This window comes from Salmo salar, chromosome 18 (genome assembly GCF_965601325.2).
Source record: "Salmo salar chromosome 18, fSalSal1, whole genome shotgun sequence".
NCBI classification, from domain to species: domain Eukaryota; kingdom Metazoa; phylum Chordata; class Actinopteri; order Salmoniformes; family Salmonidae; genus Salmo; species Salmo salar.
The window spans coordinates 63,354,287-63,426,375 of NC_138308.1; the positions used below are offsets into that span (position 1 = coordinate 63,354,287).

Here is a 72,089-nt window from a genome sequence, read left to right on the forward strand (position 1 = left end):
GGTTTAATCATAATGAAAGACAAACACACTGTGCTGCCAGTCACTATGGAGAGAAGTGTGGGGCGTGAGATGCGACTGAAATTTTGCGGGTGGGGAGAGATCTAGAGGTTGGAGGCTTGGCTTGAAGAGGAGGCTTGACTTGCATTATCGGAGTTATGCCCACATAATTATACCTATGGAGGAGCGGCTTCGATGGAGGAACTTTGAACCTCTGAGAATAGCCTTAACTAGCTGGAATTAAAAACACCTCTTACCTTTTTAGTAACTCCAATGTGAAACCTAACTATAGTCTCTAACTAGCATTGAAAAAGTGAATCCATTCTTCTCTAATTAAAAATCTCTAATGGAGATGCAGGGAGTCAGGCAGCAGATGGTGAGTTTAATAGTAACAAACATGAAGAGATACAAAAAAAGAGAAGTGTCTGGACAAGAAAACAGAACCAATACTGCCTGATGAGTGAGGCTACAGAGTACTAGATAAAGGGGAAGTAATCAGGGGAGTGTCTAGGTGTGCATAATGATGGGGTGCCAAGACTGATGTTAGTAAACCAGCGATGTCAAGTGCTGGAGTGGGAGAAGGCGTGACACTCCCTAATTTCTGAATCACACATGAAATGTTGTCAGTAGGCTACAGTAACCTATACTTTGGAGGGGGAGGGGCTCCAGGTCACAGCCAGCCTGGGATCTGTGCCTTAGACCACTGTGCCACTCAGGAGGCCTCGAATGACCGATTTTTTGATGACCAATTTGTCTGTCATGATCAATTTGCGGGCCATTAAAATGGGCAGTAATTTGAAAATGTATAGCTCCATTATCATTTTTAAATATTTTGTCTGGCTTTAGACATGCAAGTGTAACCTGGAGTGAAATGAGTCATCCATATGATGGAAATCTGTCACAGTGACAGAACTTTAACCCCTGAGAATTATGATCTTCTCAATTAGCCACAGAATTCCTAGTTTAAACGTTTTTCTGGAAGCTGTGCTGCGCCATTTCCCCTGCATTTTCCCCTACGTGGGCCAGCCCAATAGAAATTTGAGTTCACCAAGTAGCTTCAGCCGCTCGCCATATGACTGACAGCTAGCAAGATTTGCACACAGCAGAGCAATGACGTAGTGCACAATTTTTGGGGTCCACTTTTGGCTTGTGAGCACAACTTTCAGAACTACTGGTTAAAAAGATTACAAAAGTACCGAAGAATCCATTTAAGTAAGAAGGATATTACTAGTATATTATAAAAAATGTGATTAGAGAATGAGAAGCTTTCAGGAAATAACATCTAAGTTCCTAATAGACACACAACAGTGACATGTTGGAAGGCATTTAGGAAGATGTAATGTTTTGTAGACCATTCTTTATCAATAACCCCAACAACCCACAAATTTACTGCTCATTCAGATTTATAATAGGGAAAGTGTCCCTCCTTCCAATGGGTGCATCTCAATGGTCTATAGTGGCTTTGTCTCCACATATTCTCGCCATCTGCATTACTGAACTGAAGACAGGTTAGCAATATGAGAATTCCATCACACCATTTAGTGGAAGGAAAGGAGATGAGGATAGGAAGCCTCTTGACTATTGAGATGCACCTTGTGACATTTAATACATCACTCAAACATGGTCAAAGGCTTATTGCCAGGGACAGATGTTACTGTCAATTCTTTATTTGCAATTTAAATCTGTATTATCATAACGTTTTAGGCCAGCTTAAATCAATTGAAGCGTAAATCTTTGGCAGTCCTTCACCATTCTGTCTTCGTAATGTGTTGTGTCCATCTTCAACCCATGAGGTACCCACTGAGGAGAAATATAAAGGAAAGGTAGAGACATTAGAGTAGGCTTCCAACATAGGTACAGTGAAAATAGAAAGGTAGATCCCTCTACACAACACCTGACTGATATCATAGACCTTAAATATGAGCATCACATTCTGCTAATGCAACTCACAACATGTAAATGACAGCTCTAATTTTGATGACAACACCACTGAGTGCCTTGACGGGGAATGTTTCACTCAAAATGCAACCTAATCGACAAGTTTTTATGATATAGGCCTATATTCTGCATACTTATGTATTTGATAGTTTTAGTTTTCAGCCCAAACTATATTACAATGGTATCCTTTTAGTGCAATGACTGGACGTCTTTGGGATCAATTAGCATGCTAGCTGATCCTGAACACTTCCAATCATTGCGCTAAACACTAGTTCAAGCAGCACGCAGAGACATAGAAATGGTATCCATGAGTTTCTTTAAGTAGAAAATGTGCTTTAAAAAATCGTGCACTATCCCTTTAAAGCTGAGATCCGCATTAGGGGAAACGGCACTACTGGCTGCACCCAGGAGCATTTGCTGTCTTTGTTTTGTTTAAGACAGTGGAGAGAAGCATCAAGGTACAAAAAAAATCGTAGTACATCCTCTGCCGCTCTATCACACGTGCATTGATGTCCAATGAAAAATAAACAGTGTTTGTTTGAATTAACGTATGTGTTGTTCGCAACCGGACGTGGAAGTTTCACCACTATGGATTCAGCAGAGGGAGCACATCTACAGGGCCGCAGTGGAGAAGGTGAAAAGCTTTAAGTTCCTCGGCGTACACATTACTGACAATCTGAAATGGTCCAGCCACACAGACAAAGTGGTGAAGGCGGTGCAACAGCGTGTCTTCAACCTCAGGAGGCTGAATACATTTGGCTTGGCCCCGAAGACGCACAAACTTTTACAGATGCACCATTGAGAGCATCCTGTCGGGCTGTATCACCGCCTGGTACAGGAACTGCACCGCTAGCAACCGCAGGGCTCTACAGAGGGTGGTGCAATCTGCCCAACGCATCACCGGGGGCACACTGCATGCCCTCCAGGACACCTACAGCACCAGCTGTCACAGGAAGACCAAAAGGATCAAAAGACATCAACCACCCGAGCCACGGCCTGTTCACCCCGCTATCATCCAGAAGGCAAGGTCAGTACAGGTGCATCAAAGCTGGGATCGAGAGACTGAAAAACAACTTCTATCTCAAGGCTATCAGACTGTTAAATAGCCATCACTAGCCAGCCTCCACCCAGTACCCTGCCCTGAACTTAGTCACTGTCACTAGCAGGCTACCACCCGGCTACTCAACCCTGCACCTTAGAGGCTGCTGCCCTATGTACATAGAATCAGTGGCCACTTTAATAATGGAACACTGGTCATTTTTAATATTGTTTACATGTTTTTTCTCATTTCATATGTAAATTCTGTATTCTAGTCAATGCCATCCTATGCAACTGTTATATATATTTACACTATTCTATCCTACAGATATTCTATCCATACATCCCATCACACATATTTATATACTGTATATTTTAATACTTTTTTATTTAACCTTTATTTAAACTAGGCAAGTCTTAAGAACAAATTCTTATTTACAATGACAGCCTACACCGGCCAAACCCGTACAACGCTGGGCCAATTGTGTGCCGCCCTATGGTACTCCCAATCATGGCCGGTTGTGATACAGCCTGGATTCGAACCAGGATGTCTGTAGTGACGCTTCAAGTACTGAGATGCAGTGCCCTAGACCGCTGCGCCACTCGGGAGTCCCGAGTGGGGACTATAATCCGGACTCCAACATATTTATATATATTTCTTAATTTCATTCTTTTACTTTTAGATGTGTGTATTGTTAGATATTACTGCACTGTTGGAGCTAAGAACACAAGCATTTCGCTATACCCGTAATAACATCTATGCGACCAAACATTTTTGATTACAACAAATTTCAAAAGAGGGTTGTCCTGCAAGACTTTACAAAACTTTCACAAAGACAGTACAACAGAACAGTGTTCAACATTTATTGAATGGAAACGGTTCTGTACTGAATGACCAGTTGAAGAACGATGCGATTATGGTGGCAATCTGCAGTTCGCCACCTATTCGGGTAAACAGCTTAGGGATGGGGTTGTAAAAATGTAACCACACTGCCATTCAGACAGAGCTATGGATGCAAGGACTAACCATCCATGATATCAACATGATAGTTTTAAACATGTTTTGAAGCTATACAGTGTTTAAAATTGAACAACAAACAATGGTGTAAAACAAGCTTATATTTGGGGTTTTGGTGGGGTTAAACCAGGGGTCGGCAACTGTTATGACTGGAAGAGTCATGTCAGTCGATAGGGGACCTAATATTCTACAAATACGTCATACAGCAATTCACTTCTACAAACGAGTTTACCACCGGGATTAAAAACGTAAATTTAATTTCAAGTGAAGACAAACAGCAGTTACCTAGCCATCTACAGCCATCTTCCACCTCTGAACCAATGCTCTAAAAAGATGCGCTGGATGCGCTCTAAAGCCGACCTAATTGTCACAACACAAACAACTCTTGATAGGATAGTTGAGATTGATGTTTGGGTTTGGACAAACAGCCTTCCCATCCGTATGGTCCTAAAGCCTGGCTAAAGTGCATAATTGTGCCTTTTGGAATGATTTTAGTAGCCTACAGTATTTAAAATAGTTGGGTATGAGCAAGGCTGCATTTTTGGGGGGGGGGTCTACTACTAGTGGTGTAAAGTACTTCAGTAAAAATACTTTAAAATACTTTTTGACTACATTCCTAAAGGAAATAATGTACTTTTTATTTTTACGCCATACATTTTCCCTGACAGCGAAGAGTTCTCATTACATTTTGAATGCTTAGCAGGACAGGAAAAGGGTCCAATTTACACACTTATCAAGAGAACATCCCTGGTCATCCCTACTGTCTCTGATCTGACGACCTCACTAAACAAAAATGCTTCGTTTGTAAATGATGCGAGTGTTCGAGTGTGCCCCTGGCAAGCCGCAAATAAAAAAATAAAATTGTGCCATCTGGTTTGCTTAATAAGGAATTAGCAATGATTTACACTTTTACTTTTTGATACATAAGAATATTTGATCAATTACATTCACTTTTGATATTTAAGTATATTTAAAACCAAATACGTTTAGACTTGTACTCAAATAGTATTTTACTGGGTGACTCACTTTTACTTATGTAATTTTCTATTAAGTCATCTTTACTTTTACTCAAGTATGACAATTGGGTACTTTTTCCACCGTCTACTACCATTTCTGATTTAAAGATGTAAAAAATGGTATACATTGTATTTACCTTTATTCAAAACAGGGAAGTCATTTAAAAAATTTGCCCTGCAAAATTCAAAAAGTATAAATAAATAAAATAAACAAACAGACTAGGGCTGTCCCCGACAAAAAAAAAAAATGGGTCAACCGAAAGTGTTCTCGACCAATGACCAATTGATTGGTTGAAATGTTTAAACATGTATTTTTCCATGTACAGTGCATTCGGAAAGTATTCAGACCCCTTCCCTTTTTCTAAATTTTATTACGTTACAGCCTTATTCTAAAATGGATTAAATAAATGTTTTTACACAATCTACACACAATACCGCATAATGACAAAGCGAACAGATTTAGCCATTTTTAGAAATGTATTAAAAAGAAAAAAAAATTTGCTATGAGATTAGACATTTTGTTCAGGTGCATCCTGTTTCAATTGATCATCCTTGATGTTTCTACAACTTGATTTGAGTCCACCTGTGGTAAATTCAATTGATTGGACATGATTTGGAACGGCACACGTCTATATAAAGTCCCACAGTTGACAGTGCACATCAGAGCAAAAACCAAGCCATGAGGTCGAAGGAATTGTCCGTAGAGCTCCGAGACAGGATTATGTCGAGACACAGATCTGGGGAAGGGTACCAGAAAATGTCTGCAGCATTGAAGGTCCCCAAGAACACAATGGCCTCCATCATCCTTAAAATGGAAGTTCGGAACCACCAAGAATCTTCCTAGAGTTGGCTGCCTGGCCTAAAGGACTCTCAGACCATGAGAAACAAGATTCTCTGATCTGATGAAACCAAGAATGAACTCTTTGGCCTGAATGCCAAGTGCCACATCTGGAGGAAACCTGGCACCATCCCTACGGTGATGCATGTTGGTGGCAGCATCATGCTGTGGGGATGTTTTTCAGTGGCAGGGACTAGGAGACTAGTCAGGATCGAGGGAAAGATGAACGGAGCAAAGTACAGAGAGATCCTCTGGACCTCAGACTTGGGTGAAGGTTAACCTTCCAACAGGACAACAACCCTAAGGACACAGCCAAGACAACACAGGAGTGACTCCAGGACAAGTCTCCGGACTTGAACCCGTTCGAACATCTCTGGAGAGACCTGAAAATAGCCGTGCAGCAACGCTCCCCATCCAAACAGAGCTTGAGAGGGTCTGCAGAGAAATGGGAGAAACTCCCCAACTACAGGTGAGCCAAGCTTGTAGCGTCATACCCTAGAAGACCCGAGGCTGTAAAACGCTGCCAATGGTGCTTGAACGAAGTACTTAGTAAAGGGTCTGAATTTTTTACATTTTATTTATTTCACCAGGTAGGCTAGTTGAGAACAAGGTCTCATTTACAACTGTGACCTGGCCAAGACAAAGCAAAGCTGTGCGACACAAACAACAGAGTTACACATGGAATAAACAAACATACAGTCAATAATACAAAATAAAAAAGTCTATATACAGTGTGTGCAAATGAGGTAGGATAAGGGAGGTAAAGGCAGAGTTGTATGGCCATAGTGGCGAAATAATTACAATATAGCAATTAAACACTGGAGTGATAGATGTGCAGAAGATGAGTGTGCAAGTAAAGATACTGGGGTGCAAAGGAGCAAAATAAGTTAAATAACAGTATGAGGATGAGGTAGTTGGATGGGCAAATTTACAGATGGTCTATGTACAGGCGCAGTGATCTGTGAGCTGCTCTGACAGCTGGTGCTTAAAGCTAGTGAGGAAGATTAAGAGTCTCCAGCTTCAGTGATTTTTGCAGTTCGTTCCAGTCATTGGCAGCAGAGAACTGGAAGGAAAGGCGACGAAAGGAGGAATTGGCTTTTGGGGTGACCAGTGAGCTGAGAAGGCGGGGCTTTCCCTAGCAAAGACTTATAGATGACCTGGAGCCAGTGGGTTTGGCGACGAATATGAAGCGAGGGTCAGCCAACTAGAGCATACAGGTCGCAGTGGTGGGCAGTATATGGGGCTTTGGTGACAAAACGGATGGCACTGTGATAGACTGCATCCAATTTGTTGAGTAGAGTGTTGGAGGTTACTTTGTAAATGACATCGCCGAAGTCGAGGATCAGTAGGATAGTCAGTTTTACGAGGGTATATTTGGCAGCATGAGTGAAGGATGCTTTTTTTGCGAAATAGGAAGCCAATCCTAGATTTAATTTTGGAAATGCTTAATGTGAGTCGAAGGAGAGTTTACAGTCTAACCAGACACCTAGGTATTTGTAGTTGTCCACATATTCTAAGTCAGAACCGTCCAGAGCAGTGATGCTGGACAGGCGGGCAGCGATCGGTTGAAGAACATGCATTTAGTTTTACTTGCATTTAAGAGCAGTTGGAGGCCACGGAAGGAGAGTTGTATGGCATTGAAGCTCGCCTGGAGGTTAGTTAACCTGTTAGGGCTAGGGGGCAGTATTGACACGGCTGGATAAAAAACATACCCGATTTAATCTGGTTACCACTCCTACCCAGTAACTAGAATATGCATATACTTATTACATATGGATAGAAAACACCCTAAATTTTCTAAAACTGTTTGAATGGTGTCTGTGAGTATAACAGAACTCAAATGGCAGGTCAAAACCTGAGAGATTCCTTTACAGGAAGTGGCCTGTCTGACCATTTCTTGAACTTCTTTTCCATCTCTATCATTTACTAAGGATCTCTGCTCTAACGTGACACTTCCCACGTCGTCCATAGGCGCTCAGAGCCCGGGAAAAAACAGAATGTCGTCATTCCAGCCCCAGGCTGAAACACATTATCGCCTTTCTCAAGTGGCCGATCAAGGGACACTGGGCTTATGCGCGTGACCCCGACCGCCCCCGCCTTTGGGATTTTTTCCTCTGTTTGCCGAAAAGGAGATTCCCTGTCGGAATATTATCGCTTTTCTACGAGAAAAATGTCGTAAAAATTGATTTTAAACAGCGGTTGATATGCTTCGAAGTACGGTAATGGAATGTTTAGAATTTTATTGTCACGAATTGCGCCATGCGCGTGACACTTCTTTACTATTTCGGATAGTGTCTGGAACGCACGATCAAAACGCCGCTATTCGGATATAACGATGGATTATTTTGGACCAAACCAACATTTGTTATTGAAGTAGCAGTCCTGGGTGTGCATTCTGACGAAGACAACAAAAGGTAATCAAACTTTTATAATAGTAAATATGATTATGGTGAGTGCTAAACTTGCCGGGTGTCTAAATAGCGAGCCCGTGATGCCTGGGCTATGTACTTAGAATATTGCAAAATGTGCTTTCACCAAAAAGCTATTTTAAAATCGGACATATCGAGTGCATAGAGGAGGTCTGTATCTATAATTCTTAAAATAATTGTTATGCTTTTTGTGAACATTTATCGTGAGTAATTTAGTAAAATGTTAGCGAATTCCCCGGAAGTTTGCGGGGGGTATGCTAGTTCTGAACGTCACATGCTAATGTAAAAAGCTGGTTTTTGATATAAATATGAACTTGATTGAACAAAACATGCATGTATTGTATAACATAATGTCCTAGGGTTGTCATCTGATGAAGATCATCAAAGGTGAGTGCTGCATTTAGCTGTCTTCTGGGTTTTGGTGACATTATATGCTGGCTTGAAAAATGGGTGTCTGATTATTTCTGGCTTGGTACTCTGCTGACAAAATCTAATGTTTTGCTTTCGTTGTAAAGCCTTTTTGAAATCGGACAGTGTGGTTAGATAAAGGAGAGTCTTGTCTTTAAAATGGTGTAAAATAGTCATATGTTTGAAAAATTGAAGTTTTTGTATTTTTGAGGAATTTGTAATTCGCGCCACACCCATCATTGGCAAGCGTCCCACCTAGCCCATAGAGGTTAACAGTGTCCAAAGAAGCGCCAGAAGTATACTGAATGACGTCTGCGTCGAGGTGGATCAGAGAATCACCAGCAGAAAGAGCGACATCATTGATGTATACAGAGAAAAAGAGTCGGCCCGAGAATTGAACCCTGTGGCACCCCCATAGAGAGTGCCAGAGGTCCGGACAACAGGCCCTCCGATTTGACACACTGAACTCTGTCGGAGAAGTAGTTGGCGAGGCAGTCATTTGAGAAACCAAGGCTGTTGAGTCTGCAGATAAGAATATGGTGATTGACAGAGTCGAAAGCCTTGGCCAGGTCGATGAATACAGCTGCACAGCACTGTCTTTTATCGATGGCGGTTATGATATCGTTTAGGACCTTGAGCGTGGCTGAGGTGCACCCATGACCAGCTCGGAAAGCAGATTGCATAGCGGAGAAGGTACGGTGGGATTCGAAATGGTTGGTGATCTGTTTGTTAACTTGGCTTTCGAAGACCTTAGACCTATATCTATCCTACCCTGCCTTTCTGTAGCAGTTTGGGCCTCGAGTGTCTCCCCCTTTGAAGAGGGGGATGACCGCGGCAGCTTGCTAGTCTTTGGGGATCTCAGACGATAGGAAAGAGGTTGAACAGGCTAGTAATAGGGGTTGCAACAATTTCAGCAGATCATTTTAGAAAGAGAGGGTCCAGATTGTCTAGCCCGGCTGATTTGTAGGGGTCCAGATTTTGCAACTCTTTCAGATCAGCAGCTATCTGGATTTGGGTGAAGGAAAAATGGGGGAGGCTTGGGAAATATGCTGTGTGTGGTGGGTGCAGGGCTGTGGACCGGGGTAGAAAGCATTGCCAGCCGTAGAAAAATGCTTATTGAAATTCTCAATTATCGTGGATTTATCGGTGGTGACAGTGTTTCCTAGCCTCAGTGCAGTGGGCAGCTGGGAGGAGGTACTCTTGTTCTCCATGGACTTTACAGTGTCCCAGAACTTTTTGGAGTTTGTGCTACAGGATGCAAATTTCTGTTTGAAAAAGCTAGCCTTTGCTTTCCTAACTGCCTGTGTGTATTGGTTCCTAACTTCCCTGAAAAGTTGCATATCGTGGGGGCTACTCGATGCTAACGCAGTACGCCACAGGATGTTTGTGCTGGTCAAGGGCAGTCAGGTCTGGAGTGAACCAAGGGCTATATCTGTTCCTGGTTCTACATTTTTTGAATGGGGCATGCTTATTTAACATGGTGAGGAAAGCACTTAAAGAATAACCAGGGATCCTCTACTGACGGAATGAGGTCAATATCCTTCCAGGATACCCGGGCCAGGTCGATTAGAAAGGCCTGCTTGCTGAAGTGTTTTAGGGAGCGTTTCACAGTGATGGGGGAAAAAACTATTTAAAATCAATTTTAGAAGAAGGCTGTAATGTAACAAAATATGGAAAAAGTCAAGGGGTCTGAATACTTTGAAGGCACTGTATAGCCCTATGTGTTTTAATAAAATCAACTATATGCATTGAGCTTGTCTGATGCTTTAAGCTTACGGTTTGATGAAATAACAGGGCGCCAGATATCTAGATAACCAGAAGAAAAAAACCTTAACCTGATCAAACGATTCTCCTCCCACTACTGCTGGCTTTCATGTCAATGCCGAGCTATTCAGAGCCCTCCGCATTGTAAAAATATTTGGGAGGCGCATGGCGATGCGGTACGGAGCTCGAGTTGGCCTCTGGAGGCTCCGCAATTGCATCACACCCTCCATATGGAGCCTCCTATCACATTTTCCGCCAAAGCATAAATTGGCTGTTAATCTAGGCCTTCGCAATGGTTCAGTTCACTGAAATGGGAGCAAATATATATACAGTACCAGTCAAAAGTTTGGACACCTACTCAAACCAGGGTTTTTCTTAATTTCTTACTATTTTCTACATTGTAGAATAATAGTGAAGAAAACAAAACTATGAAATAACATGGAAAACATGTAGTAACAAAAAGTGTTAAATCTAAATATATGTTTCAGATTCTTCAAAGTAGCCAACCTTCGCCTTGATGACAGCTTTGCACACGCTTGGTATGCTCTCAACCAGCTTCATGAGGTAGTCACCTGGAATGCATTTCAATGAACAGGTGTGCCTTGTTGAAAGTTAAGAATCAAAGAAATTTCACAAATTAATACATTTGAGCCAATCAGTTGTGTTGTGACAAGGTAGGAGTGGTATACCAAATAGGGCTAAGTCCATAATATGGCAAAAACAGCTCAAATAAGCAAAGAGAAACAACAGTCCATCATTACTTTAAGGACATGAAGATCAGTCAATCCAGAAAGAACTTTGAAAGTTTCAAGTGCAGTCGCAAAAACCAAGCACTATGATGAAACTGGCTCTCATGAGGACCGCCACAGGGAAGGAAGCCCCAGAGTTACCTCTGCTGCAGAGGATAAATTCATTATAGTTAACAGCCTCAGAAATGGGCAATTAGAATGCAGCCCAAATAAATGCTTCAGAGTTCAAGTATCAGACATCTCAACATCAACGGTTCAGAGGAGACTGCGTGAATCAGGCCTTCATGGTCGAATTACTGCAAAGAAACCACTACTAAAGGACACCAATAAGAAGAAGAGACTTGCTTGTGCCAAGAAACATGAGCAATGGACATTAGACAGGTGGAAATCTGTCCTTTGGTCTGATGAGTACAAATGAGATTTTTAATTCCAACCGCCGTGTCTTTGTGAGACGCAGAGTAGGTGAACAGATGATCTCTGAATGTGTGGTTCTCACTGTGAAGCATGGAGGTGTGATGGTGCTTTGCTGGTGACACGGTCAGTGATTTATTTAGAATTCCAAGGCACACTTCGCACAGCACACAGCATTTTGCAGCGATACACCATCCCATCTGGTTTGCGCTTACTGGGACTATCATTTGTTTTTCAACAGGACAATGACCCAAAACACACCTCCAGGCTGTACATGGGCTATTTGACAAAAAAAAAAAGTGATGGAATGCTACATCAGATGACCTGGCCTCCACAATCACCTGACCTCAACCAATTGAGATGGTTTGGGATGAGTTGGACCGCAGAGTGATGTAAAAGCAGCCAAAAAGTTCAGCATATGTGGGAACTCCTTCAAGACTGTTAGAAAAGCATTGCAGGTGACTACCTCATGAAGCTGGTTAAGAGAATGTCAAGTGTGCATAGTTGTCAAGGCAAAGGGTGGCAAAATTATATTTTGATTTGTTTAACACCTTTTTGGATACTACATGATTCCATGTGTGTTACTTCATAGTGTTGATGTCTTCACTATTATTCTTCAAACCCTTGATTGAGTAGGTGTCCAAACTTTTGACTGGTACCGTGTGTGTGTACAGTTGAAGTCGGAAGTTCACATACACCTTAGCCAAATATATTTAAACTCAGTTTCACAACTCCTGACATTTAATCCTAGTACAAATTCCCTGTCTTAGGTCAGTTAGGATCACCACTTTATTTTAAGAATGTGAAATGTCAGAATCACAGTTGAGAGAAGGATGCATTTGTATGCATGTATCACATTCCCAGTGGGTCAGAAGTTTACATACACTCGATTAGTATTTGGTAGCATTGCCTTTAACTTGGGTCAAACGTTATGGGTAGCCTTCCACAATAAGTTGGGCGAATTTTGGTCCATTCCTCCTGACAGAGCTGGTGTAACTGAGTCAGGTTTGTAGGCCTCCTTGCTCGCACACGCTTTTTCAGTTCTGCCCACACATTTTCTATGGGATTGAGGTCAGGGCTATCTGATGGCCACTCCAATACCTTGACTTTGTTGTCCTTAAGCCATTTTGCCACAACTTTGGAATTATGCTTGGGGTCATTGTCCATTTGGAAGACCCATTTGCAACCAAGCTTTAACTTCCTGACTGATGCCTTGAGATGTTGCTTCAATATATCCACATAATTATCCTGCCTCAAGATGCCATCGAATTTGTGAAGTGCACCAGTCCCTCCTGCAGCAAAGCACCCCCACAACATTCTGCCACCCCCGTGCTTCACGCTTGGGATGGTGTCCTTTGGCTTGCAAGCCTCCCCCTTTTTTTCTCCAAACATAAATGGTCATTATGGCCAAACAGTTCTATTTTTGTTTCATCAGACCAGAGGACATTTCTCCAAAAAGTACGATCTTTGTCCCCATGTGCAGTCGCAAACCGTAGTCTGGCTTTTTTATGGCGGTTTTGGAGGAGTGGCTTCTTCCTTGCTGAGCGGCCTTTCAGGATATGTCGATATAAGACTCGTTTTACTGTGGATATAGATACTTTTGTACCGGTTTCCTCCAGCATCTTCACAAGGTCCTTTGCTGTTGTTCTGGGATTGATTTGCAATTCTCGCACCAAAGTACGTTAATCTCTAGGAGTCAGAACCCGTCTCTTTCCTGAGCGGTATGACGGCTGCGTGGTCCCCTGGTGTTTATACTTGCCAACTATTGTTTGTACAGATGAACGTGGTATTTTCAGGCGTTTGTAAATTGCTCCTAAGGATGAGCCAGACTTGTGGAGGTCTACAATTATTTTTCTGAGGTCTTTGCTGATTTCTTTTGATTTTCCCATGATGTCAAGCAAAGAGGCACTGAGTTTGAAGGTAGGCCTTGAAATACATCCACAGGTACACCTGAAATGATGTCAATTAGCCTATCAGAAGCTTCATTTTCTGGAATGTTCCAAGCTGTTAAAAGGCACTGTCAACTTAGTGCATGTAAACGTCTGACGCACTAGAATTGTGATAGTGATTTATAAGTGAAATAATCTGTCTAAACAATTGTTGGAAAAATTACTTGTGTCATGCACAAAGTAGATGTCCTAACCGACTTGCCAAAACTATAGTTTGTTAACAAGAACTTTGTGGAGTGGTTGAGTTAAAGACTCCCAGAAATGTTCCATACGCAGAAAAGGCAGGACTGAATTGCCATTTTTGCCATCGATGTGATGTTTGGCAGAGCCTAATCAGTCACTTCTGTAGATGCCTGGCTGAGTGGCAGTGTGGGTGGAATGAACGAGTTCACCTGGCAACCACAGCGAGGAAATAGAAATGTGTATGTAAACTTCCGACTTCAAGTGTATGCATGCATGCATGCATGCATGCATGCATGCATGTATGTATACCCTGCTCAAAAAAATAAACACACTTAAACACAATGTAACTCCAAGTCAATCACACTTCTGTGAAATCAAACTGTCCACTTAGGAAGCAACACTGATTGACAATACATTTCACATGCTGTTGTGCAAATGGAATAGACAACAGGTGGAAATTATAGGCAATTAGCAAGACACCGCCAATAAAGGAGTGGTTCTGCAGGTGGTGACCACAGACCACTTCTCAGTTCCTATGCTTCCTGGCTGATGTTTTGGTCACTTTTGAATGCTGGCGGTGCTTTCACTCTAGTGGTAGCATGAGACGGAGTCTACAACCCACACAAGTGGCTCAGGTAGTGCAGCTCATCCAGGATGGCACATCAATGCGAGCTGTGGCAAGAAGGTTTGCTGTGTCTGTCAGCGTAGTGTCCAGAGCATGGAGGCGCTACCAGGAGACAGGCCAGTACATGAGGAGACGTGGAGGAGGCCGTAGGAGGGCAACAACCCAGCAGCAGGACCGCTACCTCCGCCTTTGTGCAAGGAGGAGCAGGAGGAGCACTGCCAGAGCCCTGCAAAATGACCTCCAGCAAGCCACAAATGTGCATGCGTCTGCTCAAACGGTCAGAAAGACTCTATGGAGGGTGGTATGAGGGCCCGACGTCCACAGGTGGGGGTTGTGCTTACAGCCCAACACTGTGCAGGACGTTTGGCATTTGCCAGAGAACACCAAGATTGGAAAATTCGCCACTGGCGCCCTGTGCTCTTCACAGATGAAAGCAGGTTCACACTGAGCACATGTGACAGACGTGACAGAGTCTGGAGACGCCGTGGAGAACGTTCTGCTGCCTGCAACATCCTCCAGCATGACCGGTTTGGCGGTGGGTCAGTCATGGTGTGGGGTGGCATTTCTTTGGGGGGGGGGGCGCACAGCCCTCCATGTAGCCTGACTGCCATTAGGTATCAAGATGAGATCCTCAGACCCCTTGTGAGACCATATGCTGGTGCGGTTGGCCCTGGGTTCCTCCTAACGCAAGACAATGCTAGACCTCATGTGGCTGGAGTGTGTCAGCAGTTCCTGCAAGAGGAAGGCATTGATGCTATGGACTGGCCCGCCCGTTCCCCAGACCTGAATCCAATTGAGCACATCTGGGACATCATGTCTCGCTCCATCCACCAACGCCACGTTGCACCGCAGACTGTCCAGGAGTTGGCGGATGCTTTCGTCCAGGTCTGGGAGGAGATCCCTCAGGAGACCATCCGCCACCTCATCAGGAGCATGCCCAGGCGTTGTAGGGAGGTCATACAGGCACGTGGATGCCACACACACACTACTGAGCCTCATTTTGACTTGTTTTAAGGACATTATATCAAAGTTGGATCAGCCTGTAGTATGGTTTTCCACTTTAATTTTGAGTGTGACTCCAAATCCAGGCCTCCATGGGTTGATAAATTAGATTTCAAATAATTATTTTTGTGTGATTTTGTTGTCAGCACATTCAACTATGTTAAGAAAAAAGTATTTAATAACATTATTTATTGCATTCAGATCTAGGATGTGTTATTTTAGTGTTCCCTTTATTTTTTTGAGCAGTACACACACACAGTGGGGGGAAATAGTATTTGATCCCCTGCAGATTTTGTATGTTTAATGGTAGGTTTATTTGAACAGAGAGAGACAGAATAACAACAACAAAAAATACAGAAAAGCGCATGTCAAAAATATAAAATGATTCGCATTTTAATGAGGGAAATAAGTATTTGAGCCCCTCTCAATCAGAAAGATCTGGCTCCCAGGTGTCTTTTATACAGGTAACGAGCTGAGATTAGGAGCACACTCTTAAAGGGAGTGCGCCTAACCGCAGCTTGTTAACTGTAAAAAAGACCTGTCCACAGAAGCAAGCAATCAGATTCCAAACTCTCCACCATGGCCAAGACCAAAGAGCTCTCCAAGGATGTCAAGGAAAGATTGTAGACCTACACAAGGCTGGAATGGGCTACAAGACCATCGCCAAGCAGCTTGGTGAGAAGGTGACAACATTTGGTGCGATTATTCGCAAATGGAAGAAACACAAAAGAACTATCAATATCCCTCGGCCTGAGGCTCCATGCAAGATCTCACCTCGTGGAGTTGCAATGATCATGAGAACGGTGAGGAATCAGCCCAGAACTACACGGGAGGATCTTGTCAATGATCTCAAGGCAGCTGGGACCATAGTCACCAAGAAAACAATTGGTAACACACTACGCCGTGAAGGACTGAAATCCTGCAGCGCCCGCAAGGTCCCCCTGCTCAAGAATACATATACATGCCCGTCTGAAGTTTGAATCATTCAGATGTTCATTGGCAGAGGACAACTGGGTGAAAGTGTTGTGGTCAGATGAGACCAAAATGGAGCTCTTTGGCATCAACTCAACTCGCCGTGTTTGGAGGAGGAGGAATGCTGCCTATGACCCCAAGAACACCATCTCCACCGTCAAACATGGAGGTGGAAACATGCTTTGGGGGTGTTTTTCTGTTAAGGGGACAGGACAACTTCACCGCATCAAAGGGACGATGGACGGGGCCATGTACCGTCAAATCTTGGGTGAGAACCTCCTTCCCTCAGCCAGGGCATTGAAAATGGGTCGTGGATGGGTATTCCAGCATGACAATGACCCAAAACACACAGCCAAGGCAACAAAGGAGTGGCTCAAGAAGAAGCACATTAAGGTCCTGGAGTGGCCTAGCCAGTCTCCAGACCTTAATCCCATAGAAAATCTGTGGAGCTGAAGGTTTGAGTTGCCAAACGTCAGCCTCGAAACCTTAATGACTTGGAGAAGATCTGCAAAGAGGAGTGGGACAAAACCCCTCCTGAGATGTGCAAACCTGGTGGCCAACTACAAGAAACGTCTGACTTCTGTGATTGCCAACAAGGGTTTTGCCACCAAGTACTAAGTCATGTTTTGCAGAGGGGTCAAATACTTATTTCCCTCATTAAAATGCAAATCAATTTATAACATTTTTGACATGCGTTTTTCTGGATATTTTTGTTGTTATTCTGGTCTCACTGTTCAAATAAATCTATCATTAAAATTATAGACTGATCATTTCTTTGTCAGTGGGCGAACGTACAAAATCAGCAGGGGATCAAATACCTTTCCCCCCCACTGTATGCATGCATGCATGTATGTATGTAAATAAAAACACACATACACACAGCAAAAAAAAGAAACATCTTTTCACTGTCAACAGCGTTTATTTTCAGCAAACTTGGCATGTGTAAATATCTGTATGAACATAAGATTCAACAGACAAACTGAACAAGTTCCACAGACATGTTATTAACAGAAATGGAATAATGTGTCCCTGAACAATGGGGGGGGGGGGGGGGGGGGGGGTCGAAAATCAAAAGTAAGTCAGTTTCTGGTGTGGCCACCAGCTGCATTAAATACTGCAGTGTATCTCCTCCTCATGGAATGCACCAGATTTGCCAGTTCTTGCTGTGAGATGTTACCCCACTCTTCTACCAAGAGACCTGCAAGTTCCCAGACATTTCTGGGGGGGAACGGCCCTAGACCTCACCCTCAGATCCAACAGGTCCCAGACGTGCTCAATGGGATTGAGATCCAGGCTCTTCGCTGGCCATGGCAGAACCCTGACATTCCTGTCTTGCAGAAAATCACGCACAGAACAAGCAGTATGGCTGGTGGCATTGTCATGCTGGAGGGTCATGTCAGGATGAGCCTGCAGGAAGGGTACCACATGAGGGAGGAGGATGTCTTCCTTGTAACACACAGCATTGAGATTGCCTGCAATAACAACAAGGTCAGTCCGATGATGCTGTGACACACCGTCCCAGACCATGATGGACCCTCCTTTGGTGTCTACAGACTTGGGGTACAAGATTTTTATTTTTTTAGTTGTTTTCCCTTAAACCACTCGAGTGTTGCTTTAGCAGTATGCTTAGGGTCATTGTCCTGCTGGAAGGTGAACCTCCGTCCCAGTCTCAAATCTCTGGAAGAATGAAACAGGTTTCCCTCAAGAATGTTCTTGTATTTAGCACAATCCATCTTTCCTTCAATTCTGACCAGTTTCCCAGTCCCTGCTTCACTGTGGGCATGTAATTTTCGGGGTGATGAGAGGTGTTGGGTTTGCGGAAGACATAGCGTTTTCCATGATGGCCAAAAAAGCTCAATTTTAGTCTCATCTGACCAGTGTACCTTTTTCCATATGTTTGGGGAGTCTCCCACATTCTTTTTGGCGAACACCAAACGTGTTCGCTTATTGTTTACTTTAAGCGCAATGGCTTTTTTTCTGTCCACTCTTCCGTAAAGCCCAGTCCTGTGGAGTGTACGGCTTAAAGTGGTCCTATGGACAGACACTCCAATCTCCGCTGTAGAGCTTTGCAGCTCCTTCAGGGTTATCTTCGGTCTCTTTGTTGCCTCTCTGATTAATGCCCTCATTGCTTGGTTCTTGAGTTTTGGTGGGCGGCTCTCTTGGCAGGTTTGTTGTGATGCCATATCTTATGGTGCTCCGTGGGATGTTTAAAGTGTCTGATATTTTTTATAATCCTGATATGCACTTCTCCACAACTTTGTCCCTGACCTGTTTGGAGAGCTCCTTGGTCTTCATGGTGCTGCTTGCTTAGTGGTGTTGCAAACTTTGGGGCCTTTCAGAACACACACACACACACACACAGATCATGTGACATTTAGATTGCACACCAGTGGACTTTATTTAACTGATTATGTCACTTCTGAAGGTAATTGGTTACACCAGATTTTACTTAGGGGCTTCATAGCAAAGGGGGCGAATGCATTTGCACGCACCACTTTCCCGTTTTTTTTCATAGTTCGAAGTTATTTTTTTTACTTCACCAATTTGAACAATTTTGTGTATGCCCATTACATGAAATACAAATCAATTTAAATTAGAGGTTAGAGGTTAAATTAGGAGTCTCCAAAGTTATCCAACCCTGTGAACAGGTTAGAGAACTTGTCATTTTGAAATGTTAACTATCACTTAAGTCAGAAGCTTATGGAGCAGCACTGATGTAATGATGTGATCTACATGACATTAAAAAGAGGTCCAGCCAACCTTCTGGTAAAGAACGTAGTGATGAGTAGTAAAACTGTCTCCTGTAAAAAATGAAGGGCGCTATGATAAACGGCATCTAACACTCGAACCGCCATAGGCAAACAGCCGCTGACGTTTGATAAATACAACAAAAAAAAAAATCTGTAAAAAATACATTTAAAAATAATCATGTCCTGCTCCTTCCACGACTTTTGCTACATTTATTTTCCTCTGCTCATTTGTCAGAATTTTTTTTATCATTAACATAAAAGTATTAGAGCCTTTTAAACTTTTTTCTACACCTATTCCTAACTTAACCCGCCAAGACAATGTGCTGTAGGACGTTGGTACCCAGCCAGGCGCTAATGTGTTTCTCTTCTCACTGTATGGATGATAAATTGTGCACCTTACTTCACAATTTAATTTAAAATTAGGCCTAGCTGAATGAGGGTGAAGAGGTTGATTTGATTTAGAAAGACAATAGTGTAATGATGAGTTTGTGTTATGCCTATTTTTCAGCAGCAAATAATTTGACCACACATTTTGGGGGTTGATACCATTCTTTTACTTTGTAAAAATAAGCTATTATGGGACTGTTTTATTTACTATAACTGTATTACTAATCACATTTATTGTAAGGAAATTAAAACATGGTACATGTTGCAGTAGGCCTTCAGAATAATGCAAAACATATCATTGACTCTATTCAGTGAAGCAATGGATGAAATGGGCGATACTGCACCTCACTTCCCAATTGAATATCAAAATTAGGCCTAACTGGGTGAAGAGGTTGATTTAATTTATAAAGACAATAGTGTAATGAGTTTATGTTAAGCCCATTTATCAGTGTTAGCGCTCATTTTAATAATTTGACCGCGTGCCTTGCGGGTTGATACCATACTCTCACATTTTAAAATTTGTAAAAAGAAGCTGTTCCTGGACTGTTTTATTTACTATAACTGTTTTACTAATCAAATGTATTGTAAGGGAAACGAACACATGCCATAACCGCTCTGGCTACTAATTAAAAACGAGTAACAATCAAATTAAAAATGTTATTCTATCGTCAATGGATGATTGGGCGATAGAAACCAGATAGAAACTGATAAATGGTGTATGTGACTTAAATTAACTGAATGATGAGGGTGAAGAGGGTGATTTAATTTGATTGATCTGAATGATACGGGTGAAGATGATTGAATTTAGAACAATCGTGTACTGAAGAATTGTGTGGTCTAATTATTTTATTATGAAATGCTGGAAATTGTATATAATCTCCCCAGACACCGAGTACAATATTCACAATGGCAAGCCGAACCAAACGAAGGGACGCACTGACAGCATTGCAAATGCTGCAGAATTTAAATGAGTTGGAGTCGGATGGAGGATTGGATATTGTGCTTGAAATCAACATTGCTGATGAAGAGTCTTCATCTGATGTTTACGTCGAGCCTCAGCCTCCGATGCCTGAGCCTCGCCGCAAAAACAACAGAACAGAGCCAACAGACGGTGATCCCAACTGCCACGTGAGACAGGAGTCTGGGAGGGATGGCACGGTTTGGGTAGAAAAGAGACGAGAGCCCAACAGGAAGGCGGCCTTACCAGAATATTCACAAAGAGAGCAGGTCCTACACCTCACGCAAAGAGACAAATTGCCAGAGTACTCAGTTTTCTTTGTTTATGTGACATGCAGATGTTGCAGCACAGAGACTGTACTGTCACTCATATGCACAGAAAAGGAAACAAAAACGAGGGACGTCTATGAATGACCTGAATGCATTTATTGCACTCTTGTATGTCCACGTAGCATACGGCAGAAAGAGCATGGATGTGGACTCAGTCTGATAGGTATGGGGTGGACTTTTTCCAGAGACCATGCCACACAACCGCTTCAGAGAGATCATGCAACACCTGCGTTGATAACAAGGAGACGAGACCAATACGCGTGCAGACAGACAAGTTTGCCGCCGACTCAACAAACAAAGGGGGAGCTGCCCCTCTCTGTGCAAAACATACCAGCAGAGCTGTACTCCACATCAGTGAAGGAAAGTGGTAAAGCAACACTTATGGTGTACAGATGTAAAAAAAAAAGAGTGTTTGCATCCTCAGCACCATGCATCCCACTGTTGCCATTGGCAGTGACCAGAAAAAGAAACTGGAGACAGACTACAATCGCACAAAGGTATACATCTCTGCTATATACATATATCCTTTCCATCTGTCAAACACCAAATATGATCTTATATGAGCTTTTATTATATTACATTATTATTATTAGCCTTTCTAGGGAGTTTTTCCTAGCCACCGTGCTTCTACACCTGCATTGTTGGGGGTTTTAGGCTGGGTTTCTGTACAGCACTGAGATATCAGCTGATGTAAGATGGGCTATATAAATACATTTGATTACTATTCAAACCTTTTCTATTTTATGTAATAGGTTGGTGTGGATACACTGGACCAGATGGCAAGACTGTACTCTGTAAAAGGAGGCACTCACCGCTGGCCTGTTGCGGTGTTCTGCAACGTGCTCGTCATCGCTGCTAACAAAGCGCATGTGTTGCGCAAGCAATGCCTTGACAAGACAGTCAGCAGGAGCGATTTCATCATGGATCTGGCATGTGAGCTTCGTGAGAACTACATGAACATCAAGAAAGAAGCTACAGCCGCCAAGGCAGCAGCGCATCCTGCTCTCCCTCTTCCAAGCACTACTGCTCCCACTCGGGAAAAGGAAGACAATGTCAAGTCGGCAGGTGCACACGAAACAAGACCCATGAAAACTGTGTGCAGTGCAACCGATTTGTTTGTTGGGCTTGCTCACACAAAGTCCCGGAGCTGTGTGCTGACTGTGGACCCGAAGCATAAAGACAAGAGAAGATGAGATTTACCCGTGCCTTTACACATGAATCAAAGGGCACAATACAGTGTCCAACAAAAACTTATTTGTATCTTGTCATGAACACATTGCCACAAATATTTCTTTATGCAATTCATCCTTTACAATTGTTCATGCACTGGTTCTTTTGTTTAGGTATATAGTAAATAATTTCACATGCGCACCTGGCTGGTTATTATCCTCATCTTTTTCGTTTTAACTTTGTCAAAAGAAGCTGTAACTGGACTTTAATTACTACAACTCCATTACTAATTAAATCTACAAATAAAGTTGATCAAATGGATTACACTAATGTTTTATTGTAAGGAAAATTCATAGGTTATAGGCCCACTTTTTTCTAGGACTTAATAAAATTATACAAAACATATTCTTAACTATCAAATAAAATGTTTTATTAATATATTTCCACTAACATTTATTCATGCAATTAATCCTTTACAATAGTTGATGCACTATTTATCAAGCGTTGGTGCTTATGTTTGCTGCACCTTGCGGGTTGTTATGCATCTGATGCATTTGCTACATAAGGACAAAATTCTCTTGTCTAGCAGATGCTAATATATGTATGCAGGGTATTTGTATGTACGGACTTGTTCGATTATAGAACCATCCGATGAGTGAAGATGTAATCCATCCAAGAGAAATCTTACGAGAACTTGAAAACAGCATGTATTTAGTTTTGCCCTTATTAAGCACACGTTTTAAAAATCAGTAATGGCTTCCTGTACAGATGCAAAATCAGACTGTAGCCTTGTCAAATCCAGGTCAGCAGTCAGAGCAATTGCGTACATATTAGTATCATACGCATATTGATGAAATGTCAATTCTTTAACAGATTGACCAATAGCATTTATATAAATAGTGACAAGAACAGGTCCCAAAACAGACTCCCGCAGAACACTTATGTACTTCAAGAAATACGGACTTAACCCCCATCAATCACGATGGCCTGAGTTCTGTCACTAACATAATCATGGAACAATGAGCATATAAATATTTTCACGTGCCTTAATAAAAAAAACTTGTATGCCATCTGTAAATACGAATACAATTGTTATATTACGAGCCTAGTTGGTTTAGCCACATAAAAAGTCAGCAACCTTCCCCCGATCCATGATTGGCTGAGATAATGAGTGGGCTGGACATGCCGAGAGACGAGTTCGGATTGGTCTGCCATGTGGCACGCTGTTTATCTATAACATGAGCTGGTCAGTATGTGTCGGTAATGCTTTCTAACGCAGCTTTTTTAAAAGATATATCACGCAGTAGAACTGCATAAGTGTTGCTCTCCACTTTCCGGAGCACCGAGATTTGAAATTAGCTAAGGAGATGGAGAAAATTCTGGCGTTTGATAGCGAATTTGCAGACAGAATCAAAAAGAGAACAAAAGTCAGTTGTATAAAACACCTGTCTCCGGATTACATCTTCAAACTAACCCTAACCCATTTTTTTTTTTTAACTAAGCAAGTCAGTTAAGAACAAATTCTTCTTTACAATGACGGCCTAGGAACAGTGGGTTAACTGCCTTGTTCAGGGGAAGAACAACAGATTTTTACCTTGTCAGCTCAGGGATTCGATCCAGCAACCTTTCAGTTACTGGCCCAATGCACTAACCACTAGGCTACCTGCCACCCCTAACCACTAACGCTAACTCATGGCATCCATGACAGAGAGAGAAGCGTCCATCCATGTATATGGGTAAGATAGTCTAGCTAGCTACATTTTCAGATATTACACGTTTCTAATTTTGTCAGAAAGTCACTTTAAATTTAAATTGTACTGTTAGCTTGCTAACGTTATGCTTATGATCTGTGTAGTAATATTATTCATATCTCAGAGCCATTTGCATTGCTAGTTATAGCCTAATGTTAGCTAGCTAACATTTAACCTGGTTGGTTAGCTACCTGCAGATTCATGCAGGGTAGTAATGTTATGAATTGGGATTATGGTTCATTGTTTAACTAGCTAGCTGCATGTCTCAAGAAAAGACTCCACTATGCAAGTAACCATTTCAATAGAATGTTCATGATGTCACTGTGACAACTGACGCAGCTGGGGGGAATGGAATTCTTTTGACTTTATTTTTCTCGGCGGGGACGGGGGTCACTCCGAGATCAGTCTCGGTTCACTGAAACGGTCCACCCACACAGACAGTGTGGTGAAGAAGCAACAACGCCTCTTCAACCTCAGGAGGCTGAAGAAATTTGTCTTGTCACCTAAAACCCTCACAAGCTTTTACAGATGCACCATTGAGAGCATCCTGTCGGGCTGTATCGCCGCCTGGTACAGTAACGGCAACGCCCACAACCGCAGGGCTCTCCAAAGGGTGGTGCTATCTGCACAATGCATCACCGGGGGCAAACTACCTGCCCTCCAGGACCCCTACAGCACACAATGGCCAAAAGGATCATCAAGGACAACAACCACCACTGCCTGTTCACCCCGCTACCATCAAGAAGGCGAGGTCAGTACAGGTGCATCAAAGCTGGGACCGAGAGACTGAAAAACAGCTTCTATCTCAAGGCCATCACACTATTAAATAGCCATCACTTGCATAGGGAGGCTGCTGCCTACAAAGACTTGAAATCATTGGCCACTTTAAAAAAATGGATCACTAGTAACTTTAATGTTTACATATCTTGCATTACTCATCTCATATTTATACTGTATTCTATCTATTGCATCTTAGCCTATGCCGCTCTGACATTAATCATCCATATATATTCTTATTCCATTCCATTACTTAACCTGTTAGGGCTAGGGGGCAGTATTGACACGGCTGGATAAAAAACGTACCCGATTTAATCTGGTTACTACTCCTGCCCAGTAACTAGAATATGCATATAATTATTGGCTTTGGATAGAAAACACACTAAAGTTTCTAAAACTGTTTGAATGGTGTCTGTGAGTATAACAGAACTCATATGGCAGGCCAAAACCTGAGAAGATTCCATGCAGGAAGTGGCCTGTCTGACAAGTTGTTGTTCATCTTGGCTCTTTTTATTGAAGACTGAGGATCTTTGCTATAACGTGACACTTCCTATGGCTCCCATAGGCTCTCAGAGCCCGGGAAAAAGCGGAATGATATCGAGGCAGCCTCTGGCTGAAACACATTATCGCGTTTGGCAAGTGGCCGATCAGAGTACTATGGGCTTAGGCGCGTGCCCGAGTCGACCCCATGCTTTATTTTCTTTCGTCTGTTTACCTAAACGCAGATTCCCGGTCGGAATATTATCGCTTTTTTACGAGAAAAATGGCATAAAAATTGATTTTAAACAGCGGTTGACATGCTTCGAAGTACGGTAATGGAATATTTAGATTTTTTTTGTCACGAAATGCGCCATGCTCGTCACCCTTATTTACCCTTTCGGATAGTGTCTTGAACGCACGAACAAAACGCCGCTATTTGGATATAACAATGGATTATTTGGGACCAAACCAACATTTGTTATTGAAGTAGAAGTCCTGGGAGTGCATTCTGACGAAGAACACCAAAGGTAATAACATTTTTCTTATAGTAAATCTGACTTTGGTGAGTGCTAAACTTGCTGGGTGTCTAAATAGCTAGCCCTGTGATGCCGGGCTATCTACTGAGAATATTGCAAAATGTGCTTTCACCGAAAAGCTATTTTAAAATCGGACATATCGAGTGCATAGAGGAGTTCTGTATCTATAATTCTTAAAATAATTGTTATGCTTTTTGTGAACGTTTATCGTGAGTAATTTAGTAAATTCACCGGCAGTGTTCGGTGGGAATGCTAGTCACATGCTAGTCACATGCTAATGTAAAAAACTGGTTTTTGATATAAATAAGAACTTGATTGAACAAAACATGCATGTATTGTATAACATAATGTCCTAGGGTTGTCATCTGATGAAGATCAAAGGTTAGTGCTGCATTTAGCTGTGGTTTGGGTTTATGTGACATTATATGCTAGCTTGAAAAATGGGTGTCTGATTATTTCTGGCTGGGTACTCTGCTGACATAATCTAATGTTTTGCTTTCGTTGTAAAGCCTTTTTGAAATCGGACAGTGTGGTTAGATTAACGAGAATCTTTAAAATGGTGTAAAATAGTCATATGTTTGAAAAATTGAAGTTTTTGCGCAAGCGTCCCACCTAGCCCATAGAGGTTAAGATGTGTGTATTAGGCATTTGTTGTGGAATTGTTAGATATTACTTCTTAGATACTGTTGGAACTAGAAGCACAAGCATTTCGCTACACTCGCAATAATATCTGCTAACCATGTGTATGTGACCAATAAAATGTGATGTATCTGTTACTATCAAGAGTGTTACTTGTGTTGATGATTAGGTCCCCTTTAAACCAGACAAACAAATGTGTAAAAACACAGAAACTTAATGGTTTTCAATGGGAGCAGTAGGGTGGGGAAGGGTTGTGTTGCGCTGTCCGTCATAAAAGTAGCACATTTCTCCCCACCCCACAGAGTTATGTGTTTTAGTTGGAGGCATGATTGGAAATCTTCACAAGAGAGTAGACTTACGGCAGTTTCATTCTCATAAACACTCTGGCCATGAAGAAGCTGAGCAGGACACTGACAAAACCGATGAACAACAGAAGGAAGCGGTTGAGTTTAGGGATGTTTGGGGCATTTGAGCGATCCAGGATTATGAAGCCCAAGCCTCCCATGGTGAAGAGGAAACTGGAGGCCAACCCTTCCATGATGTATTGGCCATTCACTCTTTATAGGAAAGAGAAAAAAATAAGATGGTTATGTGACTACCCCTCTCAAATTTGTGCAATACAATGCAGATAATGAATGGAGTAAATAATAGCCCCAGCCATTGACAATTCAGAAACAGCATACACATGGAAAGTGTTAGCTCTCGAGATCCCAAGAGGGATTACAGTTGAAGGGTTCTCAGTAGAACGTATGGACCACAGCTGGCCCAATGTGTACTAAAGTCCCAACGCTGTGTTTTAACATTCAGAAACTTGAATAATCCTTGCTTGCAATGCAGTTTTGGAAACATTTGGAACTGAACTTTCATATAAGCAAGAAATAATTTCTCAAATATAACTGAAACTCTGTACGTCGTTTCACCTTAGTTGCACAGGGCAATTTCCATTAGAGTGCAACTGGGTAGGAAGTATTGTACGTCGGCTGGAAGCATGTGTTATTCAAAACACAGCCACTTGCAACTGTGCCAAAACTGGGTACAGTAAGGGTATCTTTCGTATAAAAAAAAGAAATTGCGCTGATATGAAATTTCGAAATGTTTCCTAAACTCAGACGCAAGCAAGGCGTATTAACATTGACACAGCACCAGGCCTCTTAACATATTCCCCCCGCAAGGCAGATAGGCATTAGTCTACTGTACATGAATGGGCAAGGAAAGGGGCTGCGTACTTACCTGTATGCCAAAAATGCGACAGGCCGCTGGTGCCCATGTTCATCGGTCATTGAACCCACACTAGGTGGTTCCACAATGACATCGTAGATGATGCCTGCAGATGGGAGAGACACACGAGTAAATCAGTTAGCTAACTAGCTAGTAACAAGAAGGAAAATCAATAGTTATGCACTGGCATAAAAATATGAATTGGGATGGTAAATGCCATGTGTAAGGGTAAAGGAGGGTGCAAAGCTACATGTTAGCCTACTCAATCGGCTAATAAATTTATAGAACTCTTAATTAGCCACAGTATTGTGAAAGTTACTCTGAAAATAGCGTATACCAAGCTGTTAACAATAACGTCAATGTCACTTAAAGGTTTAACTAAAGTTACTACATGACCAAAAGTATGGGGACAACTGCTAGTCAAACATTTCATTTAAATATTATTATTATTATTTTTTTAATCACAGGCATTAACATGGAGTTGGTCCCCCCTACAGCAATTTGCAGTCATTCAGGGCTACAGCACTTGGCGGTCCCGTTCAGTGAGCTTGTGTGGCCTCCCACGTCACGGCTGAGCCTTTGTTGCTCCAAGATGTTTCTACTTCACAATAACAGCACTTACAGCTCTAGCAGGGCAGAAATTTGATGAGCTGACTTGTTAGAAAGGTGGCATCCTATGACGGTGCCACGCTGAAAGTCACTGAGCGCTTCGGTAAGGCCATTCTACAGCCAATGTTTGGCTATGGAGATTGTATACCTGTGGCTGAAATAGCCGAATCCACTAATTTCAAGGTGTCCACATACTATTGTATGTATAGTGTAGTTCACTACCTCTACCTACTTTAAAATTATCATATCTAAATCTGAAATGTCATACATAAAGTTAAGAAACATGACAGCGAAGTCAAATGTCAACAGAATGCTTTTTCTTTTTTAAGCGAGTAGCTTCTAATTCGTGACCTGATCTTTATTTCAAAATGTGCAAATTCTTGTGACTTTTCTCATGGTCTGTGCTCTCCGGGATCCTTGGGATGTCCCTACCCCCCCATTGAAATTAATTTGAAATGGTTAAGATAAGGCTTAAGGTTAGGGTAGCGACGTCCCAAGGACTCCCGATTGCACTGAACTTTTCCACATGCCGAAAACAGAATAGATATATAAATGCCAAAAGATGATTTTCACAAAGTCACTTAGCAAAAAAACATCAATAGCCAATACAATGTCAAAACATGATCTTGTCATGAGTTCAGTATCATTTGCTTGATTGAGCAGACCCATAACTATGGTATTTTTTTTAAATGTATTAAGGCTCCCCATTAGCAGATAATGTTGCTGGACCCCAGGAAGAGTAAGGCAGCTACATACAATTAGAATTATGACAACATTACATTTCATAACACTTTTCACAACACAAGCCTCTTAAGGATTGGACCCTTTTCCTCCAATTTTCACCTAAAATGACATACCCAAATCTAACCGGCATCTGTGCCGTACTGCATTAGCGCAAAATAGCCCCCGCGATATGCAACTTTTCATGGAAGTTAGGAACCAATATACACAGATAGTTAGGAAAGCTAAGGCTAGCTTTTTCAAACAGAAATTTGCATCCTGCAGCACAAACTCCAAAAAGTTCTGGGACACTAAAGTCCATGGAGAATAAGAGCACCGCCTCCCAGCTGCCCAATGCACTGAGGCTAGGAAACACTGTCACCACCGATAAATCTACGATAATCGAGAATTTAAATAAAGCATTTTTCTATGGCTGGCCATGCTTTCCACCTGGCTACTGTCATGACGTTGCCCTCTGAGTAGAGCGAGCACCATTTCCCCCACCCTCTGCACCAGCCCTTTTCTATGCACCATCCCCCTACCTCCGTCTCCCACACCCAGGTTGCTGTGGTCAGAAGAGGTCGTAAATTCCTATGAGGAGATCCTCTCCTCATGGCCACAGTATAGAGAGAGAGTGAGTTTCATAGAGAGAACAAAGGAATTTCTTCCACCTCACAGAACCGAACGACATTCATGTTCTGGAGAAGCTATAAAAGGTCGGTGAAGAATCCAGCTACGAACTGGTCCGTTTGGTACAATTTTGTGAAACTCATGGGAGACAATACGGCCACATTACCATAACGCTGTTTATACAATAGCCTCAGCTATGAGGCATACATCTAATTGTTGTATAAAATAAATGAGTGGGGATGGAACTGTTTGTGAAATTGTGTAATGTGATTTTGGACTGTTTAATGAAGGAAACTCCAATTCCCTTTGGAGTTTAACTAAATCAGAGGACCGCCCATGAGCACAGTTATGGTCTGGCGTCATGGACAGGCCCTTTTCTGCTCTTCTGAATAAAACCCCCAACTGGGTTTTCCCACTTCAGACCAGCTTACCTCGATAACGAGAGGGCCAAGGTTTGAGAGGAGACCAAGCTTACCTCAATTATGAGATGGCTAAAGGTTGCAGACCATGCATTTCTCTTGCTGAACTTTTAAGCATACCACGTGGTTAAACTCTTAGACTATCGATACCGACAGAATAAGAACAAGTCTTTGATATTAATTACTAGCCTGCAGCTAGAACGCTTAAATGGCCGCAACATGTTTTTATATTGGTTATCAGTATTGTTTGTTTTGGCAAGGAAAATATCGGATATCGGCCAAACATTTCATATCGGTGTATCACTAATAGACGTAGCTGGTAATAACTGACACACAGAATAACTGACAAATTTACAAACGCTCAACACCCGCTGAATATTGACCGTGTCAGTAAACATTGGCAACACGGTTGCTGTCACCAACGCTCTGGATAACATAAAAACACCCTAAGCAGCTCTGTTAGGGTGAGTAAAATGGTCAGTGAGCTGTTCTCTCATTTGTGTCTGGAAGCAGCTAGCAAGCTAGCCAACATTACCCAGTTAGCTTGGGTGCTTGACAGCTGTTAGAACAGAACGCACGGATCAACCCTTAGAGATGGGTGGGGCTAAAGCTGAAGAGCGTGTGAACAATGCTGAATGGGTGTTGTCTAGGGTTGCACATTGAGGATATTTAGAGGTGGAAACTTTCCGTGGGAATATATTGGAATTAATATCATTTAAAATGTAGATTTTTTTTTGCATTGGATATATTTACCATATCATATGGAGACAGAAACAAATATTTTACCTTATCATAAGTAGACATAATTGCAAATGATTAAATCCTTCCAATAGAAATAAAAAAAACTATTTAAACTTTAATTAAATGAGTTGACTCTTCACATGGGATGATTTCACTGAACAACAAAACAAAGGGAATAGTGAATGAGCCATTGCATCTCCCAAAAACCTTTTCAACATTCATCTGTAAAATCAGGCTTCCATGTCCACTTCCTGAGACCTCATCTTCACTGTCACGTTCTAACCTTATGGACTGCTTGTTGTCAAGGATCAAAAAGCCTCAAATTTGACCAGATGGCCACCAATTTTTCAACCCTTGTATTGTCAGCCTGTTGCGGGCTTTGGTGTGTGTGCTCCCAAACCAGTTGCGCTCTGAGGGGGCTGATGTTGGTGGGATTTGGAGGATGAAGGAGGCAACAAGGGTAAGAGCCTCAGATCCACAAGTCCCTTCCACCAGGTGGTTGATGAGATATGTTTGCACGACTGCCATATTGCATCTCCATCCCAAAGCCCTTGCTTGGAAGTGTATTTCGCCAGACTGCCAAGAACCTTGCCCTTTTCTAGGCCAAGGTGGCGAGACACAGTAGTGATGACACCCTAGGACTTGTTACGGGGGGGGGGGGGGAATGTATGAAATGTATTCACTACTGTAAGTCGCTCTGGATAAGAGCGTCTGCTAAATGACTAAAATGTAATGTAAATATTGAACTCTGCACCAGACAGGATGCCCTTGCCAGCATACTTGGGCCCCAACATGTACGCTGCGGCGTGTATGGGCTTCAGGCAGAAGTCTTCACACTTTTTGATGTGTTTCAGAACTGCAGTTCTCTGCTTGGAGCAACAGTGAAGTGGGCAGGGCAGTACAGATTTCTTCTCTTACATCTGCAAGCAGGGTCTGAACATCAGACAGGATGGCATTGTCTCCCTCAATCTGTGCAATGGCTACTGCTATAGGTTTCAGGAGTTCCAGGGTGCTTACCACTCTCCCAAAATACATCATCCAGGAGGATCCTCTTGATGGGGCTGTCCATATCGGCAGACTGTCATATGGCCATTTCTTGGAAACACTTCTTCCCTTCCAGGAGACTGTCAAACATGATGACAACACCACCCCAACGGATGTTGCTGGGCAGCTTCAATGTGATGCTCTTATTCTTCTCACTTTGCTTGGGGAGGTAGATTGCTGCTTTAACTTGATGACCCTTCACATACCTAACCATTTCCTTGGCTCTCTTGTAGAGTGTATCCATTGTTTTCAGTGCCATGATGTCCTTGAGGAGCAGATTCGATGCATGAGCAGCACAGCAAATGGGTGTGATGTGAGGGTAGGACTCCTCCACTTTAGACCAAGCACCTTCATGTTCACAGCATCGTCTGTCAACAGTGCAAATACCTTCTGTGGTCCGAGGTCATTGATGACTGCCTTCAGCTCATCTGCAATGTAGAGACCAGTGTGTCTGTTGTCCCTTGTGTCTGTGCCCTTGTAGAATACTGGTTGAGGGGTGGACATGTAGTTCATTATTCCTTGCCCACGAACATTCAACCACCCATCAGACATGATTGCAATACAGTCTGCTTTCTCTATGATTTGCTTCTTTTGAACTCTGTTGAACTCTGCATCCAGCAAATTAATAGATAAAACATGTCTGGTTGGAGGGGTGTATGCTGGGCGAAGAACACTCAGAAATCTCTTCCAATATACATTGCCTGTGAACAACAGAGGTGAACCAGTTGCATACACAGCTTGAGCAAGACATTATGAGCATTTCTGACTATGTTCCTCCAAGGAGTCAAAAACAACTTCTGGTTCCAGGAGGACCATGAGCTGTTGTTATTGATAAAGTGTCTGATTCATAATTTTCACCTCGAATAGAAGTAGAGGGACTTTTGTCAGAGATTGCTTGTTGTGAACGCTGAGGGAACTTTAGGCTCTTAGCCAGATGACTCTGCATCTTTGGTGCATTCTTCACATATGATTTGGCACAGTACTTGCAAATGAACACAGCTTTTCCTTCTACAGTCGCTGCAGTGAAATGTCTCCACACAGATAGTGCCCATGGCATTTTCCTGTAAAGACTGGAAAACAATGAGTAAAAAAAAAAAAAAATCCATGTACAAATAAATAGTTAAGCAGTTAAATTAAACAACTCCTTTGTAAGATAAATGTTTTAAATTGAAACCTGTATGGAAACAGGTGAATTAACACTCCTTAGTTAGCAGGCTCAAGCAAGCTAAAACCTACATGGTAGCAAAAATCAACAAGCAGAAATGTTTAACTTCTTTGGGATAGGGGGCAGCATTTTCACGGCCGGATAAAAAAAAGTACCCGATTTAATCTGGTTACTACTCCTTCCCAGAAACTAGAATATGCATATAATTTGTAGATTTGGATAGAAAACACCCTAAAGTTTCTAAAACTGTTGAATGGTGTCTGTGAGTATAACAGAACTCATATGGCAGGCCAAAACCTGAGAAGATTCCATACAGGAAGTGCCCTGTCTGACAATTTGTTGTCCTTCTGTTGCATCTCTATCAAAAATACAGCATCTGTGCTGTAACGTGACATTTTCTAAGGCTTCCATTGGCTCTCTAAAGCCGCCAGAAAGTGGAATGGGGTGTCTGCTGTCTCTGGGCAAAGAACAGCAGCAGAATTTGTAAGTGGTCAGCCTGGGGACAGTGAGACTGGAGATGCGCGTTCACAAGACTTCTCCATTTTTTTCTTTCAGCCTTTGAATGAATACAACGTTGCCCGGTTGGAATATTATCGCTATTTTACGAGAAAAATAGCATAAAAATTGATTTTAAACAGCGTTTGACATGCTTCTAAGTACGGTAATGGAATATTTTGAATTTTTTTGTCACGAAATGCGCTCGCGCGTCACCCTTCGGATAGTGACCTGAACGCACTAACAAAACGGAGCTATTTGAATATAACTATGGATTATTTGGAACCAAAACAACATTTGTTGTTGAAGTAGAAGTCCTGGGAGTGCATTCTGACGAAGAACAGCAAAGGTAATCAAATTTTTCTAATAGTAATTCTGAGTTTAGGTTGTTCCAAACTTGGTGGGTGTCAAAATAGCTAGCCGTGATGGCCGAGCTATCTACTCAGAATATTGCAAAATGTGCTTTCGTCGAAAAGCTATTTTAAAATCTGATACCGCGATTGCATAAAGGAGTTCTGTATCTATAATTCTTAAAATAATTGTTATGTATTTTGTCAACGTTTATCATGAGTAATTTAGTAAATTCACCGGAAGTTTTCGGTGGGTATGCTAGTTCTGAACATCACATGCTAATGTAAAAAGCTGTTTTTTGATATAAATATGAACTTGATTGAACAAAACATGCATGTATTGTATAACATAATGTCCTAGGAGTGTCATCTGATGAAGATCATCAAAGGTTAGTTAGCTTTAAAATTGTGTAAAATAGTCGTATGTTTGAAAAATTGAAATTATATTTAAAAAAAAAGCTCCAATTCACCAAAGCAAGCTAGCTACTGATAGTGCAACCCTAGGAACAGTACAGATGAACAATGATCAGGCCTACTGTCCATCTTAATGTAGAAATTGATCATTTTTGTTCTGTACTGTTACTTAGGGTTGTACTATCAAAAAGCCTGTGTGTGTTCTGTTATTCATCTGTGTGATGTGATCAACCAGTTTATTCAGTTCAGAATTAAAAAAGTATTTCTTGTATTTTAACAGCAACAGTTCCAACCTTGACAGATAGTGGCTTGCGAAAGTATTCACCCCGTTGGCATTGTTCCTATTTTGTTGCCTTACAACCTGGAATTAAAATAGATTTTTTTGGGGGGGTTGTATCATTTGATTTACACAACATGCCTTTGAAGATGCAAAAGAGTTAAATTGTGAAAACAAAGAAAGAAAAAAAAGTGAAACCTTTAGCCGGCATAACTATTCACCCCCAGTCTCAAATCTCTGGAAGACAAACAGATTTCCTTCAAGAATTTCCCTGTATTTAGCACCATCCATCATTCCTTCAATGAAATCCAAATAAAAGTCAATTTAAATTACAGGTTGTAATGCAACAAAATAGGAAAAACACCAAGGGGATGAATACTTTTGCAAGGCACTGTATGTAAGACTGTTTTTAATGGGGGAAAATAAACATGAATATTTAGTTCATTGCTATTTGTTTTCGTCTATATTGAATTTGTTTTAGGCATAAGGGCAATGATGTACTGATATTAATGTAAAGTTGCATATTTTCTCAAGCTTGGGTCCCAGGAAAAACACAAAATGTCTATTTTGGGTCCCAGGCTGAAAAAGTTGAATAACCCCTGCTCTAAAGATATATAGATATCTCTCACATCAATAACAGTCAATTATTACCTCAGTCTCATTCTGAACGTCACATAATCCTTGATATCGGCAAGAACCCTAGTCCTTCTGAATATTCAGTACTATACAAATTGATATTTTTTTTACTAACTAAAAACAAATAACAGAATACACTTACATGGAGATAAGTCCTTAGCGGACTGACACGATATGACGGCTTATTACACAATTGAAAGGGGGTGAAGGAAGAGGGAGCAAGAGTCCAACTTATCGTACATACTTTTGAAAACTACGCTCACAGTAACCAGAATAGTTAGCCCCCTAACCACCGCTCATTCGGATTAGAAATTATATATGCGTAGCTGTCTTTGCCGTCTCTCTGATGAAACCAATTGCTCAGTCTATGGGTAGTGGCTTGATGTAAGGCTCTGGTTGCCCACCAGAAGTCACAATGTCCTTTGTGGAGCTTCTCTGGTAGTGGAGTGTTTGTCAGAACAAATACTTCAGATGTAAAACGGTTGTCTGTGGGGATTATCCTTCCCACCATGTGTCTTTAGTCAAATGTTCATGTAAAAGTCAGACCACTTTTACATGAACATCTGCAAACTGAATGTTTCTGGTCTCCTTGGTGATCTTCACTTCTAGTGTTGAGGTTGAGATCTTCAGAGTTTCTCGCCATTTCAACGTGTAGACTAACGTCTCACGTCTTTTGGTATCAATGGTTGAAAATTCAGGGTTCAGCTCCCGACCACTTTACAAGCCAGTAGTAACCCAGCAATGTACAGGTCACACCATTTTCAGCCGTGTAGCCACCGGTCCACACTATATGGTCTTGTAGTTTTCACCACTTGTAACATTCAGCTTGCGCTGTACATCAGCTGGTCTGTAGAGTTTAAACCATTTCTGAACGTTCAGCTCACACTGTCCGTCAGGCTGGTCTCGTAGTGGTCTCAAGGTAGATTATTCAGAAGGTAGAGCAGCGCTTTACTATGGACATACTTTTCCCCATCTTAGCTACTGCTGTATCAATATGTTTTGACCGTGACAGTTTACAATCCAGGGTTACTCCAAGCAGTTAGGTCACCTTAACTTGCTCAATTTCATTATTCATTACAAGATTTAGTTGAGGTTTAGGGTATGATTTGTACCAAATACAATGCTTTTAGTTTTAGAAATATTTAGGGCTCTTTGTTAAGTGTTGCAGTCATTTCAGTCCCTGTAGTAGCTGACATGTATAGTGTTGAGTCTAGAGGTCGACCGATTAATCGGCATGGCCGATTTCAAGTTCTCTTAACTTCTTACATCTAGACGTTCCGCTAGCGGAATACCGCTCCAATATCCAATGATAGGGCGTGGCGCGAAATACAAACTCCTGGAAAATCCGAAAACTTCCATTTTTCAAACATATGACTATTTTACACCATTTTAAAGACAAGACTCTCCTTTATCTAACCACACTGTCCGATTTCAAAAAGGCTTTACAACGAAAGAAAAACATTAGATTATGTCAGGAGAGTACCCAGCCAGAAATAATCAGACACCCATTTTTCAAGCTAGCATATAATGTCACAAAAACCCAAACCACAGCTAAATACAGCACTAACCTTTGATGATCTTCATCAGATGACACTCCTAGGACATTATGTTATACAATACATGCATGTTTTGTTCAATGAAGTTCATATTTATATCAAAAACCAGCTTTTTAGATTAGCATGTGACGTTCAGAACTAGCATTCCCACCGAACACTTCCGGTGAATTTACTAAATTACTCACGATAAACGTTCACAAAAAACATAAATTATTTTAAGAATTATAGATACAGAACTCCTTTATGCAATCGCGGTGTCCGATTTTAAAATAGCTTTTCGGTGAAAGCACATTTTGCAATATTCTGAGTAGATAGCCCGGCCATCACAGGCTAGCTATTTTGACACCCACCAAGTTTGGTACTCACCAAACTCAGATTTACTATAAGAAAAATTGGATTACCTTTGCTGTTCTTCGTCAGAATGCACTCCGAGGACTTCTACTTCAACAAAATGTTGGTTTGGTTCCAAATAATCCATAGTTATATCCAAATAGCGGCGTTTTGTTTGTGCGTTCAAGACACTATCCGAAGGGTAACGAAGGGTGACGCGCCCGCGCGTATCGTAACAAAAAAATTCAAAATATTCCATTACCGTACTTCGAAGCATGTCAAACGCTGTTTAAAATCAATTTTTATGCGATTTTTCTCGTAAAATAGCTATAATATTCCGACCGGGAGTCGTTTTCGTTCAAAGACTGAAAATGTAAAATGGACTCTTCACGTGCACGCGCGCGCCCGTCTCATTGTTCTCAGATCGACCACTATCCAAATGCGCTACTGTTTTTCAGCCATGGACTGCAAAATCATCATTCAAAAGCACAAATGTACCAAACAATAAACATCGATGCCTTTCTTAAAATCAATACACAAGAATATATTTTTTTTTTTAAACCTGCAAATGTAGTTAAAATAAATTCATGTTACCAGGCAATATTAACTAGGGAAATTGTGTCACTTCTCGTATTTAGAGCAAGCAGAGTCAGGGTATATGCAGCAGTTTTGGCCGCCTGTCTCGTTGCGAACTGTATGAAGACCATTTCTTCCTTACAAAGACCCCAATTAATTTGCCAGAATTTTTCATAACATTGAATGTTGTGCAATGTAACCGCAATATTTAGACTTAAGGTTGCCACCCGTTTAATAAACGTTTTGTTTTCGAAATTATACTTTCTGGATTTGACCATATTAGCTCATATTTCTGTGTGTTTATTATATTATAATTAAATCTATGATTTGATAGAACAGTGACTGAGCGGTGGTAGGCAGCAGCACGCTCGTAAGCATTCATTGAAACAGCACTTTACTGCGTTTGCCAGCAGCTCTTAGCAATGCTTGAAGCACAGCGCTGTTTATGACTTCAAGCCTATCAACTCCCGAGATTAGGCTGGCAATACTAAAATGCCTATAACAACATCCAATAGTCAGAGGTATATGAAATACAAATGGTATAGAGAGAAATAGTTGACACGTCATAATTCCTATAATAACTACAACCTAAAACGTATTACTGGGAATATTGAAGACTCATGTTAAAAAGGAACCACCAGCTTTCATATGTTCTCATGTTCTGAGGAAGGAACATAAAATATTAGCTTTTTATTTTTTACATGGCACATATTGCACTTTTACTTTCTTCTCCAACACTTTGTTTTTGCATTATTTAAACCAAATCGAGCAGGTTTCATTATTTATTTGAGACTAAATGGATTTTATTGATGCATTATATTAAGATAAAATAAGTGTTCTTTGTTCATTCAGTATTGTTGTAAATGTCATTATTACAAATATTGAAAAATAATATTTTTTGAATTGGAAAATAAATAAAATACCAAAAATGTACATCTATTTTTTTTATTTTTTATTTTTTTTTAAACGGCATCGGCTTTTTTTTGGTCCTCCAATAAAATCGGTATTGATTATTTTATTTTTTTTATATATAAAAAAAAAAAATTATAAATCGATCGACCTCTAGTTGAGTCATCCGCATACATAGCTTAACTCAAAGCCAGTGGCATGTAATTAGTAAAGATTACTTTTTCCCCCCCAATGGGCCAAGACCAGTGGTTCTCAATCCTGGTCCTGGGGACCCAAAGGGGTGCACATTTTTGTTTTTGCCCTAGCACTACACACCTGATTCAAATCAAAGCCCTTTGATGAGTTGATCATTTGAATCAGCTATGTAGTGCTAGGGCAAAAACGTGCCCCCCTTTGGGTCCCCAGGACCAGGATTGAGAACCAACGGCCTAGACAGCTGCCCTGGGGAATTCTTGATTCTACCTGGATTATGCGGGAGAGGCTTCCATTAAATCACTTGTGTAATTGCTGTGCATGTTGAATGTCCTTCCCTATAAGCATGCTGGAAGTTTGTTTACTGTAAAATAACATTGTATCTGGTCAAACACCAATTTTTCCAAACATTTACTAGGGGTTGGTAACAGGCTGATTGGTCAGCTATTTGAACCAGTAAAGGGGGCTTAACTATTCTTAGGTAACAGAATTACTTTTGCTTCCCCCAAACCTGGGTGCGCGCGCGCGCACACACACACACACACACACACACACACACACACTAGTAGGCTTAAATTGAAAATATGGCAAATAGGAGTGGCAATATCATTCGCAGTAACTTTCTATCCAAGTTGTCAGACCCCGGTGGCTTGTCATTGTTGATAGTGAAAACAATTATTGTTCTCTAATTATGCAAGTGTGTGTTCAACACTAATTTAAATCTAAGTAATACCAGACAGGCTGTTCTAAGAAAAAAAGTGTAAAGCCTTTATTAAAGCATAGCAAAGATTAAAACAGACAAATTTGTGAAATTGTTTATCCAACATGTGGTTGTGTGAGGCTTGGTGCTCACAGAATCAGTAGGCTATTAAACAAACACTCAAACAGAAGCAGAATTGGTCTTATTTCTGTAGATATGGATGACTTATAAAGTCAGGCACATTTAACAGTTAGGCTATTGATTATAGACCTAATTATGTTGGGGTTTCCTCTCCTCACTTTTCTTAGACAAGGCAAGTGCTGTTTTCGCGTCTCCTAACCGCTGCCGTCTCCGCCGCATTGTTCTCAACACCAATATGCTAGTTAACTTTGCTATTATGCATATAGCAACATGGTCTTGGAAAAGACACCAATTCAACAGCGCACTGATGTTTCAGAACCGTGGACAGCGACCACTATCTTACACAGAAGAAAGTGCATGTTATGAAAATATATTTTTTATTAGTGTTGCACCATTGTTCTAACGTAATATAACCATATACAATTTCAGTAGCACGTCTTAGTGATGGACTGCGCCATCCCCATGGCCTCCACAATGGATTAGTCCACTCAGACAGGCGTGAATCAGACAGCTGTCTTGTACACCATGAATATATTTAATTTTTTGCTACAGCACGACAAAAAAATTATAATTCTTGGTCGATCAACAGCCTATCGACCAAACAACCAACCAGTCGACTAAATGGGGTCAGCCCTAAACAGACTGAACACACACTTGCATCATTAGCAGCGAGAGCAGGCAGGCCAGGTCGAGAGAGAGTGGAGGGGCAAGCAGAACGCTCATTGTTTTGGCAATCTGCATCTCACAATGTCTTGTCTGGCATGCCTAGTAAATTCACCAATGTAGCCTAAAGTTCACCTGTTCCTTAATTAAGTGGGAATTTTTCATAACGTTAAGGATCCCAACTTCATTTAAAACCGTTTACACCCCTAATCCCTACCTGTACTATAACTACTCAATAAGACCACAGTTAATGTAGTGCATTATTGGTTGAAGCGTACAGTGAAAAATAAAGTATGGTACTTGAATTAAAAATTGCCATGAGTGGTACATTGATAATCTGTTTTAAGTAATCTGATAATCTGATAATCTGTTTTATTGTTGCCAAACTGTGCTCAGTCAAAATTTACAGTGCCACTTTGTTACCAGAAACTGGTCACATGTTCAATTATTGAACATGTGACCAGTTTCTGGTAACAAAGTGGCACTGTAAATTTTGACTGAGCACAGTTTGGCAACAATGGGTAAGTCTGCCCTCTTCCTCATCAGTACAGTTAAAAACAATAGTAGTATTGGGGCAAAGTTTTTGTAATTCATTTTGTCTCGCTTGCCGTTACAAATAGAAGGGGGAAAAAAGTTACAAAAAATGTTTTAATAAGTTGTTCTGCGTAGGCAGAGCCATAAGTAAATAAGTCAACTGGGATATACAGTCGAAGTCAGAAGTTTACATACACTTAGGTTGGAGTCATTAAAAACTTGTTTTTTCAACCACTCCACAAATTTCTTGTTAACAAACGATAGTTTTGGCAAGTCGTTTAGGACATCTACCATGTGAATGACAAGTAATTTTTCCAACAACTGTTTACAGACAGATTATTTCACTATCACAATTCCAGTGGGTCAGAAGTTTACATACACTAAGTTGACTGTGCCTTTAAACAGCTTGTGAAATTCCAGAAAATTATGTCATGGCTTTAGAAGCTTCTGATAGGCTAATTGACATCATTTGAGTCAATTGGAGGTGTACCTGTGGATGCATTTCAATGCCTACCGGCAAACTCAGTGCCTCTTTGCTTGACATCATGGGAAAAATCTAAAGAAATCAGGAAAGACCTCAAAATATATATTTTATTTTTCTTCTAAAAGTCATCCTTGGGAGCAATTTCCAAACGCCTGGAGGTACCTGGTTCATCTGTACAAACAATAGTACGCAAATATAAACACCATGGGATCACGTAGCCGTCAACCACTCAGGAAGGAGATGCGTTTCGTCTCCTCGAGATGAACGTACTTTGGTGCGAAACGTGCAAATCAATCCCAGAACAGCAACGGACCTTGTGAAGATGCTGGAGGAAACATGTACAAAAGTATCTATAGCCACAGTATATCGACATAACCTGAAAGGCCGCTCAGCATGGAAGAAGCCACTGCTCCAAAACCGCCATAAAATAAGCCAGACTACGGTATGCAACTGCACATGGGGACATAGATGATACTTTTTGGAGAAATGTCCTCTGGTCTGATGAAACAAAAATAGAACTGTTTGGCCATAATGCCCATCGTTATGTTGGGAGGAAAAAGGGGGATGCTTGCAAGCCGAAGAACACCATCCCAACCGTGAAGCACGGGGGTGGCAGCATTATGCTGTGGGGGTGCTTTGCTGCAGGAGGGACTGGTCTATCAGTCGGGTAGTTCAAACTTGGTCGCAAATGGGTCTTCCAAATGGACAATGACCCCAAGCATACTTCCAACGTTGTGGCAAAATGGCTTAAGGACAACAAAGTCAAGGTATTGGAGTGGCCATCATAAACCTTTGACCTCAATCCTAAAGAAAATGTGTGGGTAGAACTGAAAAAGCATGTGCAAGCAAGGAGTCCTACAAACCTGACTCAGTTACACCAGCTCTCAGGAGGAATGGGCCAAAATTCACCCAACTTATTGTGGAAAGCTTGTGGAAGGCTACCCGAAACGTTTGACCCAAGTTAAACAATTTAAAGGCAATGCTACCAAATACTAATTGAGTGTATGTAAACTTCTGACCCACTGGGAATGTGATGAAAGACATAAAAGCTGAAATAAATCATTCTCTCTACTATTATTCTGACATTTCACATTCTTAAAATTAAAGTGGTGATCCTAACTGACCTAAGACAGGGAATTTTTACTCGGATCAAATGTCAGGAATTATGAAAAACTGAGTTTAAATGTATTTGGCTAAGGTGTATGTGTAAACTTCCGACTTCAACTGTATATGACTAAAGAATTACAAATAGACAGGTATTACCTTTTCATGTTAGGAAGATGGAAAGGTCTGTCTATTTGTGTAGGGGAATTCTTTTTTTTTTTTTTTTAATAAAATCACCCTGATTAATTCATTAGTCCTATCCCAGTTAACCCATTTACTTATGGCCCTGCCTACATCGAACACCTTTGTTTTTTAAATAAAAAAATTCTCTCTTCTATTTGGAACGACAAGCCAGACAAAATTAAACAGACCTATTAATATGAATTCGCAGGGGCTGTCCGAGACGTGTGCAAGTATTTTAAACAATTACATTGATAGAACCCACAATCTTTGATATCAAAGCTAATCTACCCCACCCACAAAAAATAAAACAGTAACTATGGGGCGCTGTTGAGGGAGAAGCAGCGAATCACCTTCCAAAATGTATGTTTGTGACACAGATTGGCACAAGGGTCAGTCAGATTAGGTAGGCAGTCAGATCTGGCACTGACACCGGATGAGCGTGTATTAATCCCGAGGTGCGTTCATGAACGTTTGTCCCATCGCTGCAACTCCCGTACGGAATCTGGAAAGGTAAAAGTCAAGAGCGATGCGTCCTCCGAAACAAGCCACACTGCTTCTTGACACTGCTCCCTTAACCCGGAAGCCAGCAGCACCAATGAGTCGGAGGAAACACCGTACAGCTGGCGACCAAAGTCAGCGTGCATGCGGAACGTTTGCTATGTTGCGGAAAGGTTTGTACTGAACGACACGTTTCCCCAAAACGTTCTTGAACAGACTGAGGTATGTTTGCTCCTTTTTGGTAGGTGTGGCTTGAAGCAAAGAGTAATGTATTTAAAGGGCAGTGCCAAGCTGACAGCTTTCTAACCCCTACCCTTTTTTCAACTGGTCTTTCAGTTCAGCGCTGTTTCTGTTCAGTGAAACGTTCCAGAACATACTGAACGCAGCCATGCTGTAGGACTTATTACAGCAAGCACCAGCAGGTAAACAAACAACTAAAATGAATGAGTGACTTAGAAAAACAAATCATGACTCAAGTCAGTAAAACAAGTAGAGTCAGTAACACATCATGGCAAGGTAAGCCTACACAAAACACAGCCCTTATTTTAAGTGTTTCTAAAATCCCCTATGGGAAAAATTCATGGTGGAAAAACTATTGGAACCATTTCCCTGTTTGACCGCTAGGTTTTATGGGTATTATGACTCATACGGTGGTACTGGGTGCGTTCGTAAATTCATCCTGGCTATCTACTCCGATTTCAGAGCACTCTCCTCAGTGGAGCAGAGCACAGAATAACTAATAATTTACGTACATTCAACACCCGTTCAAAAACGGTGAATATGTCAGTAAAAAAGTCGGCAATTTTTTTATTGAATTGTTGCCAGAAGCAGTAATCCAGGGCGTCAGTGACTAACATGAAAACACCTTAACCAGTTCTGCTAGGGCGAGTAAAATGGTCAGAGTGAGATTATCTAATTCGCGTCTGTAAATAGTTTGCAAGCCTTAGGTTGGGTGCTTGAGGTCAGAACGCTCGAATCAAACCTACTCCTCGGACAGAGGATTCAGTGTGCGCTCTGAACTCTGAATTTTGGAACGGAAGATCTGAAAACGGTCTGAATTTACACCCAGAGCGCACTCCAGATTGAATTTACTAACACACACTATAACAAACCCTGTCATAACAGACAATGCCAAAATCATTGTGAATTATGTCAAACTGTTTTTAATGTAGCTTATTTTGCCAAATACACAAAAATGTATTACAGTAACTGTTGGATTTCATTTTTTTTCGCTATACCGTAAACGAGCCGTGACCCCAAAACCACAATATGTACTGAACCGTGGGTTTGGTTCACAGTTACACACCTAGCTAGTACTAGCTAGCTAAGAAGTTAGCTATTGTGGAGATAGCTAACTCCTCCGTACTCGGCCCAACACTGATTAGCCGATTGAATAGGTCTGACTGCATAAAATACGTGTGATGGGTGAATAAGACGTTGAATCATATTTTAGTAGGCAATACATGTACCTAACGTTAGCTATTTAGAAGCCGGGTGTAACTTTAAACATTAGACAAATCCTGTATCGAGGCTTTACAAAACAATCTGTTACAGCTACCTAGCTAAACTGGCTAGGCAGCTAACGACGCTGCAGTGTTCGACAACTTACCTCCAGTGATGAGAAAGTACGATACAATAACGATCGCATAGACTGTCATAGCCGACGGCATGTGCAGCCATGATGGTTTTTTGAGTTTTATATTAGGACATTCCAACACTGCGAAAGGTACACCGTATAATGTCTCCATTGCTAATTCAATACGAACTGACTCTTTAGGTAAACTGAGATTTCTGGCTGCTACGCCGACGTGTCCAGGAAGTGCCGAAAATCTAGTTAGTAGATAAACACTTCAAAGCAAATACTATAATTTTTAACCACAAATAATGCATTTCATGGACTAAAATGTTATTTAATATTTAATATAACTATTTTATATACACATCTTGAAGACAATCTGAACTGACATGTGACCACGGTTTATTAACCTTAAAATGTTTCCCTTACCTGTTAAGACCTTTAGTGCTGACGTAGTGCTGGTTGAGTGGGTAACCTTTTTGCAAAGATTAAGGCTATAATTTTGTAGTCGTTATTTAGGAGTGTGATTGGACGCCAATTATCAATACTTAGGAGATCCTTGTGTGGTTTAGGTATAAGAGTAATAACCCCTTGCGTCAGAGAGGCAGGTAGTTCTCCCTTCTTAATAGCCTCCTTAAAGGTTTCAAGTAAAAAATGTGCTATTTCTTCAAAGAAGGTTTTGTAAAATTCAGAGGTTAATTCATCACAACCTGGAGATTTGTTATTTTTTAACTGAGCAACCCCGTACTGGATGTCCATAATGGATAAATCTTGGCAACAAGACTGATTGAGTTCTTCACTAACCAAATTAACATTCTCTATAGAATCAAGGAGATCCTTAGTCACTCAAATGGTTATCTAAGGAGTAAAGATTCTCATAAAACTTAGTGGTAAAGTCTGATAACAACTCTCTATCCTCAGTTGCAACCCCATTAATCTTAAATTTCCGAAGTGTGTTGAGTTCCCCTCTTCTCCAAATTAAAAAAGTATCTACTGTTCTTTTCACCTTTTTCAAGCCATTGTTTTCTAGATCTTATGAAAGCTCCTCTAGCCTTTTCCTCATACAATGTATCTAGTTGATTCTGTAAATCATTCAATTTAGCTTTCTCATTAAGATCAAGATGCTCAATCTCTGTGATATCAGCAATTGTTTTAGTGAGTTCAGCTACCTCACATCTCCTTAAAGCAAGCCGTTTTCCGTAAGTAATACAGGCTGAGCGGATTTTAAATTTCAGCAGTTCCCAATATTTCCCATATTGTGCATTAGATGTAGCTAAACTCCAGTAAACAAAAATTAGATTCTTAATCACATTTTTTAAATCATCATGCAATAACAATGAGTTATTTAATTTCCAGTAACCACCAGAGTATTTCTTACTATCATTACTGCACATTCTTACAGTCAACCATATGACTTTATGATCCGTCAGGACTGCAGGCAGTATTTTTACCTCTACAGTGTTGGGCTCAAGACTAGAGGTTATCACCCACAAATCAAATCTTGATTGTAAGGAACAATCTCTATTACTCCATGTGTATTGTATCTCTCCAGGGTTTTTTACTCTCCATATGTCAATTAAGTCCAGGTTTTGGCAGAAATTCACCAACTTGTTCACACCAATGTTAGGCCTATGAGGCAATCTATCAGTCTCATTAGAATAAACCATATTAAAATCTCCACCAACTATAATCTGACTGGATGGATATTTTCTCAGAAGACTTTTAAGAATTTCTTCAATTTCCTCTAGAAGTAAGTTATTTGGAGGACTAGAACAGTATCCATATACATTACACAACACAAATAATCTGTCCATGTGGTTGATGACCGCTACTAGCCAATGTCCATTGGAGTCCATTTGAGTAAACAAAAATTTCCCTTTGAAATTGTGTGCTAAAATTGCAACCCCAGCTGAATGATTAGTCCCGTGGGCCAAAAAAATGTCACTGCCCCACTGATTTTTCCAATAATTATAGTCCTCTTTGCATGAATGTGTTTCTTGAACGAATACAAGATCTGCGTTGCAGTCCTTACAAAACAAAAAAAAGCTTTTCTCTTGCACAGGTTTCGTATCCCCCTGGCATTGACTGACATAAACTTCAAGTCCATATCTATAGAATAGAAAGAAAAATCCTATGCAATCTCAACTTTACCCTCTCTATAAAAAGTTGCTTCATATATGCATTAACAGAAGTCTTAACTTGTAAAACAGTAACACCATATTTCAAAAGTAGAACGTTCAGTTTGCAGTGAGGAAGGAACTACCTTGTAAACCTACCGACAGAACAAATCACCCCGGTCATATTTATTTTCCGTTGGCGAAAAAGGCTCTGATTCCCCTGTAGTATCCACCCTTTCCTTGATTTCGGGCCTGTTGTACAAGAGGCCATAATTTTGCCTTTGCTGCCTTGTCTGCTGCAGTCAAGTCCTCCCCGAATCAAAATTTTCTCTCTTTCAGAAAGGCGCTTTCCTTTGCTTTCTTCCAAACTGCATCTCTCGCTGTGCGAAAAGCAAACTGGATGATGATCGAGCGGCTGACGATGGCATCTTGTTTCTTCCCAATACGATGAGCGACATCCACAGCCATATATCCATCGGGGAAGTCCGGTGCCACACGGTTACAGATGTCTCTTACTTAGCGCTTCACATTCTCATCCTGGTCCTCGGGGACACCGTAAAGCCGTAGCCCCCACCTTCTCCGGTATCGCTCTGCTTCCGATAAGCGCTCTTGCATGTCTGCGATGGTCTACTCCTGAGCAGTGCATTTCTCAGATGTAGCAGTGTTTGCAAGTTTAAGCTCTTCGATACTTTTCTATGCATGATTCAGAGAGGTCTCGAGGTCAACTATTTTTGATGTGTTCGCATATCATTTTCTCCAGACCATCGGCTCTTTGCATAGACAGCATCAATTATGTTGACCTGTAGTTCGCGCAAAGACAATTCTTTCTGTGTCTTTTTGGGTGCAGGACTATTGACTGCATTTTCAGAATCAACCGAATGTCCAGAATCCTCCATTTCTTCTCCTGAGGAGTCAGGTGGCGGTTTTTCTCCAACGTATGAGTGCTCAGCTAGCAACTGCCTTCTCCTCCCTTTGCTCTTTCGCACATTTTTTCCTTCCATTTCTCAAAGTTTTGAATCAAATTATCGGTCAACTAAGCGTTGTTCTCTATTGTGTTTACTATAAGCCAAGTTCCGTTACATTTAAGTAAGTTTGAGAGGGATAAAAGTTAAGGTTACTCGGAGCAAGCTGAAATCTCGTCTGCACTCGCCGCCATCTTCCAGACATCCGTTGTCAGCCTGATAGTAGCCATACTAGCCTCAAAGTCGCTCGTTTTATCATTACCTCAGTATATTAATATAATCATATCTCTATAGCTTTTTAAAAATTATTCTTGTTGAAAATTGTGTTTATCCATTCAGTTAGTGATTTTTGTAATTCGATTGTGTTCTGTGTCTTTTTTTGTCTCGTTTAGCTAGCTATTAAAACCTCTCTGGGATAGGGGGCAGTATTTCCACGTCCGGATGAAAAGCATGCCCAAAGTAAACTGCCTGCTACTCAGGCCCAGAAGCTAGGATATGCATATCATTAATAGAGTTGGATAGAAAACACTCTGAAGTTTCTAAAACTGTTTCGAATAAGTGCATGTAAACCTCTGACCCACTGGGAATGTGATGAAATAAATAAAAGCTGAAATAAATAATTTGCTCTACTATTATTCTGACATTTCACATTCTTAAAATAAAGTGGTGACCCTAACTGACCTAAGACAGGGAATTTTTACTAGGCTTTGTTAGGGTTGAACTGGCTATTTGTTTGCATAACTTATATAATATACTGGGGAAGCTATGCTACAATATTAAGTATATAAACTACGGGTAAATCAACTGTTGAAGACAAGAAGAATTACAACCGGCAACAGGAAGTGCGTTACGACGCTGGGATCAGCCTGCACGCCGACGACAGGAGGAGCAAGTTTAAACCACGTTCCTCCTCCCTCTGACAGGCCAGCATTGAGCGGGAACTATCTCTGTCAGAGTATAAAAGAGAGAACAATAGAATGTGACGTCCTCTTCTCTGTTTGCCCTGCGAGGTATAACAGAGAGACCGTATACGAACAACATATTTACCATACACGTGTTTGCATTAATTAAAGTACAGATAAATCAGAAGTTACTATGTGCTGACTATTTTGTTCTGATACCAGAAACGAACTGTCGCGACTTTAACAGCTTAAACGTCAGGAATTATGAAAAACTGAGTTTAAATGCATTTGGCTAAGGTGTATGTAAACCTCCACTTCAACTGTATATCACATTGCAACATACCGCTCTTTAGGAGTTTGACTGACAGGGGGATGAAGGAGTGGTTTTATCCTTTAAATTTACACTGAGGAACCCTGTTGCGTCTGGCTGAGGGGAGAAACTGAAACTTTGGGTGGTGTACATGAGAGGGGTCTGACATTTTCTTGGCCTATCTCATGATTGATTGTTCATAAACAGTCTGCAGTGATGGGTGCTACCTCACACCCATCACCTTCAAAGGCAGCAGCTACTCCTCCTGGGGTTTGGCGAAATTAAGGCAGTTCTAACATTTAAAAAAAATATATTCATTACAGAATTCACAACAGTGTGTGCCCTCAGGCCTATACTCCACTACCAAATATCTACAACTCAAAATCCATGTGTACATGTATGCACATGTTGTGTATGAATGTGTTTGTTGCCTCACAGTCCCAGCTGTTCCATAACATGTATTTTTACCTGCTTTTTAAATCTGATTTTACTGCTTGCATCAGTTACCTGATGTGGAATAGAGTTCCATTTAGTCATGGCTCTGTTGTACTGTACGCTTCCCATAGTCTGTTCTGGACTTGGACTGTGAAGGGACCTCTGGTAGCATGTCCAGTGGGGTATGCATGGGTGTCCCGTACCTTCATCTTGTCAACACCTCTTACAAAAACAAGTAATTAAGACAATCTCTTCCACTTTAAGCCATGAGATTGACATGCATGTCATTAATGTTAGCTCTCTGTGTACTTTTAAGGGCCAGCCGTGCTACAGTGTTCTGAGCCAACTGCAAATTTTCCCAAGTCCCTCTTTGTGACACCTGACCACAAGTGAAGTGTTCAGGGAATATATATATATATTTTATTCTCCCAGAGGATGAAGCATAATCGTTGGATATATATATATATATATATAAAGATTACCAGATGTATGTTATAGTATCTTTGTTAATATTGCTAGATCTCATTACTGGTTTATCATCCACTTCAGTATATTTGATGGATTCCTAGCCAAAGCATGGCTGAGATACCTTTCTATCCATTGATATGTAGTCGCAAAGCCCTAAAATATGTTCACAGATCGATTATCTGGGGGAATTCTCTTTAGATACCTGTGGGTAGCCAGAGTATACCAAAAACACAGGCCAATTGCAAAAAGACACTTAAACCAGCTTGATAGCTGTAGCCTCCGATCATTAAATATTCTTCCAACCCATTTTGTCACTCCTATGTGACACCCGTCATTCAACCGTCAGTGCAGACGGAATTGTCACCGACGTAAAAAATTACAGGACGACAAGATCTTATTTCAAAACTGGCTTGTTTGGAGTGTTGTGACAGGTTTACATTGTATTGGCCAACAAAGAATAAGATCTATGCATACATTAAAAAAATAACTCACCTTCAGAATTTCAAAATACAAGCGCATGCAGCACCATCCTAATATTTCATGTCATCTGCCTGAGAACCTTGAGTAAATATACACAATTCCTGGATGTAATGTCAACACTTTCTCAAAGTCCATATGTCAATGATTGGTAGCCCACTCAGTCTTCAAACTCCACACCCATTCAAAACTACAAAATGACAGGGGCCGATAGGTAAAGCTTATTAAAGAGCAGTGATACTAGCAAGAGCAGTGTGCAGGTTTCCTCTTTCCCCCCTCTTATTCAACAGTTACCATGCACCTGCAAAAAAAAAGCTCAGATGTGCGAGTTCCTTTTGAATTACATTGAGAAACACTGAAATTAAACTTCAAATTTAGAAATACTATGGCCAGTTATACAAACATGTCAGGACACCGATTTTTATTGTAGAGGTACAAATGCACAATTACTTAGATTTCTGACTCTGTGCCTGTGCCTTAAGAACCTTGACAACAATCTTCTGTTCCTCAATCAGGAAAGCTCGCTTGATCCTGTGGTAGACAGAAGGGTGAACGTTAGTTGATCAGGTAACTGAGTTGTTCAGGCATTGTTTGCTTGATACAAATTTTGACCAAATATCAATACATGTAAAGCAAAATCTAATGAATCATGTCGCAAAGACCAATGCCGTCAATGTAGATTGTAAAAACACAACCCTCAATTTATTGCACACAGGAAGTTTCACTACTTTTAAAAGCCCATAGCAGGATAAATCTCAACTAAATGGAACAAAACCATCTAGCTAAGTCTAGAGCCTAAGACGTGGGGGTATCGTCATTTAGCTATTTGATTTTAGGACCCCTTTAGGTATACATGTTTCTTTATAAAAAACACTGAATTTGTCCTTTACTACTATAGCCCAGAGAAACGCAATTCATAAATTGCGAAGACAGTCAAAATAAATCACAAAAAAGCAAGGCTTTGAAGGGTCTGTCCTATATCTAGGAGAAAGAGAAAGCTTAGGAGAGATAGATATACACTGCTCAAAAAAATAAAGGGAACACTTAAACAACACAATGTAACTCCAAGTCAATCACACTTCTGTGAAATCAAACTGTCCACTTCGGAAGCAACACTGATTGACAATACATTTCACATGCTGTTGTGCAAATGGAATAGACAACAGGTGGAAATTATAGGCAATTAGCAAGACACCCCCAATAAAGGAGTAGTTCTGCAGGTGGGGACCACAGACCACTTCTCAGTTCCTATGCTTCCTGGCTGATGTTTTGGTCACTTTTGAATGCTGGCGGTGCTTTCACTCTAGTGGTAGCATGAGACGGAGTCTACAACCCACACAAGCGGCTCAGGTAGTGCAGCTCATCCAGGATGGCACATCAATGCAAGCTGTGGCAAGAAGGTTTGCTGTGTCTGTCAGCGTAGTGTCCAGAGCATGGAGGCGCTACCAGGAGACAGGCCAGTACATCAGGAGACGTGGAGGAGGCCGTAGGAGGGTAACAACCCAGCAGCAGGACCGCTACCTCCGCCTTTGTGCAAGGAGGAGCACTGCCAGAGCCCTGCAAAATGACCTCCAGCAGGCCACAAATGTGCATGTGTCTGCTCAAACGGTCAGAAACAGACTCCATGAGGGTGGTATGAGGGCCTGACGTCCACAGGTGGGGGTTGTGCTTACAGCCCAACACCGTGCAGGACGCTTGGCATTTGCCAGAGAACACCAAGAGTGGCAAATTCGCCACTGGTGCCCTGTGCTCTTCACAGATGAAAGCAGGTTCACACTGAGCACATGTGACAGAGTCTGGAGACGCCGTGGAGAACGTTCTGCTGCCTGCAACATTCTCCAGCATGACCGGTTTGGCGGTGGGTAAGTCATAGTGTGGGGTGGCATTTCTTTGGGGGGCTGCACAGCCCTCCATGTGCTCGCCAGAGGTAGCCTGACTGCCATTAGGTACCGAGATGAGATCCTCAGACCCCTTGTGAGACCATATGCTGGTGCGGTTGGCCCTGGGTTCCTCCTAATGCAAGACAATGCTAGACCTCATGTGGCTGGTGTGTGTCAGCAGTTCCAGCAAGAGGAAGGCATTGATGCTATGGACTGGCCCGCCCGTTCCCCAGACCTGAATCCAATTGAGCACATCATGTCTCACTCCATCCACCAACGCCACGTTGCACCACAGACTGTTCAGGAGTTGGCGGATGCTTTAGTCCAGGTCTGGGAGGAGATCCCTCAGGAGATCATCCGCCACCTCATCAGGAGCATGCCCAGGCGTTGTAGGGAGGTCATACAGGCACGTGGAGGCCACACACACTACTGAGACTCATTTTGACTTGTTTTAAGGACATTACATCAAAGTTGGATCAGCCTGTAGTGTGGTTTTCCACTTTAATTTTGAGTGTGACTCCAAATCCAGACCTCCATGGGTTGATAAATTGGATTTCCATTGATTATTTGTGTGATTTTGTTGTCAGCACATTCAACTATGTAAAGAAAAAAGTATTTAATAAGATTGTCTTTCATTCAGATCTAGGATGTGTTGTTTAAGTGTTCCCTTTATTTTTTTGAGCAGTGTATATATATTTTTTAAACATGTTTTTACCCCCTTTTTTGGGTAGGCACAAAACGACCTTCATACTTCCATACATTTAAAAAAAAAAACGGTACTGGTGACCTTCAGACAAGTCCCGTGACACTTGTGGGGGTTGTAGAGCAAATGGAGAAACACCATCGTGTTTGAAAATCTCCCCTTTCCACAGTGGGTCAAACCAGTATGACGCTACAGACGCTTTCGTGAGAAGCCTGAGCTTCGGGACGTCTCATGGTCTGACAAACACTGCTCACTGCCACCTTTAACTGCAAATGCGGAAGTGCGACACTGGTGGATTGAAACGCACCCAATGCAAAAAAAAAAACAAATCTCTAGCTTAAACAGATTTTGATTCTGATTGTCGTCTCTAGGGGGTTAAGGATGGAAATGAAACTACAGCTGTTGCTTTGAATGTAGTAACACCTTACTGGCATAGTATAATATGCAAGCAAACCGAGCCAGAACGATCCAAGGGGCAGGAGCCCTGTATCTGTATCGTGAGGCAGCTTGGTGTATTTAGAGCAAATGGACAGGATGCCCTCAATGCTGAGAGTCAAGCAGAGTCCCATTTTTAGAGTCTTTGATACAACTCATCTGGGAATCGAACCCTCCTCTCAGCATGTACAATAACCACAAGCCCACCGAGTTGATTACTCCAATATGAATCATGAAACATTTTCATTACTGAGGAGACAGTGCAAACTACGGCCCCATACAGAAACAACCCCTAGCCACATGTAGCTCTGAATAGGCATGGAAGTAGTTCCATCAACTATCACCAATATTCTGGGTGGAGATATTGACTATTTATCCAACCGTTTCAGATCTACACTTGTGTCTAGGGGTTGTTTCCGGAGAGTATAAGAAAAATGTGCAAACAAAATGTACTCCTTTATTCTGGCCAAAACACCAATGCAATGCCATTGAATAAAGTAGATTAATTGAAGACCCATTTTGCTAGATGTGCGTTGAATCAAACCACACGTCATCCAACATAAACAACACAGACATTTTCTACAAAGGCGGTGTTGGGGATATGCTTTCTTACCGGTCGCGCACACACTTGGCACACATTGCTCCACCGTAGGCTCTGCTGACGTGCTTCTTGGTTTTTGAGAGCCTCATCAGGACCTGGGGTCTCACAGCCCGGATCTTTAAGACAAAGAAATGCTTGTGAGCAGACATAATACACAACCCTGAACGCAGGGTTATATTCAGGAGAAACTAGTGTTGCACAGTATACCGAAACTTTGGTAATTCATCCTGGAAAACTATTCGGTACTAGAGTGTATTCCTCTTAGTACTTCTGTCAAATGTGTCTCATGTAGTCTACTGATTGAGAGAGGATCAAGTCCATCAGCGCAGTCAATGTCCCCTTAGCACAAGAGCATCATACCTGCTCCACTTACTCATTGCTAGCTCTAGCCTTTCCTGAGGAACCAATGCACTCACTGGGAATTTGGGCTGCGTCACCACTTATGTTACACAGAAATTTACACGGTTGAATAATATAACACGGCCCAAACAAATGTTGAAAATGTCAATTACTGTTCTCAAAACAATGTCCCATTACAGGCTCAAACACTTTACAATGCAAGATAAAAGGAGCATCCACAGCTTTGTACACCAACTTACCTTACTAGCAAACAGCTGAAGCTAACATCAATTCACTACCCTAGTACCTTGTTTGCGATAAACCATTTCAAAGCTGATTGTAACCAAAAACGATTAATTCACTTAATCTCCCTGTCACGTCTCTCCCAATCAAGATCTTTGCTCTTGACTCAAACTGAGTGTGTGTGGGAATAAAGATAGATCTTAATGAGAAAGTGTACACTTTTATAAAAGAGATTGTTTCTATGCAAATGTTGAGAAGTACAATAAAATAAGTTGAAGGGAAAGATACTTATCTGTAGCCCCATGAAATAAGACAAAACACATCTGTTGAATATGCATTCACCTGTATTGTAAATTGATTTTCCCAGTTTATCAAGACTAAATTTAACATTCAAATAACTGATTACCAAACCATCATGTTACATAGTTATATTTGTAAAAAAAAAAGTAAAAGTGATTGCATGTATTGATTCATTAATGCATGCAAAAACCAAACATTTCACATGCAACGAAATTGAACTCAAAAGAGCTGCCTGGATCAAGTGCCATTTTGGCATTTGACATAGTGCTTTCACCCATCCTTAGGGCACATTCAAACCAATGTGTAAAAAAAGACAGCAATGGTTTTAAGTGGAAGTAGTGTGTTGGGGGTGGCTAATATTGTGTTGTGCTCAGCCTGAAAAGTTGTGATGTATTATCAAATAATTTCTCTCCGCCCAACCACACTGTCTGACATGCATTTTGGTTAAGGTACCCTTATGCACAGTTCAGACACAGAATTTATGGCGAGTCGAACTGAATAGAAATTAAGAGTGGGCTGGCACGGTTAAGAGCTTTACTTACGCCGCGCAGTCTACCAGGGCAGATTCCGCATGCGGACTTCGGGGCCTTGCCCACCTTCTTGGTGTACAGGTACACAATGCGGTTACCAGGAGTCCGGGACCTGCAAGCAGGGTCATACACAATGCAAAGTTGTCCACAATATTTAGAAGGGAATAAAAACATTCCAGAATCAGTTGTTCCTACTTCCTATTTAAAATCAATAGCCATAGCTAGGTATAATCATGTGCAAACCAGTACAACTTACTAGGAACAACCAATTACTTTAGGTCATGAGAAATGCCAGGCAATGTAATAACTAACAATGACAAAGAAGCTAAAGAAATGGCATAGCAGTCAAGGAAATTGCAATGCAATTATGTAGATAAAGATCATGTTACTTACAGCCTAGTTTTGTTGGAGGCAGTGTTGTAGGACAACCTACGACGGTAAGTCAAGCGTTGGACCATGTTGATACCTGTAAATACATAACAGATTGCAGGACAGTAGAATACATTGTTCACCGATTGATTTGCTACATAACTATATAGCTAAATAAACGAACTAGTTAGCTAGTTTGGGGATTGCGGATGGAGTCAACATTACTGATCAATGCTACTAGCAAAAATGCTTAATGCCCAAAAAACGAATCAATGAAGAAAGAACATTTTACTTGCATGTATACACCTTGCTTTGGCAATTTAAACAAGACTACCTCCGGTAGTAAAACCACTTAAACGGTAATGTGCTTTGGTACCAAAATTGACTTATTTCTGCTTTGGGCTAAACGTTACTGAAGGCATGATACTAAGAAGCGACAAGACAGTACTAGGATAACAAGAAATCATTAAATATTTTCAACAATGTGTTTACGGTTTCTAACACTGTGGAAATATAGTCTTTGAAATACTATTTGTCATAGTATAACAACAGATTGCAGCAGATTCTTTCGACATAAAATGTGCGAGGAAATATGTGCCTCCATACCTGCTATTACCGTTACCGGAAGAGGAAGAACCAAAGAAGTTACTCTGAAATGTTAACTTTTCTCACCACCGGATATTTCCTCACCTTCTTATAATATGCTGCCACCTAGTGGCGATTGTGTGACCTCCCATTGAGACGCCCACAACATTGTTTAGGTGATTTTAGATGACCTAAACGATTATAATTAAAAGTTCCATGTAGCCAGTTACTTAACTTGTGGCCCACCATCCAACTATCAAATCAAATTAAGTCCAATGTTTGTGGTCACATACACATGGTTGGCAGATGTTAATGAGAGTGTAGTGAAACGCTTGTGCTTCTAGTTCCGACAGTGCAGTAATAGCTAACAAGTAATGAACAATTTCACAACTACCTAATACACACAAATGTAAAGAGATGGCTGTCTCTGTATTAGTGATGGCTATTTAACAGTCTGATGGCCTTGAGATAGAAGCTGTTTTTCAGTCTCTCGGTCTCAGCTTTGACGTCTTCTGAATGGTAGCAGGGTGAACGGGCAATGGTTCGGGTGGTTGTTGTCCTTGATGATCTTCTTGGCCTTCCTGTGACATCGGGTGTTGTAGGTGTCCTGGAGGGCAGGTAGTTTGCCCCCGGTGATGCGTTGTGCAGACCACACCACCCTCTGGAGAGCCTTGCTGTTGTGGGCTGTGCAGTTGCCGTACCAGGCGGTGATACAGCCCGACAGGATGCTCTCAATTGTGCATATATAAACGTTTTTGAGGGTTCTAGGTGACAAGACAAATTTCTTCAGCTTCCTGAGGTTAAAGAGGCGCTGCTGCACCTTCTTCACTACACTGTCTGTGTGGGTGGACCATTTCAGTTTGTCCGTGATATGTTCGCAGAGGAACTTAAACTTTCCATCTTCTCCAATACTGTTCCATCGATGTGGAGTGTTCCCTCTGCTGTTTCCTGAAGTCCACGATCATCTCCTTTGTTTTGTTGACGTTGAGTGAGAGGTTGTTTTCCTGACACCACACTCTGAGTGCCCTCACCTCCTCCCTTGTTGTTGTTGGTAATCAAGCCTATAAGCTATAAAGGGATAGTTTCCTCAAAATACAAAATCAACAAGATTTCCCCACTTCCGTTGGCTCACCACGGCAGTTTTTTTGGCGGGGTTATATTCCCTCAGGCCCATCCCTCTGCTGTATACCAAAACATGTGTAAGCGGTCATTTTGCTGAAAAACAAATCCTAGACTGTAGCTTTCATTCTTGTTTTATTGTATATTATTTTCTATTAGCCTAGTTTGTATAAAGTGTATTGTAGGGTGAATTCAGAAAAAGTGGGACATTATTTAAACTGGGATAGCTTAATCCTCATGCCTTTATTTCTTGGTCTGACAAGTGTGCAGAGACTTTTTCCTGTTTCTCCAGTTTGGCCTTTTGCCTCCAGCACCTTCACAAATCAGATTTGGGTGTGTAGTAGAGATGCTCTGCCCCCTCTATGATGTAACACCAATGAAGTGATATTGATCATGTGGTTTCTCTGCAAGGGTTTAGTAACAATAGTTTTGATTTTCACTTGTCAGACCAATATATAATAGGGAAAAACCTTAAAACAGGTAGCAAACCACAAAAGACACAGTAAGATCAGTGGCATAGCTTTTTTCTGTTTTGTTGTTAAGGTTATAAAACGGTCATCAATAGTTCACTGTGCAAAATTGTGATGTAAATGTGCATACTATGTAGGCTACTGGAGAGTTGCCAATTTTATGTTTCAATTTTGTAATTCAGTCATTTTGTTGTTGTTGTCCCGCTTTACCAACCATAGATGCTCAAGTAAGACAGCATGGAGTAGATAAAGTGATAAATCCCTGCGACAAACAAATGCATGTTTTGGCACAACATCTATAACAAATATTCTAACATTTTGAGGATAGTGACACATGATGCCTGCCACAAGAGTACATTTCACATATACAGTGCCTTCAGAAAGTATTCACACCCCTTGACAGCCTGAATTTAAAATGTATTAATTTCAGAGTTTTGTCACTGGCTTATGCACAACACCCCATAATGTCAAAGTGGAAATATGTTTTTAGAAATTGTACAAATGAATTAAAAATGAAAAGCTGAAATGTCTTGAGTCAATAAGTATTCAATCCCATTGTTATGGCATGCCAACATTTTTTATTTTATTTTATTTTACTTAACCTTTATTTAACTAGGCAAGTCAGTTAAGAACAAAATCTTATTTACAATGACAGCCTACTACGGCCAAACCTTCTAACCCGGACGACGCTGGGCCAATCGCGTGCCGCTCTACTGTAAATTCAGGAGTAAACATGTGCTTAAGAAGTCACATAATAAGTTGCATGGACTAAGTCACATGCAATAATAGTGTTTAACATGATTTTTGAATGACTACCTCATCTCTGTACCCCACACATTATCTGTAAGGTCCCTCAGTCGAGCAGTTAATTTCAAACAAATTCAACCACAAAAAACAGGGATGTTTTTCAATGCAAAGAAGGGCACCTATTGGTAGATGGGTTGAAAAAGCAGATAATTAATATCCCTTTTGGCATGTTGAAGTTATAAATTACAGGTAGGTGAATACGCCATCAGAGCGCACAACAGGACATTGTACTGTCTACACTCGGTTTGTTGTTTTCATTAAAACATTTTCATTAAATCGATTTTAATCTGAACTAAAGTTTTGTTGCTACGGATTTCACGACGCGGTTAGCCTTTACGGCTGGGGCTGCAAGTTTGTGTTCCTTTTTTCTCGTGGATCCGCGAGTGCTGGCTGGCTGTACTACAGACACCTGTCGTCGTCGTGGGAAAGACTCATTGTTATCTTTTCGTAAAACAACTGGTTGCAGTAAAGAGCCAATCTTGATACTAAGGAGATCCTGAGGGAAATCGACGAGTAACAGTTTTACGCTATAGAGGAACAACATACTCCTTAATGGAAATATCCGACCACCTCACAAAATAACTTTAACCCGACAAAAAAAAGAAAAACAGATTAATCTACAGACACGGACGATTTACTTACCATTGAGGTTGAGGCTAGTGCTCTGGCTGGAGTCCATGCAACACTGGAAACGTTGTGTGAGGAGGTAGCAGGGCTGAGGGGGAGTTTGGAATTCAGCCAGAGTGAAATTCTCACGCTCCAAAGAGAAAACGAGACACTCACAGCCAAGGTAAAAATCCATGATTCCAACATGGATTGTCTACTCCGGGAAAACAAGGTGATGAAGGAGTCACTACTAGACATACAAAGTCGTAGCATGCGTGAAAATCTATTTTTTTCTGAGATTCCTGAGGACGCGATCAGAGAATTCATGCAATCCTCCTTGAAACTTCCTACAGACTGTAAACAAGGTGGCTTTCCACCTAGTACACAGATTTGGAGCTCAGAGCGACAAGACCAGGGGTCCCCGACCGATCATCGCAAAATCTGAACACTACCAACAAAAGGAGGTGATCAAAAGCAGAGAAAGGGATCTTAGAGGGACCAAATTCGGTCTCAATTACCAATTTCCAAGGGAGATAAACGAACGTCGTAAGAGACGACTATCCGGTACAAAGTCAACAACGGAAGAATGGTTGGCGTGCCTTTATCATTGTGGACAAACTCTTTATAGATGGACAGCTATTCCGAGACAGCTCCATAACACCGTGGCTGTACTAAATTCTACAGGGAGTTCAGGTTACGAAAAAAAATAAGTTATGGGAACTGAACATTATGAAGTGGATATGAACACACACGTACTCAATTACATGCTTGCTTACACATACGGATTTATGCATGCACACACACACCTGATCTCGCTCTCTTCTCTCACTCTCTCTTCCTCTCTTTTCTCTTCTCTCCCTCTCTCTTTTGTCGAGAACTGTTTTATAATTTAATGTGTTTATTGTTTGTCTATCTTTTTTATGTATTTGTCTACAAGTTTATATATCTTTACAACAAGCAAGGGGAATATATCAGAATAGGGGCATTGGGGAATAATAACATATTGCATGGAATACATTTGTTGTACTGTAGTGAAGCTGTCTCTAGAGTAATGCAAGGTCTCTTTCATGATCATGTGAAACGTCAATTACTATGGAAATGCTGGGATATGTTTTTCAATTATGTTAAATGTAATTATGATGCAACTATGATGGTGATACTATATGGATTGCAATTATCATCATGAATATTAAGGCTATACGCACTACATGTTACACACATAGCCACTCAACCATGCAAATTGGCAGAGTTATTATTTGGACATCACACATTATAGTCTTACTCTTATACAGACATCGTACACATTCTCACTATATCAAATCCAATATCATACACATCAACCTACTGAGATTTGTTACACACATAATATCTTGTCTCAATTTTCTAACATCTGTGGCATTGGCTCACAGGCAAACAGGCAAGGGAAAAAACAAATATTGCTAGAACCTATTTCTTGAATTCAAAATATCAGACATTTGAAAGCTCTAGTTTTGACCTTCATAATACCTCTGATGGCAGTAATTTTACAAGCACTAATTATGGTCAATTTAGACTGAGAATAGTATCTAGTTAGCAGATTATAAAAGAAGTCTTTACATGGCTAAAAGAAAATGAATATAACATATACTGTTTACAGGAAACTCACTCTACATGAAGTTGTGTGGAAAAAGGAATGGGTTGGTGAAATAATTTTCTGCCATGGACAAAGGAACTCAAAGGGTGTGATGATATTAATTAACACAAATTTCGATCTGAATGTACAAATAGTCAGGAATGATTCGCAAGGAAGGTGGATCCTTTTGAATATGAAAGTGGACGAAAAGAGATTTGGCTCATTAATCTATAGGGTCCAAATCAGGATGATCCACACTTCTTCGAAAACATTTATACCAATTTATTGAACTTACAGGCAACAAATGACCTAATCATTATTGTAGGAGACTATAACACAGTGTTAAGTACCTCAATGCACCGTAAAGGTAATCACTTTATAAACGATCATCACCGTGCCCTTAAGGAAATCACAAATATTATGGACACATTAGAAATAGTGGATATTTGGAGACTAAAAAACCCCGACCTAGTGAGATATACATGGAGGAGAATCAAGCTAGTCGTCTTGACTACTTTCTTGTCTCTTTCTCTCTTGCATCAAAGGTAAAAAAAAGTTTTAATAGGAGACAGATTGCGATCGGATCATCATCTAATTGGCATTCACATAACTCTTATAGATTTTCCACATGGACAGGGATATTGGAAATTTAATCAAAGTTTACTGGAGGACAACTTAGTTAAAAATAAGACCAAAATAATTTATAACTGAATTTTACCAGCAAATCCCCTTATTGTTTGGATACCTTTTAAATGTACCTTCAGGGGTCCTTCAATTCAATATTCATCAATAATAAAAAATCCGTTTCTGGCTAAAGAGACAAGACTAACAAGGGAAATCCATGAACTAATAGTACAGGTAGATAGCAATAAAAACAATACTACAGAGATAAAAAATAAGTTAGAGGAAAAACAAAAACAACTTGAACTTATTCAAGAGCGATCTAATATAATCTATTACAAAAATAAAGCAAACTGGATGGAATATGGAGAAAAATGCATAAAATTCTTCCTGAATCTCCAATACAGGAACGCTAACAAAAATAATTTGCAGAAACTCGTTACTGAAGACTGAGTCATCTATGATTCTACGAATAATATTTTAAAAGAGGAAGCTAATTATTTTAGGCAGATGTTCTCTTTTCCATCTCATCCTTTCCCACTGAATGAAGATTATGGTAAGGAATTCTTTCCAAATAATATAAAAAATAGAAAATGAACAAATGTACAGAAAGATCAGTGCGAAGGCCAAATTACAGAGGAATAACTTTGAGGGAATTAAATCCTTTAAGTCTAGAAAAACCCCAGAGCTTTATGGCATACCGGTATATCAAGTATTTTTTTATATACTAAAAGCTCCTTTGTTAGATTGTTTTAACTACTCCTATAGAAATTGTAGTCTGTCATGTACTCAGCAGGAAGGTCTGATTTATCCATTATTAAAACAAGACCCAGATGGCAAATATAAAGACCCAGTCTATCTAAAAAACTGGAGGTCCCTTACAGTTCAATGTTGTGATACAAAAATACTAGCAAAATGCATAGCACTCATATGGTACACCCGTTGTTGGAATGAGACCAAGGTGCAGCGTGGTAAGCGTACATCTTTCTTTTATTAGATGAACACCAACAAAACAACAAAAACTGAATGTTCTGCAGGTTTCACAGCAGCTATACAAAAACAAGATCCCACAATCACAGGTGGGAAAAAGGGCTGCCTAAGTATGATCCCCAATCAGAGACAACGATAAACAGCTGCCTCTGATTGGGAACCATACTAGGCCAACAAAGAAATAGAAACATAGATATGCCCACCCAAGTCACACCCTGACCTAACAAAATAGAGAATAAAACAGGCTCTCTAAGGTCAGGGCGTGACAGTACCCCCCCCAAAGGTGCGGACTCCGGCAGCAAACCTGAACCTATAGGGGAGGGTCCGGGTGGGCATCTCCTCTCGGTGGAGGCTCCGGTGCGGGACGCAGACCCCGCTCCGCTTGAGGCTCCCCCCACTTCCGTGGAACCGGACCGTGGATCGTTGCCGGAGGCTCCGGACCGTAGATCGTCGCCGGAGGAACCGGACCACCGACCGTCGCCGGAGGCTCCGGGCCATCGCCGGAGGCTCCGGGCCATGGATCACCGCCGGAGGCTCCGGGCCATGGATCGCCGCACTGGGCTGTGAAGGCGCACTGGCGACACAGTGCGTAGAGCCGGCGCAGGATATCCTGGACCGAGGAGGCGTACTGGAGACCAGGAGCGCTGAGCCGGCACAACCCATCCTGGCTGGATGCTCACCTTCGCACGGCAAGTGCGAGGAGCTGGCACAGAACACACCGGGCTGTGGATGTGCACTGGAGACACATTGCGTATCTCCGCAAAGCATGGTATCTGAACCGTGACCAACTCCTCATCGTAATTACAGGGAGTTGGTTCTTGTTTCCACCTTTGCTCCGCTCGCCACCCCGTGTGCCCCCCACCCCCCAATTTTTTTTTGAGGCTGCCTCTCGGGCTTCCGTCATCTCCTTGATTCCTGTATTCCTCGCCGTTCCTCTCTCGCTGCCTCCGTCTGCTCCCATGGACGGCGATCTATTCCAGCCTGGATCTCTTCCCACGTCCAGGATCCCTTACCGTCCAGGATATCCTCCCATGTCCAGGATGTCGGCTCCTCCTGGCCACGCTACTTGGTCACTTGGTGGTGGGATCTTCTGTTACGCCCGTTGTTGGAATGAGACCAAGGTGCAGCGTGGTAAGCGTACATCTTTCTTTTATTAGATGAACACCAACAAAACAACAAAATACAAAAACCGAATGTAACGTTCTGCAGGCTTCACAGCAGCTATACAAAAACAAGATCCCACAATCCAGGTGGGAAAAAGGGCTGCCTAAGTATGATCCCCAATCAGAGACAACGATAAACAGCTGCCTCTGATTGGGAACCATACTAGGCCAACAAAGAAATAGAAACATAGATATGCCCACCCAAGTCACACCCTGACCTAACAAAATAGAGAATAAAACATGCTCTCTAAGGTCAGGGCGTGAAATCATAGCACTCTTTTTCAAACAAGCATTGCGGAGCTGGCTACAATTTCAATTTTATCCCCCTGAAAAGATCGAACAATTATTACAACAAATATTATGGCTGAACTCAAATGTCCTGGTTGATAAAATACCTGTATTTATGGGAAAGATGTTTGAAAAGGGTATTTTGTTCTTAAATGATATTGTTAATTGGAATGGTAGAGTTATGTCCTTCATGGAGTTATCAGAATTGTACGGAAAGGTCTGCTCAATCCAAGAGTACAACCAAACGATTACAGCATGCCCCAAAAATGGAGGAGGTGGGTGGCAGCGGGAGGAGTAGGGAACTGGTCTGTTTGCCCAATATAAAGGATCAAAACTGGCGGAGGAATAAAAATAGCATAAATAGGAAAGTATACCAGTTTCATTTGAGGACCAGGATGTTGACAACTGTGCCATACAGATTGCAAAATAGTTGGGAAGAGATTTTTGATGTACCGATTCCATGGTACAGGGTGTATGAGTTGATATATAAAACAACGCAAGATTCAAGACTTCGTGCTTTTCAGCTAAAACTATTATATAGAATTCTTGCCACCAACAAAATGTTGAATATTTGGGGCATAAAATCATCGAAGCTCTGCAGATTTTGTTGTGAGGATACAGAATCAATAGACCATTTATTTTGGTATTGCCCTCAGGTAGCCTGTTTCTGGTCTCAGGTTCAGGAATGGCTGAAAATGCATAGCAATGATCTAAAATTGACCCTAGAAATAGTAAAAGTATTTATCTTCAACTCGCAATCTGTGAATTCTATTAGATTAGATAGATTTGAAATTGTACGTTAAACATCACAGCATAGTTGAAAGATATGTGTTGCATAGAAACCCGAAGTGGGTGGCCAGCAGAGATGGATGGGATGGGCTGAGGGAAGCTGAGGGTTGGTATTTTGGAATTGGAGACAAGTGGGAGTGGAGTTGCTGTGTGAGAGAATGATGGTCAAAGATAAAGTAATAAAGAAAAAAAAGTCAAACTAAAACATAATAAAAAGTACATTTGAATGACACTAAGTGGCAGTGTTTTTACAACTAATGCCGGTTTGCCTGTGGCTGATGCCGTGCAGGTGTTTGTGCACATGCATATACACACACTCTCATTCAAATAAACACATACAAGAACACACACATACATGTAATAGTGCCAGACATGGACACAAACATATACAGTTGGCATTGCTGTTATGATTGTAGTTGTCCTTGATGTCCTTTGTTTTAAATGAATTATTTTTTATATATATTTTTTGCATTGTTTGCTGTTTTCTTCTTTCTTTTCCTTTTTTCTCTTTAGTTCATTCTCTTTGTTGTTGGTGCATTGGGGTGTTCTTGAAGGTGGGGAATGGAATAACTTGTATTTTTTATTTATTTCTTCTTCCTGGGGTGGTGGGGGGTGACTGTAGGAGGGGTCTCGAATGGTTGAGGGACAGCTATTGGGGAACTGTGGGGGGATCTTGGAGGGTTCGGGTTCACGTTTTTGGCCTGGTGGTAGATCGGTCAACATGCCCTTGAGCAGGGCATTGACCCTGGATGCTTCTGTGTGTCTCTCTGAATGGGAATCTGTTGGATGACTGGTACGATGTAGTTATTGTGCGGCTTCACTGCAAGTATATTGTATGTTTTGAATATTCAATAAATAATAATAAAAAACGAATCAAATAAAAAAAGTTATAAATTACACTTTGGATGGTGTATCAATTCACCCAGTCACTACAAAGACACAGACGGAGAGGAAGGAAACCATGCCAATGGTCGACTTTAAAACAGTTACAGAGTTGAATGGCTGTGATAGGATAAAACTAAGGATGGATGAACATTGTAGTTACTCCACAATAATAAGCTAATTGGCAGAGTGAAAAGAAGGAAGCCTGTACAGAATTAAAATATTCCAAAACATGCATCCGGTTTGCAGCAAGGCACTAAAGTAATACTGCAAAGCAATTCCCTTTTTGTCCTGAATATAAAGTGTTATGTTTGAGGCAAATCCAATACAACACATTACTGAGCACCACTCTCCATATTTTAAACCATAGTGGTGCATCATGTTATGTGTATGCTTGTCATCTCCAAGGACGAGGGAGTTTTTCATGATAAAAAAATAAACAGAATGGAGGTAAACACAGGCAAAATCCTAGAGGAAAACCTCGTTCGGTCTGCTTTCCACCAGACATTGGGAAAGGAAATCACCTTTCAGCGGGACATTAACCTTAAACACAATTCCAAATATACACTGTAGTTGTTTATCAAGAAGACATTGTTACATGTTTGACTTAAATCAGCTTTGAAAATCTAAGGCAAGACCTGAAAATGGTTGTCAATAACCAACTTGACAGAGCTTGAAGAATAATAAATTAAAAAAATGCAAATATTGTACAATCCAGGTGTGCAAAGCTCTTAGAGACTTACCCAGAAAGACTCACAGCTGTAATCACTGCCAAAGGTGATTGTAACATGACTCAGGGGTGTGAATACCTATGGAAATGAATTATTTCTGTATTTCATTTTCAATACATTTGCTAAAATGTCTAAAAACATGTTTTCACTTTGTCATTTTAGGCTATTGTGTGTAGATGTGTGAGAGAAAAAAAGTATTTTGAATCAATTTTGAATTCAGGCTGTAACACAACATGTGGAATAAGTCACTGTAGGTTAGGCAGGGGTCTGGTTCTTGCAGTACTGTTATCCTGTTCATTTTTGGCACCAAGCAGAACTAGAGTTGGGTGAATTGTGAAAAAGTAGGAAACTTTAGGCATTTCTGTCTTCTGTAACCTCTTTTGACATCTATCCAACATATTAGCCCAACAGATAATACATTTCTGAAATCCTCAAGTTGTTTCCTAATCACACAAAATTGAATTGAATTGTCATAGAATTAAAATTAGAATATCCCATTTTATCTAACCTGCTGTCCCAGTTTACGACATGCAAACTGAAAATATAGTTTTGGCTCAGTGTACATAAATTGGTGTGTCATGCCTCCTGTGAATATGATACCAACATTTGTCCTTTTTGTTAGGACACCTTTTGAGGATTTCAGAAATCAGGTGTTGGGCTAATATGTTGGATTGATGTCGAAAGAGGTTGCAGAAGAAGGAAATGCAAAAAGTGTCCCACTTATTCCGAATTCACCCTACTGTTTGAAGTTTGATTCAATTATTTGATTTTGGCCAAAATATAGTAACCAGGCCTGTTTCCTTTCAAAACAACCTATCTATTGTTCTAGGCAATTGTCTAAAAATCTTTCTTGTCCCTGTTTCATTTCCTAGTCTGCACTGATTGGAAAAGACATGACAAGTGAAAACCATGTCTGAAGCTTATCTATCATTGGCCTAGCTTTCAATAAAATAAAACATTTAACTGGTCAGTTCTTTCTGATCAGAGAACAATAAATGACTGGAAAATAAAACTGTGTCCATTTCACACACCACGTGCTATATTACTTATTTTCCAGTGAGTGGAAAGTGTTTGAATATTGTTCTGCTGTACATTAATGTTGAAGGCTCTCTTGTTGCCCCCAACAATGAGAACTCTTCTCCTGCCCATCCTTATATTCCAAAACTCATATCCAAAACAAAAAAATTATATTGTGGCAAACACACCCCTCCTTCAATTGCTGTAAAAGCACTGTGCTTCAGACTTGCTATGGTTGAACACCTGGCAAGTGCATAGAACTCCAAATAGCTTTCTTAACCACCTGCCCCGCTTAACCTCTGGGGTCTCATCCCTGAGCAACAGCAAGTACAAGGGCCTCTGCTACTGGCTTCCCAAAGGGCTAATGCTCCTGGTTGATATATTCACTGCTCTGTCCTAATAAAACCATAATGAGCTCTCTCTTTTTGAGTAATGAGAAAAGGCATCTACATGGGCACCTCTTGGTATAGGATTAATACTGGAATTGGAATTTCCAAAAAGTGCAAGGTCATCTTCAAATTAGCATGTTTGTCACGACTTCCGCCGACGTCGGCTTCCCTCCTTGTTCGGGCGGCGTTCGGTGGTCGACGTCACCGGCCTTCTAGCCATCGCCGCTCCATTTTTCATTGTTCCATTTGTTTTGTCTAGTACCCCGCACACCTGGTTTACATTCCCTAATCCCACTGCATATATATATTCCTCTGTTCCCTCATGTCTTTGTGTGGAATTGTTTTTGTTTTGTGTTTGTTGTATCGCGCCAGTCTGGTTTTTCACCCTGGGCATTGCCTGTTCCCTATTTGGGGAATTATTGGTGAACATTATTGTTATATTATTGACGGTATTTTGCGCTTGTCACTTTTGCCGGTTGGCTTGAGTTGTAGCTGTTTGCGCCCGTCTGTTTGTTGCTCTTGGCTAATAAAGTCGCCTGATTACCTATTCTCTGCTCTCCTGCACTTGACTCGAATGACCAGCAGCGAAAACCCTGACAATGTTTAACATCCTAAATGCTGTACTGCAAAGTCATCCTCCACTCCCTTTTCTAAAAAAGCTTTTTAGGTGTTTATCAATCTGAGTTTTTTGTTAATGTGAGTCTGGCTGACCGACGACATAGATAATATACAGTTGGCTGGGTTTTCCGTGCATCGGCAAGACAGAACAGCTACCTCCGGTAAGATGAGGGGTGTGTCTGTGTCTATTTGTCAGTAAGAGCTGGTGCTCTTAACTCTAGGTTTTGCTTGAGGTTTTGCCTGAGGTAGAGTTCCTTATGATAAGCTGTAGACCACACCATCTATCCACCAAGAGAGTTTTCATCTATATTTTTCGTAGCTCGTTATTAACCACCACAAACCGACCTCAACAAGCTGTATAAGGCCATAAGCAAACAAGAAAATGCTCATCCAGAAGCGACGCTCCTAGTGACCAGAGAGATTGATACAGAAAAACGTTCATTTGTTTGACCTCATTTCTACCAGCATGTCACATATGCAATCAGAGGAAAAAAAACTCCAGACCACCTTTACTCCACACACAGAGATGCATACCAAGCTCTCCCTCGCCCTCCATTTGGCAAATTTGACAAAAATTATATCCTCCTGGTTGCTGCTTACAAGCAAAAACTAAAGCAGGAAGTACCAGTGACTTGCTCAATATGGAAGTGGTCAGATGACGCTGATGCTAAGCTACAGGACTGTTTTATTAGCACAGACTGAAATATATCCCGGGATTCATCCGATTGCATTGAGGAGTATACCACCTCAGTCACTGGCTTCATTAATAAGTGCATCGATGACATAGGTCCCCAAAGTGACCGTACGTACATATCTCAACCAGAAGCCATGGATTACAGGCAAAATACACACATAGCTAAAGGCTAGAGTCTGCCGCTTTCAAGAAGCAGGACACTAATCCGGACGCTTATACGAAGTCCCGATATGCCCTTACACGAACCATTAAACAGGCAAAGCATCAATACAGGTTAAGATTGAATCCTACTACACCGGCTCTGATGCTCGTCGGATGTGGCAGGGCTTGCAAACTATTACGGACTACAAAGGGAAACCCAGCCGTGAGCTGCCCAGTGACATGAGCCTACCAGACGGGCTAAATGTCTTTTACGCTCGCTTCAGCAAGCAACACTGAAGCATGCATGAGTGCACCAGCTGTTCCGGATGACTGTTTGATCACACTCTCCGTAGCCGATGTGAGCAAGACCTTAAACAGGTCTACATTCACAAGGCGGATCAAATGGCAAGTGTCTTCACTGACATTTTCAACCTGTCCCTGACCGAGTCTGTAACACCTACATGTTTCAAGCAGGCCCAAGAATGCCAAGGTAACCTGCCTAAATGACTACCGCCCCGTACCACTCAAATCTGTAGCCATGAAGTGCTTTGAAATGCTGGTCATGGCTCACATTAACACCATCATCCCGGAAACCCTAGACCCACTCCAATTCGCATACCGCCCCAATAGATCCACAGAGGACGCAACCTCAATTGCATTCCACACTGCCCTTTCCCACCTGGACAAAAGGAACACCTATGTGAGAATGCTGGTCATTGACTACAGCTCAACGTTCAGCACCATAGTGACCACAAAGCTCATCACTAAGCTAAGGACCCTGGGACTAAACACCTCCCTCTGCAACTGGATCCTGGACTTTCTGACTGGCCACCCCCAGGTGGTAAAGGTAGGCAACAACACATCTGCCATGCTGATCCTCAACACCGGGGCCCCTCAGGGGTGCGTGCTCAGTCCCCTCCTGTACTCCCTCTTCACCCACAACTGCGTGGCCAAGCATGACTCCAGGGCCTCTATACTAGGCGGTGTCAAAGGAAGGCCCCAAAATTGTCAAAAACTCCAGCCACCCAAGTCATAGAATGTTCTCTTTGCTACTGCACAGCAAGCGGTACTGGAGTGCCACGTCTAGGTCCAAAAAGTCTCCTTAACAGCTTCTAACCCCAAGCCATGAGACTGCTGAACAATTAATCAAATGACTACACTGCTGCTACTCGCTGTTTATTATCTATGCATAGTTACTTTACCCCTACCTACATGTACATATTACCTCAACTAACCTGTACCCCCACACATTGACTCAGTAGCAGTACCTCCTGTATATAGCTTCGTTATTGTTCTTTTTATTGTAACTTTCTTTTGTATGATTTATATTTACTTTAGTTTATTTAGTAAATATTTTTTTAACTCTAAATTTTCTTAACTGCATTGTTGGTTAAGGGCTTGTAAGTAAGCATTTCACGGTAAGGTCTAAACCTGTTGTATTCGGCACATGTGACAAATAACATTTTATTTGATTTTGATTTGAGATCCCTAATATTTAAATCAACACGTGGCACGTTTCAGTATATAATAGCATGTTGAGTGATGCTTGGTTCAACATTGTGGGCAACTATAGTCAATGTTTTGTAGAGAATATGTTTCAAAGTGTAGGGGTGTACAAAAGAACTGGGTCAACTTTAGGTCAACATTTAAATAGTGTGCAGGTGGTCTCGCAAGGCCAGACCTGAACAATGTACTCTTGTCGAGGTACTGTAGTTCAGAGATGCCTAACAAATGGCTCGGGACGAGAAAAGAGATAGTGATGAAACATAAATGGGAGTGAATCCAAAGGATGCATTTTATCAATGCATTACCTTAGCTTAAAATACAAAATGGTGCTGTCCCTGTATGGCCTGGCCTGGCCTGCATGACTGCAGAATGACTACATCAGGGATCCCAAAGTGGTGAGTCCGTGGAGGTACTGCAGGGGTCAGTGCAAGATTATTTTGATGAAACAAACGATTCACTTCGCCATTATATTAGTTGGGATTCGAATGGCAGAAATATCTAATTTACCGAAGTATTCAATACATGTTAGAATCAACTTTGGCAGCAATTACAGCTGTGAGTCTTTCTGGGTAAATCTCTAAGAGCTTTGCACCCCTGGATTGTGCAATATTTGCACATTATTTTTTTATTATTCTTCAAGCTCTGTCAAGTTGGTTATTGACACCCATTTTCAGGTCTTGCCATAGATTTTCAAGCCTGATTTAAGTCAAACATGTAACAATGTCTTCTTGATAAGCAACTACAGTGTATATTTGGCATTGTGTTTATGGTGATTTTTCAGTAGGATATTGTGAAATATTAATGTAATAAAACAGAATCATTAAAAGCTTTAAAGGAACCTGTAACCACACCTATATAGCTTAAGAAAAGCCTATATACAAAATAAATAGACAGACATTGTAATCCAGATGCATGCCTGGATAAGAAGTGTCAGAATCAATATAATGAATGTACTTATGACTATAGCCTGGTGGGTGCTGATATAATCTATATAAAGAATGCACTTGTGACAGCAGCCTGGTAGGGGCCCCTATTATTTTTTAACCAAACTGTCACAGTTGCGCCACCAATATAATCGGTTCAGTGATTTGTAGTGTTTTAAATGATTTGTAGAGGCGGGAAAAAGCCCACCTCAAAGAAAGAACTTAGGATGGGAAACGCTAGCGGTGCAAAGTATTGTGGAGTAACTACAATGTTGTTTATCCAAAGGGATATTCAATGTCCATTTCTTTTTTACCCATCTACCAATAGGTGCCCTTCTTTGCGAAGCGTAGGAAAACCTTCCTAGTCTTTGTGGTTGAATCGGTGTTTGAAATTAGACTGAGGGACCTTACAATTATCTGTATGTATGCGGTACAGAGATGGGGTAGTCATTCAAAGATCATGTTAAACACTATTATTGCATGCGACTTCATCCATGCGTCTTACAGTATGTGACTTGTTAAGCACATTTTTACTCCTGAACACAGTATTTAGGCTTGCCATAACAAAGGGGTTGAATACTTACTGACTCAACACATTTCAGCTTTTAAGGTTTAATTAATTTGTAAAAATGTCTAAAAACATATTTCCACTTTGACATTATGGGGTATTGTGTGTAGACCAGTGACAAAACATCTCAATTTAATCAATTTTAAATTCAGACTTTAACAACAAAATGTGGAAAAGTCAAGGGGTGTGAATACTTTCTGAAGACAATGTAAATGTGAAAT

General features: G+C 41.2%; 2 protein-coding genes across 3 annotated transcripts; both read right to left on the minus strand.

Annotated features, from left to right (window-relative positions):
• Window positions 1-359: 359 nt before the first annotated feature.
• Window positions 360-44,530, minus strand: LOC106577458 (oligosaccharyltransferase complex subunit ostc). The gene is made up of 4 exons (XM_014155454.3): window positions 44,312-44,530; window positions 27,345-27,438; window positions 26,474-26,671; window positions 360-1,797 (listed from the first exon to the last, which is right to left on the minus strand). Exons 1-4 carry the CDS (start codon window positions 44,448-44,450, stop codon window positions 1,779-1,781), a joined length of 450 nt encoding a protein of 149 aa, XP_014010929.1. The 5' UTR covers window positions 44,451-44,530; the 3' UTR covers window positions 360-1,778.
• A 5,825-nt stretch (window positions 44,531-50,355) lies between these two features.
• On the minus strand, window positions 50,356-58,997 carry rpl34 (ribosomal protein L34). Of its 2 annotated transcripts, none has more exons than XM_082965054.1 (5): window positions 58,973-58,997; window positions 55,374-55,446; window positions 54,993-55,092; window positions 53,581-53,684; window positions 50,356-50,480 (listed from the first exon to the last, which is right to left on the minus strand). In XM_082965054.1, exons 2-5 carry the CDS (start codon window positions 55,436-55,438, stop codon window positions 50,396-50,398), a joined length of 354 nt encoding a protein of 117 aa, XP_082821180.1. In that variant the 5' UTR covers window positions 55,439-55,446; window positions 58,973-58,997; the 3' UTR covers window positions 50,356-50,395. The 2 variants fall into 2 exon arrangements, with proteins under 2 accessions (XP_082821180.1, XP_014010928.1); XM_014155453.3 differs by lacking the exon at window positions 58,973-58,997 and adding an exon at window positions 55,956-56,037.
• Between the last annotated feature and the right edge of the window lie 13,092 nt (window positions 58,998-72,089).

What these genes read in the sequence shown, in the direction of transcription:
- rpl34 (XM_082965054.1), bottom strand. Translation starts at nt 55,438, where the DNA reads ATGGTCCAACGCTTGACTTACCGTCGTAGGTTGTCCTACAACACTGCC. An exon ending in GCCTCCAACAAAACTAGGCT is followed by an intron (nt 55,093 to 55,373) that starts GTAAGTAACATG and finishes CCCTGCTTGCAG; the next exon opens with GTCCCGGACTCCTGGTAACC. An exon ending in GCCAAGTGTGTGCGCGACCG is followed by an intron (nt 50,481 to 53,580) that starts GTAAGAAAGCAT and finishes TGTCTACCACAG; the next exon opens with GATCAAGCGAGCTTTCCTGA.
- LOC106577458 (XM_014155454.3), bottom strand. Translation starts at nt 44,450, where the DNA reads ATGGAGACATTATACGGTGTACCTTTCGCAGTGTTGGAATGTCCTAAT. An exon ending in GTACTTTCTCATCACTGGAG is followed by an intron (nt 27,439 to 44,311) that starts GTAAGTTGTCGA and finishes TCCCATCTGCAG; the next exon opens with GCATCATCTACGATGTCATT. An exon ending in GTCGCATTTTTGGCATACAG is followed by an intron (nt 26,672 to 27,344) that starts GTAAGTACGCAG and finishes TTTCCTATAAAG; the next exon opens with AGTGAATGGCCAATACATCA.